Source organism: Bidens hawaiensis, unplaced genomic scaffold (genome assembly GCF_021521415.1).
Source record: "Bidens hawaiensis isolate Kalapana, Puna unplaced genomic scaffold, B.hawaiensis_p1.1 tig00041238_1, whole genome shotgun sequence".
Taxonomy (NCBI): Eukaryota; Viridiplantae; Streptophyta; class Magnoliopsida; order Asterales; family Asteraceae; genus Bidens; species Bidens hawaiensis.
Window position 1 is genome coordinate 90,175 of NW_027505710.1, and position 72,089 is coordinate 162,263.

Genomic DNA, 72,089 nt, shown 5'->3' on the forward strand with positions numbered 1-72,089 from the left:
ACCTAGGTAGTATAAAATATTTGGCCAATAATCATAACCAATGAAAACTTATTAGATTCAAATGTCATAATCATCATATCAAGAAATATAGAGATGAACTTATAAAATAAATAATCAAACCACTTTGAAGAAAAATAATGTACCCTATTGCGGTTGCTGTCCCGACTCCCCTTGGCTTCCTTCTTCTTCCCTTAATCGACGGCCACAAAACATGCACCAACATATTCCCCCTTGGACGTTGCTTGCGAATTGCTGTAAACACCTCTTGCAATCTTCAGTCAATCTCTGCTCTGGCTTGATAATCACGTGGTAGAATACCATCATTGCAGCAGATTCCCCCTTAGACTGAACTCTCAGTTAATGATGCAAAGTGTTCTCCATTGCTGACATCTTCAGACAAAACAATCTGTTTAAAAACAACCAACTATAGAAATTCCCCCTCAGACGTTGGCGTGTATCCCAATATATAGACGTGTAAGCTCATATCGTCTTCCGCTGACTTAATAATGTATTGGGCAATCTTCTATGAGGCTTCCGATCCACAGCTACTCCCCCTAAACAGATTAGTTTGTATGCAGATTCATCATCGGAGACAAAGACACATCATTAACTTCGTGATTGCGAATCACCATTTTTCAACAGAATTCCCTCCACAAAGCGGAATTCTCACATGCGGAAAATAAATATTTGACGCTGATTGGCCCATAAATAGTCAGATGCTCCTGACTACCCCACAATAACTCAAACTCAGATTCTCTCCACAAAGCAGAATCTTCAGAATGCGGAAAATAAATTAAACTTGGTTGGCCCATAAATAGTCAGATGCTCCTGACTACCCCATATATTAACTCGATTACTGTTATTCATATTTCAAGGTCTGACATGTTGAATGAATAACATCATAACTCATCAGTAATCACTTTTCTCTGTTCTTCTGTGTTCTTATAACAATCACCACTGTAGAAGCTCAATGAACAAGGGGTTATCCATTAAACTTGTAAATGATAATTCCTTCAGGTGATTTTGCTTTGTTCATTGCCCCAATTTGCCGCTTTAACCATTAAACATTTAAACGCTCTGACTTTGCCGGCAAATATCAGTGAAAATTTCACTGTCACCAAACTTTTTCTGGATTGTAATCAACTTGTATAGGATGTCCAGAAAAATCTTATCACTGACCCGAAAATTAACCGAAAATTTCCCGGAAATTTTGTCGGAAAAAATTTTATTTTTGCCAAACTTTTTCAGAAGACTTCCCGACTGATAAAAATGGCTTGGGCAAATTTTCGTGTAAGCGGGCGTTCCAGATTTTTTATTTTTTTATTTTATTTATTTATTTATTTTTTTTTTGGTCTGGAACATGTTCGATCGAATAGGGCTCATTCGGTCGAATGAAGCACAGATTCGATCGGATGAAGAACTGGTTCGATCAGCTATTTGAATTTGACACTTTGAGCGGGAAAACCAGTTCGATCGAATACAATCTGATTCGATCGAATGAAGTCAATCGAATGGGCGGGAAAATTGGCGTTTGAATTTGACACTTTTGAGCGGGAAGACCTACTCGATCGAATCAGCCAATCGAATAGGCCTATTCGATCGAATGGCAGATTCGACTCCTTCATCGCCAGCCCAGAAAACGCGAAGAACACGAAGAACACACCAACAGTTTAACGTCCATAACGCATAAAATCAAGAGCTCGGCTTGCTAGATCGGTTGTTAGACCCTTCTAGCGGTAACCGTGGCTCTGATACCAATTGTTGGTTCAGTCGGGACCGAGACGATCCGAGCCGGTTCGAGACGGAAGGTTTGATAACCAAAGACGGATAGAAACAAACACGAAACAAACGATTTCATTGAAAAAAAACGAAAGATTACATGCTTGTTAAACACTGAAATCACGATCTATGGCAGGGGGAGGTCGAGCATGGCCTCCCCCCTCATCCGGACAGCACCTGGGCGCCGGGCACGCAAATCCTTAACAAACCACGCCTGAAAGCTGGGTATTTATACCCACTGCTATTCGATCAGGACTCATTCGATCGAATGAGTCCTATTCGATCGAATAGCAGACTCATTCGATCGAATCAGAGACTGGTTCGATCGAATGAGTATCCATTTGAAAATGCTCTTTCGAATGGATGACTTTCGGCGTGGACCACTATCTAGGTGTACCGCATACAACATAAACATTCTAAACTATTCGCCAAGCGACGGCCACAAAACATGCACCAACAATAACTCTCTCTCGGTGGTGGTGTAATTCTGCTGAGCACTGTTCAAGGTCCGGCTTGCATAGTAGATCGGGTGAAAGTGCTTCTCCTTCCGCTGTCCATGCACTGCTCCTACGGCATAGTCACTCGTGTCGCACATCAATTCGAATGGCAAAGATCAGTCGGGAGAAATCCTGATTGGGGCGTTAACTAGGTTTTCTTTTAGAAGATCAAACGCCTCGATACACTATTTAGAGAAGACAAATGGAGCGTCTTTCTATAGTAGCTTGGTCATCGGTCTCGCAATTTTCGAGAAATCTTTGATGAACCGGTGATAGAAACCAGCATGACCTAAGAAGCTACGGATGGATCTCACAGAAGTGGGCGGGGGAAGATTATAAATGGTTTCATTTTTAGCTCGATCGAACTCGATCCCCGCACTCGATGAGCATCCACTTATCTAAACCATGATGAGGACAACTAAAAAGGAGGTCCTTGAATCTTTCTCTAACTTCCCCGAAAGACTCGTTAGACCTCATACGGAAAGAACAAATCTCCCCACGGAGTAGAGCATATTTAGATGGCAGAAAGAATTTTGTCATGAATTTCTCTTGAAGGCCCGCCCAAGTGGTGATGGATCCACCGGTAGTGACTTCATCCATTTGTAGGCTTTTCTAGAAAATGAGAAGAGAAAATTACGGAGATAGATGTCTTCATCGTTCATGTTTCCGATATTGAATGTTTCGCATATTTGAACATACATGTCGATGTGGTTTGAAGGATCTTCGCTCTCTAGCCCTTGGAATTGGAGTGCGGTTTTGATGAGTTACATGACGTGGGAAAAAATGGACTAGTGGCCAACGGCGGCACCATTAGGTAAAGTGATGCTAAAATGAGGATTCCGAATCGGCCTACCATAGTCAACTACTACTCTCCTAGGCAAGTGGTTACCCATGTTCCTATCCCTAGAAGATGCGGAAGAAATTGAATAAGAAGTATCAGAGCCTGTCAGTGAAACCAAATGCTTTCTCTCGGGCGGTCGTCTGTTTGATCCCCTGATTTACACTCGTTCTAATCAATAACTTAGATCTGATCCAGATCTATATATTGATATTAATTAAACGGATCTAACTCTTTCTATACCTTAGTTTGATTGTTATGTAATATATATTATCAATAATATTAATCGTGAAGCTTATGAGAGAGAGAGAGAATACTTTAACTATTTCAGAATAATATTAGTTCTCTCCAAAACTTCCCTCCTTTTTTTACAAGTGAACAGTGGTTCACTATTTATAGAAGACGATCTGGTTCGCTAACATCCCCTAGCGAACCAGAATCCCCTTTGTTAAATAACTTAATTAACTTAACGAACCACCCCCTGATTCGTTAACATCCCCTAACGAATCAGGAGGGAATACATTATAAAGTCCAAGTTCGCTAACATTCCTAGCGAACTAGACTTAACCTTAACAAACTAGTCTTAGTTCGCTAACATTCCTAGCGAACTAGACATGACATAACGAATTAGATAAACAAACATTAAATATTACATTAAAACAATCAAATAAATATTTAACGATAATTACAAAGACTCGAGACGCAAAACCGTGCACTAACAGATACCCCCTCGTCTTGATCTCTTTGTCTTTAACTTATTTGAAACACTTTGTCTGCCAATCTCTGCAACTATGAATCCCGTGCTCATGGCATACACGAACAACACGTTGGAATTGCATAGTCAGGTCGTAATCTTCTTGGCGTTCAAACAAAATTTGCTTCCTGTGTAGCACGTCGTTGTCTGTCTCTATTAAATTAACCAACCACATCGGATCGATTATCTTGATGAGCTCAGTCTGTAGTCCTCGACCACGAACAATAACGGCCTAGCCAATACGATTGTCATAGTACCAACGGTTGAAAGACAGATAAATATCTTGCGGCATTGTCTTCACAGGAACTCTTTTCATTGTCTTTGGTGGCTTCACTTTCAAAACAAGTTTCTTCCAGCCAGTCCTCGGATCAATCTCATCAGTACGTTTACGTCTTTGGACCTGGGGCTTGAAGAACTTGAAGCCATGATTGACCTCAAACAGTAAGTGTTGATGAAACCAATCAGCAGTTCAGTTGCCCCCACGATTGATAAATAGACGTCTCGCGAGGGTGCGTACATCCCAACGCGGTAATGTTAACACATCCATTATGCTCTCATAATATTGCACACCTTTTTCCCATTTCACAATACATACCTTCAGGTCTGAATCATAGAGCCAGGAGACAATGTCACAATGTACCTTAGAAACTGTCTTGAAGGTAGTCATTTGATTTGCCTCAATCCAAGTAGTAGCAGTATCCTTTCTTTCTTTATCTACATACCGAAAAGCACTGATGATCTTACCCACTTTCTGGCGTTTGAACCATCTTTCAATGTCATCATCAGTCACTTCTTTGAGTGAAGGAACCGTTCGCTGCACAATCTTCTCCAAATTGTCCTCAGTTTCTTTAATTACGTCTTTATGAAATACCGGAGCACCTTGATCAACATTTGCGTGTTGATACAAGTCCGGGTACTCTTCAGCAGTAACATCCTCCGTTTCAATCTCTTCGTTCTCATTAAAAATAAAGTCCGTATTCATAAATAACGGATCATCTTCCATTTCTTCCTCATTGATCACTTCGACATCGGGCTCAGTCTCTAATGTAGTCAGCTGATCGTCATTCAGCCCAAGTAGAATCGAGATCTGCTCCCTTGTCAAAGATCTAACCACAAACTCACCAATCTGTATGTCATCTCTGTTCACCATACTTCTAACTATCCCCAATTCATCAATAAATATTACCGTGTTAGCCTCAATCATCTCTACCGGCTTGGCCGCTGTTGGATCTTGAAATGAAATTATCTGTTTGTCTGAATCATCAGCGCCACTCACACCAGCACCAGAGGATGAACCATGTGATTGTTTAGGCTCACCTCCTGCATCAGACTCGTCAGGATCATCATCATCATTTGTGAGTTTCTTGAGGGCATCATCTTTACAAGTTAATTGTAAAATTAACTCATCTTGTTCTTTTAATTTCAACCCCTGAGACTCAACAATCGCACGCAGCGACTTGGTTTCCTTCTAACAAAACGAAATGTAACTCATCATTTTTTTTTTATTCTCCATGAGTCGTTCTTGATTGAGTCGGTCAGCTGCCATTTGGTTTTCATATAAGTGTAACAAATTAAGCAGCATTTCTGTTTGATGTCCAGGTGACAAATTGTATACAGATGGATGAATTGGTTGAATAGGACCCTGAGGCCGAGTGATTCTCATGAAAGAGACATCACTAGGCAGAGATGGAGGAAATGTAGTTGTTGGCAGAGGAGGAGGTCTCATTGTAGTTGTGGAAGAAACGGTTGACAGCACAGCAGGAGGCCTCGGCATCTCGGTCAACGCCGTTTGAGGAATTAAGCCGAGCCTCTCATGTGACACCATCGTCGTTGTTAATGTGAGCATCGGGGTGCTAGTAGTTAGCGGCACCGCCGAGCTTTGAATAGTTGATTGACGAGGTGGTGGTGATCCAATAATTACACCATCCCCAGAGGATACACGGGGCTTCTTGGATGGCTCATCAATAGCTACAGCCTTGCCTTTTCTTTTTCGTTCTTGCTGAGCTTTTATGGTGGCAGCTAGAGCAGCATCGACTGCATCTTGTTGTTCTTTCAGAGCTCGCTCACCAGCTCCAGCATCACCATCAGCATTGTTATTATCATCATCACCTCCATCATTGTTCCCACCTTCTCCCCCTTCACGCTCAGAATCCGAATCATCATGGATCCAACGCTCATTAGGAGGACATACATAATCTGGATTGATTACATGACCAATCATCCTTTTATCCTGTGGTTTGTCTTTTCGATAAATCAACATCCGATGCACTGTTTCAGCTTTCATATGTTCCATATCAAGAACATCGTTCACCAATGATTGATCAATCACCAAATCCGGTATCAGATCGTGAATAATCAATTGTAGAAAGTGTGGATACATCAAGAACTTCTTTGTCGGTAGAGTTTGCTGAACTTGCTCTGTCAAATGATCAAAGATGAGTTCTGAGTAGTTAAATGGCTTGTTCAAGATTAAAGCAACAAATGCCGATTGTAGGCTCAGTCTACATTCATCGAAACCACCGCGAAGTCCACTCAAGCAATGAAGCAAGACATGCAACAAGTACTTGTAAGGTGGACACAACCCATTCTTGTTCAACATGGACCGACGAATATCACCCCCATAATTTAATCTTGTAAATAAACCCCTGACCAGCGTTCTGTCAAACTCACTCGGGTAATCTTCACTATCGTCAAACTTAAGTACCCGACGAATGACCTCTACATCAATCGTGATCGGAAGTCGATTAATTGTAGCTTTAACCCAATTACTTTCCTCAACATATATCGCCGTGTTCCAGAACTGCCTGATTAAACTAAGATACACCTTAGGTTTAGCAGTGATTGCATAATGTATCTTTGAACGGCGTAAGAAATTCAACATCGCTCCGAACGTCCTTAAATCAGCCACATCATGATCGACATAAGCACAGATGTTGTGCTTCTTATCGAACGGTAATAAGACCATTTCAGCTTGTTGAACTTGTTGTGGTGGTTGTCCTTGTGGTTGTTCTTGACGAGGTTGTTCCTGTGATTGTTCTTGTTCAGCCATGATGTACTGTATAGATAAAACGTATATGAGAATAGGTATCACCATATAAATTCAAAAGATAAATGTAGTTACACGTATTAGAATTTTAAATCCCTTAATTAAGAAATTAATTTAATTAATTTTTTTTAATCTTTAAATATCATTCGTTAAGAATCACACTGATTCGTTATACAAAGATAACGAATCAGTCGATTCGCTATCAAGTAAATATTTTAACGAACTGGGCCTAGCGAATCACTAAATGAGTTTAACGAACTAAATTCTAGTTCGTTATATATTAGGCGAATCAAACTCTGATTCGTACTACGTCTTATTTGCTAAACTAGTTCGTTTGAAATCTTAACGAATTGGACATGAAACAGTTCTAATTCGCTAAGACTAACGAATGGTCAAAATTATGACTTTTTCTTTGACTCCACTAAGTCAAAGTCAAAATTGTCAAGAACAATAATAGTCAATATCGAAACCCAGATTCAATTTGGCCATAATCATCGTTGAACTAACACGATAATCAGCTCGTTGAGCTCGGAAACACATTCATTAATGTAGGTGAATGAGATTGAGACTCATTGCCTATATGTACTCAGGATCAACGAACCAACAGTAACATCAAGAACACACAACCATGATTAACCCAGCAAACAATAATCAAAAGATGATTAGAGTCCACCAAGGGTATCGGAAAGGGATTCCGATCAACATTGTATCAAAATCAGACAATTAAAAACATAAATTATACACAAACGATTTCAAAGATTCAAAACCCTTAAACCTCTGAAATAACATAATTTAACAGTTAAATAAATGTCATCTTTTACGAAAATGAAATCGCCAAACACATGTATACCTTGGACACTCAAATTAATCTTTGAAATGTTCAAACACAAAGATCGAAAATATCAGAGAGAATTTGAACAGTTTCCGAAATATGAAGAAAGAAGACGAAAAGTGGAATCCTATTCGTTATCTTGTCTTATATAGCAAAACACGAAACCCTAGGTACAGCTTGCACGAATCAGACGATTCGTTTAACTTTAAAGTTAGCGAATTAGCCCATTCGCTAACTCAATTCGTTATCTTATGTTAGCGAATCACAATGTGATTCGTTAAATTAAAGTTAGCGAATCAAGACACGATTCGTGTCATGATTCGTTAAATATGTATAACGAAGGGATGATTCGTTACAGAGTGCGGAGGCGAATTAGGTTAGCGAACCAGATGCTAGTTCGCTAAGGAATCACCTAGTTCGTTATCCATAAATAACGAATGGATTTTAGCGAATTAAACCCTTTTTATTTAATTTTAAATTAAAAAAATAAATGAATAAATTAATGAAATAAATCAATAAGTTAAATTATCGAGAAATCCTTATATCCCGACAACCTAATACGTTAAAATTGTTTCAGATTTCTGAAACATAACTTAAATTTTATTTAAATATTTTGTATAAAGAAAACAAAACTATTTTTGGTATTTTGTAAAAATTTAAGAAGTAAAGAATGTATTTAAAAAATATTCGAACTAAACAAAATAGACAATTTTTTTTTTATTTTTCAACGATTGTACCAAAAGCAGTACATATTTTTGTAATTTTGTCGAGTTTGAGCAGAGAATCATATTGACCAAATTGCCCTTCCATCACAGTTTTATATTTCAGCGATATTATAACTGGCGGTAAGTCGGTCATTGGTATTGTTGTCCACATAAATCTAATAACACACATTCAAGTATTTTTGTGATATGATTAATTAGTTCAATTAGAGCACAGAATATCAGAAATTATCAGCCTCTAATCTCGGTTCAAGCGTAGTTTGATTTTTGCCAATTCACCCCAACTTGACTTAAACCATTATATTGTTGATCAAAATTTTGATACCAATTGTAGAAATTTTGAGCAATGCATCAAGTTTCCTTAACTGTGAGTGAGTATGCACGAGTCCATCTGTCGGCTTACATACATTGTATCCCCTGGGGTTCGTTTCTTAATGGTATTAAGACGCACGCTAGGGAGGAACAATTTGTATGACTAACAGCGGATTTTGATCAAGTCAGTAATGTAAACTGTACGAGGTACAACAGTGATCATGTTTAATGACTTTGGGTTTGCTCTAGAAAGCGAGTGAAATATTCATGCATATGAATACCCAGATGGTTAAACCGCATAAAGACTCACAATATCCAGAAACTTAACGCTTGTTATTTGCTTTATTTGATTTTTGGGTGATCAACAAATATAAGGCTTGAGTATGACTGGTTATTACATTTCTGCCATCCTCACCAAGACTTTTGATAGAGACTAACACCCCTTTCAATTTGGCGTTTCTTTATGTTTATATCACATACTTTACTCTACTGGGTTGTTTTAAGACCTACCAATGCACCAATGCAATTAAGCACACAGTCTTTTAAGCTTACTTTTTGCTGAACTTGGGATCAAAATAATCAATGTACTATCATTTTCTCTTTTTGCTTCAAAAACTCAATATTTTGAGGAGCATAAAAACAAAATAAAGATAAATTTAATCGCCCCAGTTAACTTAAGTTAATAAATAAATGGCTAACCTTCAATCCACAAGTGAATCACAGGACCAAGACATGCAGGCATGTTTCACAAACTTAAATAACCGACATAATTTTCAGCGAGAAAATAATCTAAAAATCTTTTTGGTTTTTCTCTGTACAAACTTTAAAACACAATATTTTTGGTTTTTCAGATTTTTCTGTACAAAAACATAAAACACATTCTTTTTGGTTTTTCAAAAATTTTAAAAAGTTTTTGGTTTTTCTAGATATTTAAAGGGAAAACATTAAAGAACAGAAATCACAATATTTTTGAATTTTGAAAATTTTTAATGTTTTTGTATTTTATCTATACAAACGAAAGCACATTCTTTTTGTATTTTCTATACTTTTCACCCCCTAAAATCTAAAACATAAAAAAAATAAGACTAAATTTATAAAGCAATTAAGATAATTATCCTAATTTTAGGATCTCAGCAAGGGTTTTCAATCCATTTAAACCAAGCAAAAAAGTAAAAAGTGTTTTATCAAACGCTTTGGTAAATGGATCGGTTTTTTGAAAATCTGTGTGTACTTTCTCAAGATCAATTAATTTCTTTTCATAGCAATCCCGTATAAAATGATATCGAATCTCGATATGTTTCGTTTTGGAATGTTGTACGGGATTCTTGGTGATACTTATAGTAGCAGAATTATCAATCAAGATGGGAGTAGTAAGAAACTTCAAACCGTAGTCGCGAAGATGTTGTTGTATCCACAGAACCTGGGAACAGCAACTCGAGGCTGCAACAATAGCTTCGGCGGTTGAAGTAGAGACCTTTGTCTGCTTCTTACACTGCCAGGAAACAAGCCGGTTTCCTAAAAATTGACATCCTGCGGTCGTTGATTTGAAGTTGATCTTGCATCCTCCATAATCTGAGTCTGAGTAGGCGGTAAAATCGAAAGAATTATCTTTGGGGTACCATAACCCGATGTCAGGATTTCCCCGTAGATATTGCAAAATACACTTGATCGCTGCCAGGTGAGTCACTCGGGGACTAGCTTGGTACCTAGCACACACACAAACAGCAAACATTATGTCGGGTCGAGAAGCAGTTAAATACATTAGAGAACCAATCATAGCACGATAAAGGGTCGGATCAACGGTATCCTCCAATTCATCCGGTGATAAATTGTGACCCACTGGAAGAGGAGTTGAAGGGATTTTTCCGGCAGTTATCTTGAATCGGCTCAAGACGTCGTTCACATACTTAGTCTGATGAATGAAGATTCCCTTATCAGATTGATGAACCTGCAGCCCTAAAAAGAAATTCATCTCTCCCATCGAGCTCATTTCGAACTTTGTTTGCATGGACTTCTCGAACTCCTTACATAAAGTGTCGTTTGTAGACCCAAATATAATATCAACATAAATCTGGACTAGAAGAAGATCATCACCAATAGTTTTATGAAATAAAGTGCAGTCAACAGTTCCTCGTTTGAAGTCATTATCCGTCAGATGGTCGGCGAGTGTGCCATACCAAGCTCTCGGGGCTTGATGTAAACCATACAGGGCCTTGTTTAAACGGTAAACACGGTCAGGATAATCAGGATCTTCAAAACCAGGTGGTTGTTGAACAAACACTTCCTCATGTAGTTCACCATTGAGAAAAGCACTTTTGACATCCATTTGATAAACCTTGATATTCTTGTAAGCAGCATAAGCCAGAAAGATTCGAATCGACTCTAATCTTGCAACTGGAGCATATACCTCAGTATAATCAATACCCTCTTGCTGATGAAAACCTTGCACCACTAGACGTGCTTTGTTTCTGACAATCACCCCTCGATCGTCCTTTTTACATTTAAATACCCACTTAGTCTAAATAGCTTTCTTGACTCTAGCAGGTTTGTCTATTAAATCCCAAACACCCAATCGTGCAAACTGCTGTAATTCCTCTTGCATAACTTCTACCCAAGAAGGATCTTCAAGTGCCTTACGAGCTGCCGTTGGCTCAACTTGAGATAGAAAGCAATTGAATTTAGCAATATTCACAATTCCCGAAGAGTGTAAATTAGTGTAAGCACACAATACGTTATTGTCGCTTGACGAAGCAACTTGATGACGTGTACGAACGCCCACATCAAGTTCTCCAATGATATTGTCCTGTGGATGATATCCATGAATTCGAAGAGTAGGATTTTCAGGAACAACAACATTGTCAAATAAATTAGTGTAATGTTCACCCAACTCGGGAGATGAGACATTATCACAATCAAGATCAATAACTTGAATCTCAGCTTGATCATCATCGGAAGAGGTAGAGGCACTATCAATAACAACTGGAGGAACAACTTGTGATTCTTCAGTTGTAGCATCGGGTTGAACTTCATCTGCATTAGTATTTGAAGAGCTTGGAATGTTCAATTGTTCTTCAAAGTAAGCTCTAACAAGATATTCATCGATGTGATCAGTCGAAGGAGTAAACGAATTAAATAAACTATCGTAGTCAAACATCCAGTCTGGACCTTTCCCTTGTGGAGGAGTTGTGTACTTTTGACAGTCCACATGGTACCATTCTTCAACACAGCCAGATGTAAAATTAAATACTCTTTTCTTTGGAGACGCATAGCCCAAGAAATATCCTTCGATAGCCTTTTCATCAAATTTACCCGAATCCTTCTTCAACATTGTACACGGACACCCAAATGGTTCCAGGTACTTTAAATTAGGTTTTCTGTTATTTAAAATTTCATAGCTTGTCTTCTTGAGTCATTTAACTGTTAGAACCCGATTAAGTGTATAACAAGCTGTGTTAATTGCTTCATTCCAAAATTGAATAGGAAGCTTTGAATCAGCAAGCATTGTACGTGCAGCTTCAATCAGAGTTCTATTTTTCCTTTCAGCAACACCGTTTTGTTGTGGTACATAAGGTGCACTATATTCTCGATGAATTCCCTTTTGAATACAAATGAAATCCAAAATAGTGTTTTTGAATTCAGTACCATTATCACACCGGATTCTCCTCACCTTTTGTTTTTACAGTGATTCGATCTTGGTAATAAGGTTTTGTACCAAAACAGGTGTTTGATCTTTTGAACTCATAAATAACACCCATGAATATCTTGAATAATCATCTGTCACGACAAGAAAATACCAGTCTCCATAAATACTCGCACGATTCACTGGACCAAACAAATCCATATGAAGTCGTTCAAGAGGAGTATTAATGGAGTTCAATAACTTAGATGGATGTGTCTTCTTCTTCTGCTTGCCCTTTTTGCATGCAACACAGTGATCAGATAACTTAAGGTTCTTTAGCGAGACACCCTTAACTAAGTCATTTGCCATTAAATAATTCATCTTTTTAACATGAATATGACCCATTCGTCGATGCCATAGAATCGAGTCTTTCTCGGTTGCTTTCGAGACAAAACATGTTTCGATTGATGTTGATATCTTAGAACTCATGTTTAAGACATAAATATCATTTGATCGTGGTGATCGCATGATAACCATGTCCTCGGGAATCACGTAACCCGGTTTCAAGATAAGACACTCTTTGTCAGTAAATATTGTAGTGTACTTTTTATCACAAATCTGCGATACACTCAATAAGTTATGATCAACCTTGTCACAATAATTTACTTTTTCAAATGTAATATGACCATTTGAAACATCACCCTCTTGTGTGATCATGCCTCCAGAATTCCCAACAAATGCTACATAACCACCTTGAATATTTCTTACGTTGGTTAAAAGGTCGAGATTTCCAGTGATATGACGAGAACACCCGCTATCCATGATCCAGTTTTCACCAGAAATGGTCTTGGATGAACCCTACACATAAACAAAAGTGATTAGTTCAAAAAGGCAGCCCAGGCCTCAGTCTTGGGCACCTTATGGTTTTCTCTTTGATCATTAACATTCACATATTTCAATTGTTGTTCAGCCACTTGTTAATAAGTTACTGGCTTCTTAGATTTTCGTCTTAAATAAGCTGCCTGAACAATGTTTGAATTCCTGTTTTGACATAAAGGTTCAGTTGGAATGAATTTTGGTTTCACTTGACCGTGTGTCTCATTGATCTGAAACACCTTCCGAGGATTCACATCAGAGAACAAGATATGAGTATCACCAGCATACGACATTGGTCGTTTCAGAATCTCCTTAACCACTGGAATTGGTTTAGATTTGTCCTTGATAAAAGGATGAAGATTCTGAAAGTTCTGTTGATTACAATTTCTCACAACATGACCTTGTTGACCGCATAAGAAACACGTTCGCATGTCCACAAGATGATGTTTAGAAGTAATTGGAATAGATGATTTATGATGACTCACATTCTTAGTCATGCTCTTAGCAAACTCATCAGATAATTCAGATTTCTTCTTTAAATAAAAATCTAAATTAGAACTGTTTGAAAAACTTTGTAGTGTATCTGTTCCAGTTGACTTAACAAAATTAATCTTCTTAGCTTGCTTTAAAAATTGTTGTGCCTTAGTCAATGGATCAGATGAGACTGATGCTTTCGCTTGAGCATACACACGTTCAAATTCACGAACCTTGGAAGTTTCGTTGTAAAACACACTCTCAATTAGCTCAGGCTTAATGATACTAATTGGAATATCTTTTTCAGTGAACATTGTGTCCCTTCCTTTTAACTTAAAAACACTAGCAGCAGATGGCTTAGAACTAGAAGGATTAATGAAACGCATTAAATCCTCATCAGAAATTTTCGGTTTAACTGACTTCTTTGCCTTCATAGAGTTCACTTTCTTTGAATTTTCCTTTTTCTCTTGAGGTTTGTGTGAACCATACACTGCTTCCTCAAATTCGTGAGGTTCGCACAGAATATGATTAGAACTGGGAATGTTCTTATTCTTGTGTATAATCTCTGGTTCAAACACATCCTCGATAATGACCTCGTCATTGTGTTCAACAAACACCTTTTTGCTTTGGACATGAGATTTTTGAGGAGCAACTTGGGGTTTGACAATTTCAGGTTTAACCATTTTTGGTTTTTCAGAAATTACAGATTCCTTTTGAATCAAATACTCTTCTTTTCTTGCAAAAGGATTAATTTTATAATCTTTATGAAAAGGTGGTGGAATTTCAACAAAACCAATACCTTTCTTAGAATCTTTTTGTTTTCCAGAAACTTCAATAATTTCATTCAATAAAAACGAAGAATTTCGAAATTTACCCAACTTGTTCTTCAACTCAAGAACCTCATTCTCAAGCTCAGTTATTTTAGAACGATGTTTCAAGATTTCCTGAAACTTTTGGTCATTAATGGTCATTTTCATAGATAACTCGGCTTTGAGATCATGATTACTTGTCGACAATGCTTCAATCTTTTCTCGAGATTTCATTTGAGACTCAAGAGATTGTCGATAAGTGTCCTTAACAGAAGCAATTTCTCTTATAAGATTATCATTTTGATTTTTCAAGGCTTCTAACTTAGAGTTATTAGATTCACAGTCAACACATGATGCTTTAACAAATGAAGTAGAAGGGATAGAATTACTAACCCCATTGATCTTAGCCATGCAAGCAAACATTGATTCAGAAGACTTGTCGCAAGAATCATCAGAATCAGATCCAGAATCATTATCTGAAGAATCACACTAGCAGTTGCATCTTGACAATCTTCATGTAACCCAAACATAGCTAAATTTGCTTGAACATCATTGCACAATAGCCTTTGAGACCAATCAGTTCCATCTGCTAACATCGCTTGGTGAAGAAGCGTTTTGACTTTGACCACGAGGTCCAGTGTATTCTTTTCTTGGTTTGTCACATTCCTTCGCGAAATGACTGAATTCTTGACAATTATAACACTTCACCTTCAATTTGTCAAAACCCAACTTCTTGTTTAACGCTGGAAGATCTTTTCCAGTTCTCTGCATGAATCTTTTAACTTTACGAACGATCATGGCCATATTCCATTTTAAATCCATGATCTCTAAATCATCCGGATCTATTTGATCATAATCCTCATCTGTTAACTCACTCGTGGCAATTTTACTACTCACCAGGTTTTCATATGAAGACATAAATGCCGTCAGAAAAGCAAAGTTTTGCTCAGCTTCCTTCATATTCACACTAGGAGGTGTAGCAAATGGATTAGTACTAGTAGAACTTCCAGAACCACCTGAATTACCAGCAGAGTAGAAACAAACTTTTGGATCATTAAATAAAGCAGATTCTTTTTCACTTGCGGCATGAGTAAGAAAAGCAGTGATAGGTGAGATTGTTGAACTCAGAGGCATACTTCCACCATAGAAAGCCGGATCTTGATTTTCTTTTGAAGACTCTTGACACTTAAGATCATATTCTTTTGCTTCGATCTTTTGTAGGAATTCAAGTGCTGTCAAATATTCATTCAGAAAATAATCATTCTCTTTCAAAACCATGAGAAATGTTGAATAGGAACTAGGAAGCACACTCTTGATAGTGTCAATTTTATCTCTTTCAGAAATTTCCATTCTTATTTTATCCATTTCAGCAATCAAATGACTAAATCTGGTAGTCATTTCTTCAACTGTTTCTCCTTTTAATAAATTAAAGTTTCGAAATTGAAACTTGAGCATCACTTTCTTACTCTCAGCTGTGTTTCCCATGCTTCTCATACGCAGATGTTGAAACAAAGATGCACATCTCTTGATACTTCCAACTTGATGAAAAATATTCTCTGGTAAAGCCATAGTCAATGTAGAATATGCTTTTATCTCAATTTCTAAAGCTTTCTTCTTTTCTTGTGAGTATTGAGAGACAGCTTTAGGAGTATACCCAACAATATCATCACCAATCATTGGTGCAACATAAACCTCATCCAGACAATATGAACAGTCAGGATGAACCGATCCTAAGTGTGCACGAAACCGAGGTTCCCATTTGGCGAAGTCACTGAATTTCATTAATCTTGGACATTTAGAATGTGAACCAATCTCGGTATCAAGTTGCAACATCTGTTACATCAACATATTTTGAGACGCCAATGCGTACATACCAGCCATCTTCAAAAATAAAATATCTTAACAAATCAAAGAACAGTAATAGCAAACTGTGAATAGTTGTAGCGAGTCAAGACTTAACGAATCAAGTCTTAACGAATGAGGAGAATAGGTTAACGAATCAAAAGTCAACTAAGCGAGTCAACCTTTACGAATCACAACTAAGTTTAACGAATCACCCAAATGGCGAAACAGATAACGAATGTGATAAAGGTTTAACGAATCACAAGTCAACTTAACGAATTGACTAAACGAATTGACCAAGTCAACTTAACGAATTGATCAAGCGAATTGACCAAGTCAACTTAACGAATTGATCAAGCGAATTGACCAAGTCAACTTAACGAATTGATCACACGAATTGACCAAGTCAACTTAACAAATTACTAAGGAATGCTTAGCGAATTAAGATAACGAATCAGCTACAGTTGATAACGAATCAACACTATAGTGAATTATAATATAACGAATCAGATTGTTACAACCGTTTGTAACTAACTTGATTCCTTTTTGCCACGTGGCAAAAAGTTGTTAAAGCACAAATTCCAAGATTAACACGTGTCAAACGAATCAGTTATCTAGTTAACGAACTAGATAACACGAATTAATTAACTCACACGAATCAGTTAGCGAACTGATTAGCGAATAGCACGAGTTGATAGCGAATCAAGTTAAAGACTTAGCGAATCGCTTGAAACTTTATAGTGAATTGCCATCATCTTCAAATCTTCAAATATTCAAGAACAAATTTCCAGAAATATGAAGTTCAAACCCAGAAATACATCAATTCCAGATCTGTATTACACACTCAATTGTCAACCAAAACTAACAAATAATATACCAAAATGCTCGTAATCGCAAAACGAATTCAATCCAGCACAACTCGTAACCGATTAACACCATACACGAATCAATTTTAACCAAAACCACTCCCCTGTTCACAGACTCAAACCGAAAACCCAATACACATCACAAATCCAATTCACAATTCAATTCCACACAATTGAACCTCAATTATACCTTAACTAAACCAGTTTCACTCTAATCCATCCATAATCAATCCAAAACAGCCCAAATTGATTCAAATTCAATCCAAACAGAAAAATAACACAAAACTATAATAATAACAATCAAAACCAAGTGAATTGAGCCCCGAAAGCTCTGATACCACTTGTTTGATCCCCTGATTTACACTCGTTCTAATAAATAACTTAGATCTGATCCAGATCTATATGTTGATATTAATTAAACGAATCTAACTCTTTCTATACCTTAGTTTGATTGTTATGTAATATATATTATCAATAATATTAATCGTGAAGCTTATGAGAGAGAGAGAGAATACTTTAACTATTTCAGAATAATATTAGTTCTCTCCAAAACTTCCCTCCTTTTTTTACAAGTGAACAGTGGTTCACTATTTATAGAAGATGATCTGGTTCGCTAACATCCCCTAGAGAACCAGAATCCCCTTCGTTAAATAACTTAATTAACTTAACGAACCACCCCTGATTCGTTAACATCCCCTAACGAATCAGGAGGGAATACATTATAAAGTCCTAGTTCGCTAACATTCCTAGCGAACTAGACTTAACCTTAACGAACTAGTCTTAGTTCGCTAACATTCCTAGCGAACTAGACATGACATAACGAATTAGATAAACAAACATTAAATATTACATTAAAATAATCAAATAAACATTTAACGATAATTACAAAGACTCAAGACGCAAAACCGTGCACTAACATCGTCAGACGTTTCAAGCTTCGGCGGTCCTTGTGAGCGGGTGTGACGCATACAGATAAAAAGAAAAAACATAAATTAACTAACCTAAAATTAAACTAAAAACAAATAATAGAAAATAAGCAAGTATAAAGAAAACATGTAAGTACCCAAACTCAGGTCATTCTCTGATCGCCTCAAACCGTGTCCTCGGAAACGGCGCCAAAAACTTGATGTGCGAAAATATATGTAAATAGTAAAACACGAATCACAACTAAGCTTTAAAAAACCAAACATCCTATCTTAGTTCACACAAATGGCAAGTGTACTGGTCGCGTATAGTAAAGAAAAGGAAAGTCCGGATATCAAAGACGATGACACGTGAGAACGACTCAGATTATAAACCCTAATCCAAGTCCTTCATAATAATATTTAATTGATTTATTTTATTTTATTTTAATTAATTTAAACTAACTTAACTTAACTAGACTTAACCAAACTAACTGGAAAACTTAACGAAATTAACAGAGCTCTTAACAAATATGGAGAAACGACTACCTAGGCAAGAATCCTATTGACAGTTCAACGACCTGATTAAGTAATCACACGATACCGGGATCTTAAAATAATCAACTAAGGCTCATTAAAGTTCGCTAGATCACCTCTCAGTCTCACCAACTAACCCTCATAAATCATAGAAGATTGAATAAATGCATCGGGATAAAGATTACTAAGGTACCCTAATGACGCATCTCCTCTCAAAATCAACGACACAAAACCCGCTTAAAATTGATACTAGCAATTATTGGGATAAAGGGGTAACAATAACTAATCCGATCTAAGACACATATTTGCATGCAAAACTAAACCGGACAAGACCAAAACTCACTCTCGCGCAATTCTAACCTAACCGAATAATGTCGCGAGACAAACCGAAAACCTATTACCTCTCGGTCGCAAGGAAGGTGAAACTATTGAATTCCAATAATTAATCGCACTCAATATTCCTATGGTAGTACTAATCACAAATAGATCAAAAACACCAAGTCTATGACCAAAACGTAGTACTCTAACCAAACGACACACAATCAATCATTCAAAGTAAGACGCGGAATCACAAGCAATAATTATATAAAAACAATATTCTAACACATCAAAGATTAAATTAAATAAAGTTTTTCAATAATAATACGTCATGTGATCAATCAAAACCACATAAACCGTCAAACAATGTCAATAATCATCTCAACGTAGGTAGTACAAAAGATTTAGCCAATAATCATAACCAATAAAAACTTAACAGATTCAAAAGTCATAATCATCATATCAAGAAATATAGAGATGAACTTATAAAATAAATAATCAAACCACTTTGAAGAAAAATAATGTACCCTATTGAGGTTGCTGTCCTGACTCCCCTTGGCTTCCTTCTTATTCCCTTAATCTCACCAAATCTTTTATTATTGTTGCTCCCTCTTGATATGCTGCTCCACGCCAACTTTTTGACCAACCACACAATATATAATTTTTTTTCTCTTCAAAACAAACAACCACACTCTTGGATGTTCCTTCCTAGCCGACCAAGAAAACAACAAACTTTTTCTCTTTTCTTTTGTGCTGATCCAATCGGGTTTTTTTTTTGTCAAGGAGCTACTAGGTTTTTTTTGTTGTGTGTTATAATATAATAATACATGTAAGGCTCACACAAATGGGCTTTTGGGTCGGGCTTTAACTTGGTTCTTCAAACGTTAATCAAAAAGGCCTTTTAGGTCTTCACAAACCCGGTCCTTTTCTATTTTAAAACCCGTAACCTACGAAAGATAATACACTTTGTAAGATCATCTTAAAACAAGCCAAAACCATTATTTATTAGATAATTAAGCAATAAAAAGATGATAAAAAGGTGCAGAAAATAATTGTGTTTTTTACAACACATCGTAACTCTAGAACAAAGGCTAAAGAAGAAATATTAAATGTAAAATTTTATGAAATGTTTGATTTAAAAATACCTACTGATCATGCTGATTTGTTTAATCAGGATATTTTATAGTATGAGCCTAAAAGAATGAAACTACTAATACAAGTGTTCATTTAGACATGCCACACATCTGTGAAGAATCAGATACATAGAATAACAACACTTTCATTCAAACTACTGATCATGCTCAAACTGATAATCAAGGAATTCTAGAAAGTGGAAATGTTGATACTTAAACAACTAGCATTGAAATGAGTTTTCATATCCCATGGTTGATAATTAATCAGTTATTTCACGTAACAATTGTTTACCCCCAATTCCTCCACCTTTAACAATTGCTTCCTCATCGGCAGTTTCACCTACAACTTACTCAAACATTACAAGAGATATTAAACCTTATGCGTTTCATCCAGCCTATCTTCAAAAACAGATAATTGGTGACAAACAACATGTTCTTCTCACCAGTAGTCAACAAGCAGATGTTTTCTTCTTTGCTGGCTTTCTATCTCAATTTGAAAAAACTAAGTGTCAAATTACTTTAAGAGAAAACAATTATCTAGAAGCCATGCAATAGGAACTCATGCAATAGGAACTCATACAATTATCTAGAAGCCATGTTTGGGAAATATGCCCAAGACCAGAAGGTGTAACACCTATTGGCACTAAATGGGTATTTAGGAACATGACTAATGAGCGAGGGGTTGTCATAAAAAACAAGGAAATGTTAGTAGTGCAAAGATACCTACAAGAGGAAGGTATCGACTATGAAGAAACCTTTGCACTTGTTGCAAGACTTGAAGCCATCAGGCTGTTTCTTGTATATGAAACCACTCATAATATCAAAGTATACCAAATGGATGTTAAAGGAGCTTTCCTATATGGTGACATTCAAGAAGAGGAATATGTTAAACAACCACTAGGATTTGAAGATGCATTCAATCCAGACTTTGTCTACAAATTAAGAAATCACTTTATGGACTCAAACAAGCTCCAAAGGCCTAGTATGACATACTTTCCTCATTGTTTTTTTTTTATCTCAAATCACTTTAATAGAGGACAAACTGACAAAACTTTGTTCCTCAAAAGAGAGGGAAAAGACTTACTTCTAGTTCAAATTTATGTGATGACATCATTTTTGGATCCACCAATCCAAAATTATGTGATGACTTTACAAAGCTCATGAAATATGAATTTGAAATGAGTAATATGGTGAGTTACAATACTTTTTAGGTTTGCAAGTCAAACAAACTAAAATATGAATTTTTCTTCATCAATCAAAGTATGTTAAAAATCTCCTAGAAAAGCTTAAAATGACTGATTGTAAAGCAAGTTCCACATCCATGAGCAAAATTAACCCATTATCACCTGATGAAACTAGTGTATATGTTGATAAAACCTTGTATAGATGCATGATTGGATCTTTAATGTATTTAAGTGCATTTAGTCATGATATTATGCATGAAACATGTGTGCGTGTGTGCAAGATATCAAACTTCATCAAGGGAATCTCACTTAAGTGTTGTTAAAAGGATATTTAGATACCTCAAAGGTGAATCTACCGTAGGTATCTGGTATCCATCCAGCACAAAGACCTAGCTTGTTGGTTTTGCAAATAGTGACTATGCAGGTTGTCAAATGATAAAAAATTCAAAATCTGGAGGATGTCAGTTCTTTGCAGTTGCATTGGTTTCTTGGCAGAGCATGAAGCAAATTACTATTTCAAACTCAACAGCTGAAGATGAATATATTGTTGTTGCCCGTAGTACAACTCAATTACTTTGAACACAAAACCACTTACTGGATTATGGGATTACAACTTTAAAAACTCCATTGAAATTGGATAGTGAAGCTGCTTTGAACATCATCAAAAATCCAGTTCAACATTCAATGATCAAACACATTGAGATCAGACACCACTTCATAAGATATTGTTATGAGAAAGGTTTGATTTTAATTGAACATGTTTCATCTGAAAATCAGTTAGATCATGTGTTCACAAAAGCACTTGTTTCAATAACATTTCAAAAATTTATTTCCAGATTGGGTATGTTTAATTTTGAATAATCATTTTTGAAAATCAAAACAGTTGTTTACAACTGACTTTTGGTAATAAAAATGTGTTATTTAAAAAAAAAAAGGACTGTCTATACATCTTTTGATGTATAATACAATGGAAAACTAATGATTTCAAAAGAACTTATCAAAGTTTCTCCAAACCATTGATCAATGTTTTCAATTTTTTTCTAAACTGCTTTGAAGAAAAATAATGAAAACAACTGTTTCAAGCATTTGTTTTTCAAACTATTGATGTCAATCAGTATTGTTCAAAAGAATGATGAGTTTTCTTCAAAACTACTGATCAATATGAAAAACAGTTGTTTCATCGATTCGAAAGTTGTTCTGTAACTAGCAGTTGTTTTAGTGGAACAGTGGTTACAATAGTAGCTAGTAACAACCCACTTGCTAAAACCACCTAAACCTTCGCCAATCACAAATTACCTTATATAATCATCTTTTTTAATGCAAGATAAAGCTTTTTAATACAAATTACCTTATATAGTCATCTCACAATTCAATCACACAACTTGTTTTCTACCATCATCAATTTTCACACTTTGAAACTATGGCTCAAAACCTTCGAAATCTTCAATTCAAGAACCCCCATAACTGGTTCACAAACCCTAACCACCATGAATATGAAAATATGATCAGGACAATCACATGAAACAAACTTTTATAATATTCTAATGATTGATCCTGATCTTTACCCCCAAACACTCAATGACTTTTGGAAGAATGCATATATCCAATACGACATCGATGAAAAGACGCCTTTGTTCATCCAAAAAAAGGTAGGTAATACTGAGGTTGTTGTATCTTCATCACTTCTTTCTCAACATCTTAGGTTAAATGATGATATGATTGTATAACAAATTTGCTCCGCATACACTGAAGTCGGAGTTCACTGAAAGAGGATATTTGGCCTACTTTTAACCTCCTTCAATGAAATTCTTTTTTCATAACCTACTTCAATGTATTTCTTGCAAAACAACTGGTTGGAATGAGTTGCCCATAAATGTTCAAAATCTGGCATACTCTACTCTAACTGGTGAAGATTACTGCTTTTCAAAATCACTTTTAAATGATTTAATTTCAAATGTAAAAGCAATGACAACATAAAAAGAAATACCATTTTTGTTGTTTCCAAAGTTCGTAATGGTATACCTCATGAAGGTTTTACCAAAATCTGATTTGATCCAAGGAAAATATGTGAAAAGTTAAAGTCTCAGCAATGAGATTTTTGCTAGAATGCAGGATTCCAAATCATCAACCTTGGTTGACGAGGAACCCATCCAAAATGTTGATGCTTAGGCAACATTAGTTACAGAAACATAGCCCAGTGCTCCAGGTGATCAAAGTGCTCAACCTAGAACTTTGTAACCCACACCTACTGTTTGAACACGGATTAATCCTTTAAACAGTAAACAGATCTCAGATCTGATACATGTATGAATACGATTAACCTAAACACGGATCTAGTTCAATATTACGTTCGATTGTATGTTATATGTATATATTATCACTTGTATGTATGTGTATAATATTAGTATGAAGCTTGAGAGAGAATTGGATAACAATTCGTTAAGTTAAAACTCAAAACTTTAAATTAACAGTGAACAATGTTCACTATATATAGAACATAGACCTAGTTCGTTAACATTCCATACGAACTAGAGTCTACTTCGTTACATACATTTAAATGAAATAAACTTAGCGAATCACCCCCTGATTCGCTAAACATCCTTAACGAATTAGGAGAGATAATAACTAAGATCTAGTTCGCTAAACATCCTTAGAGAACTAGACATTACATTAACGAACTACAAGATAAAATAATTGTTTATTACATTAAACAAAACGAAAAATACGTTAACGATAAATACAAAGATTCGAGACGCAAAACCGTGTACTAACACCTACCACCAAAAGTAATTTCTCCAAGAAGTCTACAAAACCCAAATCTCTAAAGAAACCCAAAAAGGTAGTTTCGGTGGATGAGGTACCTAAACAACCTGTGGTAACACAAAGGCCACGAAATAAATTGACTATTGTTACTTCCTCACAACATGTCACACCTCCACTCAATCCAACTTCTCAGTCCTCCTCACAAAAGGTTACTATTATAAGCACCGGGGACCCACCTCAAAGGGTTGAAGGGCTAATTAGCACTCCAAATCCAAGCCCCTATCCCAGGATACTTCTCTTTCACCTCCACCAGTACTTCATATTATAACAACTGAAGATATAACTCATGTGATCACCGAAAAATTTCAACTCACTGAAAATTGTCCCTTCTTTATCTCATCATCTAAACGGCAAATTCCTACCACACTTCTGATGTTGAAACTGGTTATACAAACCGAGAGTTATAGGAGGCTAATATCTCTATCACTACAGATGGTTTGGATATGGGATTAGAAGCAACAGCTACAGCTGTTGAAACAATTGTTTCACCGGTGGTCAATAGTTTAAGCACTATGACGTCAATCGTGACAACAAATGATGATACCTTGACATCAACATCAGTTGGAAGTCCCCAGTGCCAAGAATAAGGGGCATCTGAACAATTTCATGATGCAAATCATGAATTTGTTTTAAATAAAACTGCCGATGTAGGTAAAACTACTGATATCAGGGCAGCAGAGTAGACAATTAAGTTAGTTGATGCATAAATCATCCACGAATTGACGGATCAAATAAAAGTTTGAATTCTGAGGTATTGGAGCTCAAGAAGCTTGTCACTAACATAAATCAAACTCATGTCCAACAACCCAAAGATCACACCTAATTGTTGGCCTCCATCCGGAGTGAATTTCAAAATTGCATCCACCAAATAGTTACTACAAAGCCACCAACCACTCAAAGCTCCAGCATACCAGAGGGTATAACCACCTCTTCAATAGAGTATGCTGCGTTAAAAGCCTTCCTTACTACGCAATTCTAAATTCACCAAACCATTGTCAACACTGACACCACCATGATTAGAAATTCCTTAAACACTCTTGCAAATGAGTTATGGAAATACATGGTTGACCAAAGGAATAAACTAGCAGAGCTATCAGGCGTTAATCCTCCTACTCCTTGGTTTAAAGACCAAGTTGAAGCTGATACTAATGCCAAAAAGGGGGAGACTATCTTTGAAGTTTCTCAAAAAGCAGTTGAGAAGAGACCAAATGACTCAGCTAACGAAGCTGCTGAAGAGGCTTCTACATTGATAGAAATTTTGAAAAAGGAAAGATAGGCCTAAGAGAAGGTTTTATTCATGGGCCTGACGATCATACTAATGATGATCAAACAGCTGGTTTACTAACAGTTGTTCCCAGACCAGTAGTTTCACAAACTGCTGATGTTGCTGCTTTACAACAGACAACTGGTGCCCCACATGAATCAACAGTAGTTTCAGAGACTGTTGCTACACACAAGGTTCCACAAGAACCAACAACTATTCCAAAAGCTGCTAAAACCTTGGAGTCAAAGCCTAGTTAACAAACTATTTCTGACAGTAGTTTAAAGAGAAGAAAGCTAATCCTACCAAAGGGAGATGATTCACCACCATATCCTCCTACTAAAAAGTTCAAGGCCAAAAATATAGAAGATCTAATTACTCATCAAGAGCAAGAGGCCACAAGAGCTTTAGCAGAGGAAGCAAGAATTATGTATGATGAAGAAGCTGCAAGGGTATATCAAAAGGAGCTTCTAAAGACAAGAGACTTGGTAAAACAAGATTATGAGAAAAGCTTTGTTATGTCAGAAAGACCAATAGCTGACAAGTAGCTATTGATGGAAGCAAAGAAAGCTGCTCTTATTTGGCTTAAAGAGCATGCTAAATACAAAGTATCTTTCCAGAAATTCAGAATATACAACTATGAAGAGCTATAGGATGAATGTGGAAGAGTGGAGAGACTACTTGAGAAACACCCTGATTAGGATCATCTTGAACATGATTGGGATGATGTGAAGGAAAGAATAAATGAGGAGAATGAAAGGAAATTCTCAAGATGAAGATGGAGTTAGCTTATGCTAATTTCAATTCAAGGAGAGAAACTGCCAAATGGGGAAGTGATAAGCTAAGGGTTTCTTATGGGGGATTAGTAGAACAAAGAAAGAAGAATCCAAGAAATTTCCTTGAACCAAGAGTCTTGTCATAAATTAAGCTCCCAAAAGGCAAAGAAATGTCCTAACTACTATTCTAATCCCTGGTTCAACACAAGAAAGGATTAATTCATGGAAAGTGACCTTTCAGACCAAGAGAAGGCAAGCCATCAAGGATCTTCATAGAGATGCCAATATGGGTTTTGATTTTGATATCCAGTTCATTCCCAACTCATCATCATTGTTAACATCTACTGTACGTCCATCCAACTGAAGGTCAAAGCCTATCAGATTTAAAAGTCGTTAAATGGAGCAAACTCAAAAATAGCTCCAAGGAGACCTTGGAATTTGATTCTTGCATATAAAAAAAGGGTGGATATTCAGGATGTACCCATTTTGGATGAACTAGTGTTAAGGACTTTGATAGATCTTCCACTGCAAATGGAAGAATATGATAGTATTGGAGCTGAATTTTTGAAGTTTATTAAAGACTCAACAAAAAGAAGACTATCAATATAAGACAACGGAGCAAAAGAATAAATGGTTTTGGCATCATTAGTTCAACGGAGATTGTTGAACCTAGCAAAAAACTGTAGCAAAAAACCAAACAATTGATGATACAAACATCAGTTGTTCTCCCTTATGGTGTTTGGACAAACTGCTACTCCAAACATATGATAATTGCAAACTGCTGATATGAAAGGACTGATGACCGAACAACTGTTCAAGAAAACTATTGAAGATCCAAACAACTGAAGACTAACAAATGATGACACAAACATCAGTTGTTCCAGCAAAGATTAGTAGTTAGCATAGGATTCTTTTTGTAGCCAGTTGTTTGTAATTAATCCATCAGTAGTTTGCAATAGTTTTGTTAGATGTCACTTTTACCTTTAGCTCATAAGTAGATTGAAACATGTAAATAAATAAGAAGAGAGTCTATTATTCATTAACACTTTCACACATCAAAACATTCACGTAATCAATGTACTCTTGTACTAGAAAACTAGTGAATGAATGGTGAGGTAAGGTTGAGGGGGAGAAACAGATTAAAATATTTCGATTATGATTAATACAAAGTTGTTCTTCCATATGAAGTCTTTTATTAGCTTTATAATTTCTTTTGCATAAATTGTTTTGTTAAAATACTAATTGATTTATAGTTCAAATATGATTTCAATTTAAGTGATACTAGATCTAAAGAATTAGATCTGTTGTTTACTGTTTCATTAGTTGTGATTATGCTCATTAGCTTCGATTCATACAATTAGATCGCAACAAATATCCATGAATCACCATGGATTTTTCATATTTCAACTAAAAATCCAAATGAAATTTAATAAAAATCGATAGAGAATTTTACATGAATCACCTTGAATTCGATATGAAAAAAACATTGAAGTGTAATCATCTTTATTCAAGATGATTACTTTGACGGCTTAAAGCTTGTTGATTTGTATAACGTTTGGTATGGTATGCTTTGGCCTAATAGGTTTCAAAGCCCTCACTGATCCCTCAAGGAAAGTAACCTGATCCAACGTCTGATGAGATTAATTCGAATTACTTTTCCTTAGGTTATATAACCTTGTTGCCAAAGGTTCGGACTGTAGGCATTGTCCCATTTCCATTTAATACATACCCGTTTCCTGTAGAACATGTCAGACCCTGACCGATGGCGGATTAACGTTGGGACGTAACGTGATTGTTCATCGCATAATGACACCATTTAGCGTGATAATATAATTTATTTAATTAAAATTGAATAACAAGTACACCTACGATTTCAAACAAAAGATAACAAACACATGAATGATAATTCTTTATTTGTTAATATACTAAGGTCTACTAGTCTTCCTTCCAATCTTCGGGATCTATAATCTACTATGTTTCTAAGAGCAATAGAATTAATAAATCATTAATCAATACTGTAATTAAGCAATCGTTTCTTTCTAATATCAGTTTCTAATTTCCAATCAACAAAAGACAGATCTATAGAACATACACGAACACATACTTCACAAGAAATGCATTTATCAAATTCAAAGTGGATTCGGCCACGGAAACGCTTGGATGTGATCAATTTTTCGTAGGGGTATTGAATAGTTACAGGTAAAGATTCGCGTGTGATAAGGTAATCATGAAATTTTAACCAATACACCTTGTGGCTCATACTGTTTGTTGGCCATAATTCATGAACTCAAATACCATAGGAAACATATCGTGAATATCTATAAATAATAAGATACTTGTTTCTTTCTTTTGTTTGAGACAAGTTATGTATATCGAAGTCTTTTTTACAGTGAAAGAATTTGGGAAGAAGTTGTTAATAATAGATTACCTAGAGAAATAGGTAAAAGAAATTTCCATCCAAGATTTAATAATTGATCCATTCTCAGCCGCGGTAGAGTCCATCTTGTTGCGATAGTAAAGATACCAATTATTGTTCCAAAAACTCAAACCCTTTTAGTAATATCCAAAAGATCAGGAACATATATGTACGAAATAGAAAGATTCCAACCCACCAAGTAAAGAACTGTTACAAATAATGAAGAAACTAGTAGATTTAAATATGAAGCAACATAAAATAAACCAAATTTGATACCGGAATATTCGGTTTGATAACCTGCTACTAACTCTTCTTATGCTTCTGGTAAATCAAAAGGTAATCGTTCACACTCGGCTAGGGCTTAAAAGGATGGCTTATATGATTGGAATATTTGGGTAAAAGAGGTGGAGAATCAAGTAGATGTTGCTTAGGTTTAGAAAGAAGTTGAGGAAGCCGTGGTAAGTTACTGTGAAGCAGTGTCAGAAGAGGTTGTTGAAGGTGAACATCAAGCATGCATGGCAGATGTTAAGTCTAAGGTAAGTTTTGACCATTCATGTTCAAGTTGTTTTGCTTTATCGTGTGAGTTCGACAGGTTGTCGGAACATAATGGGAATCTTGTTGTTGAAATTAAAAATCTTAAAGGATCATATATGTGTTTACAGAACAAAGAAAAATATTTTAGGAATACTATAAAAGCTAACGAAAATGACATAATTGCATTAAAAGCTACAGTTGGTGAAAAGGTTCAGATTATTGATCTAGCTCATTCTATAATGGAAGAGAAAACTAAAGAAATAGCAGATAAAAACAAAGAGTTAGCTGATTCCCAGATTAAAATTGTTTAGTAAAATAGAAACTTCAGCAATTCAGAACTCATCATTAGTCCTAGATCATTGTATCAATTCTTAGAGGTCTAAAAAAGATACTCAAGGGTCGGGATTTAATGAAGTCCCGCCACCATTCAATGAGAACTACTCTTACCTTTCGACTGAAGATGTGTTAACTGAACTTGATCTTACTACATTTGGTATGGTAAAACCGATAACTGTTGACCAAACTAGTGACAAGGAGTCTGGTCCAAAGACCACTCCTAAATTGAATAACTCCTCTGAACCTAAAACTAAAGGTTTTTAGAAAGTTAATTTGTTAGAGGAGGTGAGATGAAGGATGAAGTTGTTACAATATCAAAAGAATCAAACATTAAATTTATTGAAAGTAAAAAAAAAATGTTTCTATTCAAAGAATCAACAAATTAATGAAACAACTTCATAATCATCCTTGAATCAAGAAGGGAGCGTGAGTTCGAGGGCCAGTAGCTCAAATATATTTAAAAGACAATCATCTTTTCATTATCGTAACAAGGGTCATGTAATAAGCATCTGTCCATTCAAGAATGGACAGAAAGTAGGTGATGAAGTTAAGTGTGTTACATCACCTAGTAAAAATGATAAAGAAAAGGAGGAACCAAGAGTAAATAGGGGTAATGCGTTTATCCTTTGCTTTCAAAGAAATAAATCTATATTTACTCATGAGTCCTTAAATTATAAACATTTTAACACACCCAGAATTTTCACTAAATTATAATAAATTTAAAGGCAATGTAATTTGTTTCGATCAAACGGTTGTAAATAACCGAGACAAATCCAGAATTGTGGGAATCGCAAATTTTCAAATAATTATATTTATAATCAAAGATTTGAGAATAAAGGTTTTTGCGACCCAAATTCTCAAAATTCATAATTTTAAAATAGAACACCATTTAACCGAGTAAACAATAGTGTTCCAACTAACATATCAACAAATAATGTAACCAAGAAAAGTATGATGGTTATTTGGAAGAGTTTTCTTTTGTTGATTAGTTTGGACAATCCAAGACCATAATGGCTTGGATCCCTCGTTTTAACTAATTTGATTGTAAGTGCAAGAGTAGTAGGTTTGTACTGTCAATAGAATGCAGGTTGATAGTGGATACTTCTCGCCCAGGTTTGATAAAGTATGTTTGTTTTTTAATTTATTGGTTAATTGTGATATGAGTTCAAATTGTTAATATATAATGTGTTGTGGGAAATGGGTTGATACGAAGCAATTTGGGCATCATGTTGTTTTAAATAGGATGATCTAGTATTTGAAATGCTTATTCCTCCCCTTTGGTCCAAATTAATTGGGACGAGAAATTCTAAGTAACCGTTTTTCTTATAAAAAAAATAATTAAAAAAGTCCATTGAAAATGTCTTTTAGTTTATTATATACTTATAAAGTTACAAAAACAATATAAGAAAAAGAAAAAAAAAATACAAAAAACATTGTATTAAGTATGATAGAAATGATATAAACTTTCGTGATTACAACTAGGTCAACACACATAAGGTACCGTAGTAGAAAGGCTTAGGCTCTATGTTCGATGTGTCGGTAGGCTCAACTCTTAAGAATGAACAGACGGTTTGGTCTGTTAAATATTTGGAAATTAATGAACACGCTTTTAGTGGGAAACATTTTAGGGTCCTGTTAGCTTAAAAAAACCTGTGTAAGGTATGGAATGAAAGTTTAGCTCATACTTAAGCCTCGTGTCACTTGATCACAAATTTATAAAAACCTACTTATCGTATATGTAATATATATATAGGGGATGTTATCCTAAAAATAAGTAGTTTCCTAGGAAGACTAAGAATAAATCATAGCCATTGGATCATGTTAATCAATGGTTGAGATTTAAAATTACCAATAACCGACATAGTTTCCTAGAATTACTCTTTTATCATTATAACCGACGTAGTTTCCTAGAATTGTTCTTTCACCATAATTTGTAATGCGAAGTGTCAAAAATTTGTTGGTTCTTACCATTCCTAGGAAACTCCATTCTTATTTGAACCCTTTTCTATATATATATATATATATATATATATATATTTATATATATATTGGGTTTGGATCAAATATAAATTAAATTAACTTGTTAACAGTGAGAATCAAGTAGTGTAATTATATATAACATAGAGTAATTTTAGTATATTGTAATTACAACATAGTGTAATTACACTACGATATAACTTCATAATTACACTACTTGTATATATAATTACACTACCTGGTTCCCACAATTGGCACGTTAATTTAATTTGCATGTTAACTTTCCCCTATATATGTGTATAATATATATATATATATATATAGGGTAGGGTTATCGTAAAAAATAATAGTTTTGTAAGAAACATAAGAATAAATCTAAGCCCTTGGATCTAGGATCTAGTGTTTGAGATTGGTAGTTTTTAAAAACCGTATAGTTTCCTATACACCTGGTATAGTGTCCGATTTAGGTGGTTTAATTTATTTTAAAGTCTTCTTACACTTCTCACAAAACAATTGTTATTATTTGAACCCTTTTCAATTTGCATGTTAACTTTCCCCTATATATGTGTAATATATATATATATATATATATATATATATATATATATATATATATATATATATATGGTGATGTTATACTAAAAAGGCCATTGTCTCTAAAAAGAATAAAATGGAATGTCAACCCTTAGATTTAGAAATTAATGGCTAAGATTGAAAGTTAAAAAAAACCATGATGTGTTTTATTCTTAATCAAGTTTTTTAGTCATTGGCGTGATGGTCTATTTATCGAAAGTTATATTTGGTAACAATTCAAAGCAAGATTTTAAGCCAACTAATTGTTTTAAAAATTGTTTTTAATCTAGATTTGAAGAAACACTGATCCGATTTCCTATACGGGTGCTGGATCTAATGAGTCAACCGGGGTAGGATACAACAACAACCAACACGATATGAGCACAACTTCCCAAAGTCCAGTGACCGGAACCTGCAAAACAGACATCGTGAGCTCGTTACGGGAAGGACAAGAAGGGGTCTTCCCGTAACCACCCTCCGTCGTGAGAATAAGTACAGTTCTGATGCAGAGAAAATACTAAAGTATTGAGAGTAGATAGTGGAGAGTGAATATATATACCTCATGTAGGTTGAGAGGGTATTTATAGCCGAAGGATGTGGGAATGTGATTGGGCCAGCTGTCCCATTCTAGAAGATCTCCCGTAACCGTCTGAACGTGTGTCCTTACGTGATAGGTTGAGCTATGCGTCCCATATGCAGGGGTATAACAACCTGGACACGCGTCACCTTATGATAGGACGAGTTGATCCCTGGCCATGTGCACGGTTATAACAACCTGGCCAGCTGTCCTCTATTCATTGGTTAACGGGTCACGTATTCTTCACGTAACAATCGTGGTTATTCTTCTAGAAGGTAAATAGTTATTTACAGGTGTCCTGTTTGCTTTGCCTTTCAGTCACCTTGGCGGATAGATGTGCATCCTGCGGGTGACATCTGAGGGTGCCTGGATGCTTCCGCGTGTAATGTGAGGATGTTCTTCCATTACAAAGTTGTGCGGGTGATCCATATGTCCCGCGGGTGGCATATGAAGAGCTTCTCTCCGACCCACAGGTGATACTTAAGGGTATTTGAGTCTTTTTGGTACCCTACCTCTATAAGTCCCCCAGTCCAGTGTTTCTTCCGCGTGAAGTTTTTATGCGGGTGAAATTTTGGACTTAAGACATATTTGGGGGTTTTTGAATTTTTGGAATTTGGTAGAAATATCTTTTGTTGGTGGTATGGATAACCGTGAAAATGGAAAAGTTGACCACTTGCAGGCGCGTGAACAGATGATGGGACGTTTATGCCGGCTGTCACTGTACCCGACTGTACACCTTTTTCTCTTTTTCGAATTTCCCGCGTGACGTGGTGTATGCTGAGTGGGCGATGATTTTCTCTCTCCACTGTTCATATCCCATCACATTAATTGCGATGGGTATAAATAGTGAAGATTAACTTCTTTACGAAGTTTTATTACCTTTGATTCTCTTGATTCTTTGTTTTCTTTCATCACGTTAACCGATCCTTCAATTTGCTTTACGATTGCTCGTTGTTTTCCATTTATAATTGAATTGATGGATAGTAGTGCAGGATCTTCAGCACCGAGTATTGACACTATAGAGATTAAATGGGATATTACCGAATACGAGGCGTTGCTTCATATTTATGGTATCCTACCAGAATGGGGACCAGAATTCCCCGGTGCCGGATCTGTCGCGAGTATGCATCCTGCCGGCAAGATAGCGGTGTACTCCAATTACTTTATCTATGTGAACCTTCGGTTTCCTATAACCAAGTTTCTTACGAAGGTTTTAAGTGCTTATGGGATCCATTTATCCCAATTTCATCCTCTTGCGCTTATGGAAATTCGACATTTCGAATTTTTGTGTACGGCGAAAGGGATGTTGCCTCGGATTGACCGTTTTCCAGCGTTCTATCGGATGGCAATCTTGGCGGACGGTTTAAGTGCTACCCTATAGAGGGCAGGACTATTGGCATTGTGCCTGAGGGAGGTTTGACAAACTGGCGCCACGAATTCTTTTGGATCTAAAAGGACGTTGTTCCGGTCGCCATGGTCCGTCGTGTGGCTGATGAGACGCTTTTCGGAAGTTGTTACAGCTTCTTACAAGAAGCAAGAATGGTTTCGCACCATGGTTTCGGAACCATCTCCCATGCGAGTTTTGCCTGAGCAAGCTCTGGTATGGGCGGGTATGAGCCGCCTGTGGCCATACCCAGAATTAGAGCCTGTTTTCATGGGCGTAAACGGACGTAAGTTATTTTTCTCTTTTGCTTACTTTGTGAAGCATTTCAACTGACTTCTTATCTTTTATTCAGGTGAAGGGCCTATGCTGAATGCCCTTTTTGAGAATAGGGGTTGCGTGGGGAAACGCATCCGTGATGTGAAAGAGACTCCTGTCTTGGAGCGGACACGAAACCAATTCCTCTTCCCAACGAAAGTATGCGCTGAACCGACAATCTCAGAAGATATCTTCTTGACATGTGCGTATCTTCTTAATCCTTTTCCGCTCAACACTCTTATTTCTAATGGGGTGATCGTCATTCTTTCTTCGATTGATGAATCGATATCCCAAGAAGAAGAGGACTCTGATGACGCTTCTGAAATCTCGTCAGTCTCGTATCTATTGGCAGATTTGGAGCGAAAGAGGAATCTTCAAACTGCCCGGGCGAGTGATGCGGGTGTTGGCCATCCCTATATTGAGGAAGGTCCAGCAACAAAGAAGCAGCAGACATAACGCCCGAGGAAGAAAAGAGTTAGCCTTTCTGCTCGCATGAAGGGGATGGCTGGTAAGTCGATGTTTCAACTATGCCTTTCCCTTTAATGTTTTCTTTAATACTCAAATTCAACTTTGTTGTGTGTAGATTCAACTGACGTTGTTGGTGGGAGTATTTTCAAGAAATCGGCAACTCCACCAGCGGGAGATGATAAACTACCATCCCCAACGTCTGAAAGCGAGAAGTACCATCTCCACCACTAGAGAAGGAAGATAAACCATCAACTAATCCGTCCAAGGAGAATCAAGAGGGCCCGCTCCCTCCGCCAGAAGTCAAGGCTCCCTTGGCCTACCTATTTGAGACTGGAAATGCTTCCAGCTCAGCAGGAAAAGATCCTGCTATAGATGAGGAGGCGTCCAAGACGCAGGAAACTCAACTGCCGACTCCTTCAAGATTTTTGGAAACTCCCTCCCCTTCTCCAACAAATGTTGAAGGTGTGGTGCGTCCCCAAAAATCACACTTCGACTATTATGGGGAAGCCAATCCTGGGGAGGATAACAAGATGTTTATCCTGAACTGGTACATCGTGAAAGGATCTCATTTTACTAATCTGGACACTTGTGTGACATTTGTCAACCAGTGTGTCCCGACAGCGGAGCTAATCCACCAGCGTGGTCGTCCTCGCCAAGGTCTTTATCATGACTATTCCTTGTCCCTCCAACACCATGGCTTGCGGGCAGGAAATCTTACGCGAATGGAGGTCGATGGGAGAGAGGTGGGGAGAGATGATTCAATCCTCTGAGGAGGCGAATAAGGAAGCTCGCGAGCAACGCCAAGCTGCCAATACTGCCAAGTGGAAGCAGTCTGATGCCAAAATCGCTCTCAGAAACGAGAAGGATAGGCATACTGCTGCTGCCTGCCAATGGGAAGAGGCTTGAAAGAAGCAAAACGTCATTTTTCAAGCTGCCCGAGCTGAAACTCAAAAGAAGAAGGATGACTTGGCTAAGGCACTTGATGCCAACTCGACATTAGAAGAACAAGTGGCCCGCCAAGGCGTCCTTATCCAAGAGCTCGAGGCGGAATCAAAGGTGCAAAAGGAGCGGGCGGAGCTTAATGAAAAGATGGCTGATGACATGCAAGCCGCCTACGATTCTCTTTTTCAAGCTCAAGATGAAGCGGAAGCTCATGTGCTGAAATACTTAAATGAAAATCAAAAAATAGCTGCCGGGTATAATGATCTTCAAGAGAGGGTGGAGCGGGCGGAGGAGGAACGACGCTGGCTGTTAGGAGAAGGTCTCAACGCGGTATGTTGTCCCACTCTTCCGCTATTACCCATATTTTTTGTGTTTTAACAATTGTTAATGATCTGGTGTTCCTCTATAGGTCATCAAGCATATCAAGGAGGGAATAGAATTAACAGACAGCTTGGCTCTCTTGCTTGCTGCTTCTTCTAACTCCGGCCGCGTTTTGGGCTTTAACGAAGGAATGGGTTACGCCCAAGCCGGTTATCCTCTTGAAGAACACCCGCTGCTTGGACGGAATGTTGCCCAAGAGTATGATGGGCGCCTCAATAAGTATGATAACTTATCATATCCTTGGAGAACATGGGAGAAGGAATGGAAGATAGTCCGCCTACATCTCCTGAGGATACGTCCCCTCTAGACCCTTAGACTAGATGTAGACTTGTAATATCTTTTCATACTTTGTAATTATTTTTCGGTCATGAATGAAAAAAAATCCTTTTGTCTTCTTGTGAGTTTTGTATTGCTCTGCTTTAGGATAATATCCTGTGAGATATTTTAAATTTCGCAAGTGGGAGGAAAATGATGACGTGGTGGAAAGAGAAATGTTGCAGGACAGTTGATGAGATGTTTCTGACGTCTATTCCACAGTCATTTGTGCTTTTTCGTCTTTCCTGCCTGACGTGTCATCATTTAATTGGATTGTATTTTCTCTCTCCATTGGCATCCCATCCATCGCATTAACTGCGATGTATATAAATAGATCAAACCCACTTCCATTCATTCACATAATTTAATCCTTCTTCCTTCTCTCCAACTCCAGATCTGAAACTTCCATCTGCTTTCGCCATTTAATCATTCATTGATCAAAAATGGGTAAAGAGAAGAAAGGTTATGCGTTGATAGACAACATCGTTCTTCATTGGAAAGAAAGGGATTATCAAGACATCGTCAATGTCTATGGCCTAGCGCCTAATTGGGAACCCTAATATCCGAAGAGGGGTTCCATCGCCACCAATCCTCCGGAGAATAAGATGGTTGTATACGCAGATCACTTCACTACGGGAAACTTCTAGTTGCCTGTAACGAGGTTTATCCAGGCCGTTTTAACAGCCTATGGGATTCACCTGTCATAGATCCATCCCTTTGGGATGTTGAGGATTCGACACTTCGAATTCTGTTGTCAAGCTCGTGATATGGAGCCTACTCTTGGCCGATTCGCCGTGTTTTATAAGATTACCACCCGTGGGGGGTGGTATAGTGTAACGATTCCGGCGAAATCAGGTATACCCTAACCGGTATATACTATTTATGTGTTATACAATAATGAATATGTGAATTATAATGCGTTTATACGAGTATGTATGATTCATAGTACGAATTATACTCGATTATACAGTTAATCGCATTGGAAATACGATTAACCGATTAACGGTTATGGAAGCCCGAACGAATCGGGGATACATTATAGACGAGATATATAATATTTAGTGATGTTTATGAAGTATTAAAGCTTCGGGATAAGTGAATTAAAGCACAGAAAAAGAATTTCGATTTAATGGTACGTCGGTACGTTAAACGAAAACTTTAATACCAAACCGAGCAAGAGACGATCGATCAAGCCGAAAAAGATGCACAATTATTAATAATATGATGTTTTAAGTTAATGAAAGTCATGGTTTAAGTTTTTGAAGTTTTTAAGTCGGTTTTATATAAATTTCATTGTTAAGCCGAAAAACGACCGTTTTAGCCTCGTTTTAAGCCGAATTAAACATTTAACCTTAAAACGAACTGAACCAGATTATCCAAAATATTATCCGGATTACGAGAATCTGAATATGTGGCTTAAAATGGAGATGTGGGTCCCACCCCACCCTTCAAATGGTCCGATCGGACCACCACTCCCCAAACCTCACTTCATTTTTTTTTCACAAACACATTCATCAATCTTTCAACTCTCTCTCCACCTATGAACTAAAAACCGGGTTTTGAAGCAAGAAAAACAAGGTAATGATCGTGTTATGTACGTGTTTATCTTCGTTTCTTGAGTGTTCTTGCAAGAAAATGAGGTTTCCAAGTGAAAAAGGGTGAAAACCCGAGATGGAACTGATTCTTGCATGATCAAGTGATGTATACGGGTTATACAAGGGATCTTGGTCCAAGAAAGGAGTTAAACGAACCAAAAACGAATTTTTACGGTTAAATCTTTGTTTTTCAGTCATAACCGAAACCATGAAAGAAATGGCTTGATTGTGGGTGTAACTTGCTTGGTGTGGTGTTATTGTGCTTGTAGGTGTTGTATCTAGTTGATAGCAAGGGCTAGAAAGCGAGATCCTTGCGATTTGAAGCTAGAAACGCAAGGTAGTTCGGTTTTTGTATAATGTTGTGATTCGGACAGATTGTGATGTATTTAGAGTTGGGTCAGGAAATTTTACAGAGGTGTTAGATACATGAAAATATGAGTTCTGTGAAATTTTGGTAATTTTTGGACAAAGGATGAATATTTGGTGAATTTAATGCTCGGTTTTGGCCAAAAATGGTGAAAAATAGTTAAATATCATGAAAAATTCTGGAAAATTCCAGATAAGCTTTTTATAACATTTAAAAGTCACACACAAAATTTGAGGTCAGTTGGAGAAGTCTAAGTAGGCTTTTCAGTTAAACGAGTTCTAGGGTTTTCTAGCTCGGTTTTAGTGAAAATGGCCTGTAAAATGAGATTTTGGTTCTGGAAAAATTACAGGGGACTATGGGGATGGCAGGGGTCATCCAGGAAAAATTTGGGATTTTTCTAAGATCGTTTGGTATTTATGACATATTTAGTGTTTAAATGGTGTTTAAAAATAGGTAAATAAATTTTAAATATAAAAATTAATTCTGGAAATATTTTTATAAAAATCCCCACTGTCAAAAAGTGATTTGTGCAAAATTTCAAGATCCGAGATTAAACGGATAATTATTTGTGCTAAAAAGAAGATAAAAACAAACTTTTAAAGCTTAAAACGCGTAAACCGGTAAAGTTCGCATAAGCGAGCTGACTGGTGTATAAAAACCCTAAAAATGGACTATTTTCATATAACTAAGCTAAACAAGTAAAAATAAATCATCCGAAAATAATTTGGATGATTTGAGTAATTTTTACCCGATTTAACAGTTTCCGGTACGCCAAAGACGGAAACGGGCCCCGCGGCCAATCGGGGCGTCTGAAACGAGCTCTAAGTTCACAACTTTACTTAAATTATCAATCAACAACTATTTTCGGGTCGTGTGTGACCAAACTCATTTTTGAAACGTAAAAACGGATAACCGTGCTAGGCACGCAAAACGGAAAAACGACTAGTAGTAATTTTGACTAGTGAACTCTAAACGATATCACAATCTGAGTCCTGAGAAGTGTTTCTGGGTTAACATTGCCCCCGGAACAGGTACAGTACTGGGTTAACAGTGTCCCCAGATGTACCGGTTAACACGATTAAAATTATATAAATAGTGAATGTATAGTAACGAATTTAGGGATCGTATTACAGATCCGGATTAATAGCTCACGTACTGTGTTACTGCTTGCGATAAGGTGAGTTTCACGAGCCCCTGTTTCTGAATTGTTTTTAAATATTTTCCCGGGGCGGAAAGCATGTTGTTATCAAAATGTTTAAGTACATATTGAACGCATGGATTTGCGTGGGTTTATATATGTTTTATTGTACGGGAATCGTACGGAAATGTACTAAGATGGTAATTGTCTGAGTTGCTAACATTCTAAGGCCCCGGAACACGAGTGATTAACTGAAAGCCGGTAGAGTGTGGATAGTACTATTGGTCTGACAAACCCAACTGGTCCGGCATGGATTTGCTGATGTTTCCCAGCCAGTTGCACATGTCTATTTTGTTGTTGATATATATTTTGCTATGTAATGTTAGACATAGCGGTTTGGTGCAGGTCCGTGGGCGGGGGATATGCCACGGGGGTTGTGCGTGATAGTTAGAGGTTTCACTTGTGGGCTCAGCATAATTACATCGCTAATATATTATTATGATAATGATTTATCACTGTTTACTTAAATTAGTGAAACTCACCAACTATTCGTAGTTGACCCGTTTTCTTTCCATGTTTTCTAGGTACTCCCAAACTGGAATAAGTGCTACCTGCTTGATGATGCGTGTTTTGTGGAAGCTTAGTGATCATTTTGTATTAATTATGTTAATGTAACGTTGGTAAAACTTATGTGCTATCGCCTAGACGGTAACTAAACTCAGAACAATGTAATATGATGTAAATTAATGTAGTGGTGTTTTCTTTATAAGCAATGCTGTTGATATCAGATGTGTCTGTTGCATCCCGTTTACGTTTCCGCTGCGGTTACGGGGTGTTACATATAGTTGGTCTACCATAGGGAAGGGTACCATCGGTACTGAGTGGTACGGGAGTCTCAATGAATGGAAACCAAGTTCTTCTGGGTTCGGGAAGACATCATTCCATTCGAGATGACGTATCAAAAAGCCGAAGAAGGTTACCTGTGGTTCATGCAACTACAGAAGTGAACCTCTCGTGGTTCAAAACTTTAACCCAAATGGCCACTCCCATGCGTGCAATACATGAGGGAGCGTTGGTGGCCGCTAAGATGAGTCGTTTATGGCTGTTTCCAGATCTGGAGCCCTATTATGAGAAGCCCAATAAAAGTAAGTTTATCTTTGCTTTTTTAGGGTTCCACCTAAATTCTGAATGTTCTTTTTATATATGCAGGTGAGGGCTCCATATTTAGCACGCTTCTAGACCATGAGGAAGGTCTAATGGTGCGTCGTCCTATAGATTCAAAGGACGCGCTCATTCTTGAGCGTACCCGCAGCAATTTTTTGTTCCCCGCCACGCTACGCTCGGAACCCGTGGTTTCTGAGGCGATGTTTGCCAAAGGCGGGGAGTTTGCTGAGAAAGGTGAGGGAATTTTGAAACCCCGACCCATTAATGCTGCTACTTCTAGCGGGTTGATAGTACTTCTTTCGTCTAGCGAGGAGTCATCATCCCGTGAAGAAAGGCTATCAGTTGATGCTACTAACACTTTGAAAGTGGCGGGTGATGAAGTTGTTTGAATCGAAAGCGGAACCATAACCCAACCACTAGCAAAGTGGCGGGTGATGAAGTTGTTGACGCCACTCCCGAGGATGAACATCGAGCTGTCGACGATGTCATCGTTGAAGGTGTACATCAAACCACTGATGCGGGTGCTTCTAAGGCGTCTGGAAAGCAAAAGGTATCATCCACCAAGGCTGTCGTTGCCTAGAATCCGAAGATGAAGAAGCTAGCAGCTTGTCTTCAACATCTTGCACCCACCGATGATTCTTTAGGTGACTTCAATAATTTTTAAGCATTAATAGTTGCTTTTTATTTTTGAAGTATGTTACTGATATAAACATGTTGCTTTGCAAAATTCCTGAAGAAATATTCTGAGGACCTGTCAAGTCCAAGGAAGTCGACGCTATATGCTACAACGCCTACGTCTCCACCGACAGGTGTGCAGGAGCCAGTTGTTATCGCAGATACCCCTCCTTCTAGGGGTAAGAAAGATGGGAACCTTAAAGACCCCATCATTTCTTCGCCCTTCCAAATTTTCTATCATTTTAGGGATCAAGGAGGGGTTAGCGCCTACGGTTGTGGCTTGCAAGCATCCTCGTCACAGCATGGGAAAGACTCGTCGATGCACCATCCTCATTGGTCCTTACTCCAAGATTCAACTTTTCTGATGCGGATGTTTGCATGTTATATCTGTAGGGGGGTCTTCCTCATGCGGAGAGGGAATGTCAGCGCGCGCGTGTGCGCCAAGAGTTATTGAACTCCTACTCTTATAGCCTAGCCAACACTGTCTCTACTACTCAAGAATTATGTCGAGACTGGCTGGGCATGAATGAAGAGTGGGAGGATTTGGAAATTAGGGCAACCCAGGCGGAGAAGGAGGCCAAAGACAACCGCCTGGCTGCTGATAATGCCGAACGATAGTTGGCGGATGCCAAGACAGCACTGGAGGCGGAGAAAGCTCGCCGGTCTGTTGCCGAGGAAGCCAAAATTGCTTTCCAGCAACAACTGGATGAGCGTGATGAGCTTATTAAGACTTTGAAGGATGAGTCAGGCGCCAAAGATGAACGCCTTGCCACTCTTGCTGCTAAGAACAAGGAGCAAGACATGGACTGTGCCGAGCACAAGATGGAACTTATCCGACCCAAGGCGGATAAAAAATGGTTGTTGGCGTAAGGAGTTCCCAACGTAACTCTCACTTTCCTTAAAATTCTTTGTAGATAACAGTTTTGCCTAAAAAGCTTGCTTATGTCTTTTATGTTAACATGTCATTGCCCACGTCCGGGAGAGCGATGAGCTTGGAAAATGTCTCGCCACACTTCTGATCGCGTCTTCTTTCAAATTTGCTGAAGAAAACCGACTTCTCGAGGAATACGTTTTGCACGGCCAGGACACTTCCAAAATTCTTGATGAGAAGACGAAGATTTTTGACAATTTGAAGTTCTCAATTGAAGATCAAATCGTCGAGCTTGCGGATCAAGAAGATGGAGTGGAACAGTTGAAGGAGCTCCTTGCGATTGAGGATAATGATCAAGAAGAAGACAAAGATGCTGTATGATAATTGTAGTCTTGTATTTTTGCATAAGTCTGTCTTCTTTGTAATTGACGTCTTTTTGTAATCCCGTTTGTACATTTATAAGAAGTTTATTTCATCCGGTACAATTTGTCTTATTCTCATAATATAAGTGTTGTAGGATCTTCTTATTTGTCAATAAAGGATTACATCATTTTTTCTGTTTGGACGTATGAATTTCATCTGGTACGCGTTCTAGAATATGTCTATTGCATAAGAACAGAATATGGAATTAACAGACTTTCATAAACAAGGCATAAGTCGAACGAAATTACAAGAAATGACCTTACATGTCCTTCACTAGTCTATTAGGCGCGCATGCCAAAAATAAAAAGTAAAAAACATGTCTTGTTAAATGTGGCATTTCTTTAGCTGTGCCACATTCTAAGTTCTAGGGACCTCAGTCCCTTCCAATTTTTCTAACTTGTAAGCACCCTTGGATAAAACTTGTTTAACCTTGTAGGGGCCTTCCCAGGTTGGGGCCAATTTGCCTGGGGGCTCTTGGTCGGAAGCTTCGTTATTATGGAAGACAAAGTCTCCCGCATCAAACATGCATTTTTTGACCCGCGCGTCATAATATTTCTGCAATTGGCGTTTATAGCTATGCTAGCGGATCGATGCCAATTCCCTCCTTTCTTCAAAGAGGTTGAGGTTCATCCGTAACTCGTTGTCGTTATCATCTATCAATAGAGTTCATGCGGATGGAACCCCGATTTCAGCCGGAATCATGGCCTCGGTGCCATAGGTTAAGTTGAACGACGTTTCAGAATTACTTGAATTCTTCTGAGTACGGAAGGCCCATAGTACATGGGGCAATTCGTCGACCCAGCCGGTGCGTTTAGTGCCTAACCTAGCTTTTATCCCTTCTTTGATTGTCCGGTTGGTTTGTTCAACCTGACCATTCGCTTGCGGATGAGCCACAAATGTGAATATATGAGAAACTTGAAGTTCCTTCAACCATTCTTGTAGCCCGCTATCCGCAAATTGAGTACCGTTGTCACTTACAAGTTCCAGCCGAAGACCAAACAGACATATTATGAATTCCCAAAGGAATTTCTTGACACTTGATGCAGTATGGATGCGACTGGTTGGGCTTCCACCCACTTAGTGAAGTAATCAATGGCCACGATTAGAAATTAGACACGTCCCGGGGCTTCTAGAAAAGGTCCCATGATGTCAATAGCCCATTTTTGGAACGACCAAGCGAAAGTGACTGGATTGAGTTCGTTCTTTGGTCGTATTGTGTTGGGAGCATAACGCTGACAAGAATCGCATTTCTTGATTTCCTGCACAGCGTCCAGATGCATTTCCGGCCAGTAGTATCCGACATTCATAAGTTTTACTACGACCATTCTTGGGCCTGCGTGAAGACCACAAATGCCTTCATGAACTTCTTTGATTAAGTAGTTCACGTCTTCGGCATCCACGCATCTAAGTAGTGGTCCGAGGAAGGAACGTCGATACCAAACACCATCGGTCATCTGATAGTTAAAGGCCTTGTGTTTTATCTTCCGAGCCACGACCTTCTCTTCTGGCAAAACTCCTAACGACAAGTAAGCCATGATTGGTGTCATCCAGGAGTCTACGCCAGTTTGGATTACCAAAACTTGATTTTTCGGGACGGACGGGCGATCCAAAACTTCAACGCGAATGTCCTTAGCAAAGTGCTCAAAATTTTTTGAAGCCAACTTGCTAAGGGCATCTGCTGATTTGTTCTCGCATCTCTTTATGTGAATTACTTTACATGAAGAGAATTGGAGGATTAAATCTTTCGCCTGTGACACGTATGAAGCCATTACGTCGTTCTTTTCTTTATAAGTACCATTGATCTGTCCCACGATTAACATCGAATCCACCCGAGCTTCAAGGTGTTTTACCCCAAGCTTCTTAGCTATCCTTAGGCCTGCCAAAAAGGCTTCATACTCTGCCTCGTGGTTAGTACTCTTGAAGTCTAACTTGATGGCGTAAGTAAACTCATGGCCCTCGGGAATGACTAGCCTGAGGCCTGCGCCAGATCCCTCGTTGCTGGATGCTTCGTCCGTGAACAATGACCAGACATGTCCTTGTTCCGGAGGTACTTGCGGCTGTTGTTCAACTAAGCATTCTTTTTCTTTATGCTGCAGAACATTTGTGACAAAGTCAGCCAGCACTTGCCCTTTAATTGTTGGTCTGGGTTTGTATTAAATCGCGTGTTCACCCAATTCGATGGCCCATTTTACCAATCGCCCAGAAAATTCTTGTTTGCTTAGCACATTCTTGAGTTTGTATCCTGTCAGCACGTTAATGGGATGACCTTGGAAATTCCCACAGAGTCGCCTGGCAGCATAGACTAACGCCAGAACCAGTTTTTCAAGCATTGAGTACCTAGTTTTGGGTCAGTCAACGTCCTACTGACTAATAGATTGGTGTTTGGACGTTCTTTCTATCTGTCAGTAGTACGACCCCAATGGCGATGTCAGTTGCTGATAAATACAGTGTCAGAGGTTCACCCGCGTGTGGTGCTATTAGGGTAGGTAACTCCATTAAGCACTGTTTGATCTCCAGGAATGCTTGTTCAGCTTCCGCGGTCCACTTGAAATGTGCCTTCTTGAGGTAATTTCTCATTTTTGAAAAGAACGGGTAAGACTTCCTTAAGGGACGAAGGGGAAGGCATGCGGGCTACTGACTGGACTTTATCCGGGTTGGCCTTAAAACCCACACTTGTAACGATCACTCCTAGGAATTTTCCTTCCTCCATCCCGAAGAAACACTTGGCTTGATTCAATTTCATGTTGATGCTTCTCAGAGTCTCAAATGTTTCTTCGATGTCTCTCAACATCTGATCTTCTTCAATGCTTTTGATCACGAGATCATCCATGTAAACTTCCATGTTCCGACCAATTTGTTTCTTAAATGCCTCATCCATCAACCATTAATATGTTGCCCTCGCGTTTTTTAGACCAAATGGCATCATCTTATAGCAGAATGTGCCTTGGTCTGTTCGAAACGCTGTCTTGTCTTCATCACCCGCCGCCATGCAGATTTAATGATAGCCTTTGTAAGCATCTACGAAACATTTGAATTTGAATGGGGCTACAGCATCAACTTTGAGATCGAGTTCTGGCAATGGATAGCAGTCCTTGGTACACGCCTTGTTCATATCCTTGAAATCTATGCACATCCACCAAGTCCCGTTACTTTTGGGAACAATGACTGGATTCGGGACCCAAGTTTGGTATTGGATTGGGCGGATGATTCCATCATGTAAGAGGTCTTAAACTTGCTCGTTCATTGCTTTTGTTTGTTCCGGACCCATCTTACGCTTCTTCTGCACTATCGGTCATGTCCGCGGGCTACCACGCGAAGATGTCAACATTTTTTGTCAGCAACTGCTTTAAAAATGTCCTCACTATCTCAGAGATAGCAAGTCCAGTTGTTACAGTTCGATCCGGGAACTTCTTGTTTAATACCCATTTCTCGGGTTCAGTCCCCCGATATAGCTTCGGAACATTGCTGGGTTTTGAACTTTCAGTCACGAAGCAATGGCGATTTGACATGAATGATAGCCACACCAGTGCGAGTTGGAACTCCCACTGCACCGTGCACTGTAGAAGGATGGGCATTAAAGTCACCGATCACTTCTCGACCCAGGATAATGTCGTGCTTTGATGTTGCTGGTAAAACAAAAAACTCAACCTCTTCGGATCTTGAGTGAATTCCGTCACTTAGAGTGACTGGAAAGGATATCACCCCTCACGGGTGCATCACCTCGCCTCCAAATCTAGATACAGGAGCATGAATGGGTTTCAATCTCTCCTTATCTTCCTCATCTAACTGGTCAAAGCATTGCTTGTACGTTATATCCGACGTGCTACCAGTGTCAAAGAAAACGTACTGTAAGCGATAATGGCCAAAATGAGCAGTGATAATCAAAGGATTCTTGTTGCAAGGACCTCCTTTTATTCATGGAAAAATCACATGCTCATTCTTCCATCCTTCCTCATAGCACTTTCTTCTGTTTCCTCCAACTTTGTATCCGCCTTGAATCATATGAACATTTAGGTCATTGACTTGATTTTTGGGCGGGCCCTGGTTATCTCTTGCGGGAGCTTTACCAGTCCCTAGTTTTGCACCCTTGACCAAATCCAAGTTTGTAAGGCCCCGTTCCCGGCAGCCCTACTTTAACATTAGATTTACTCATAAACATAGTTCTACAATCAGAGATACTTAAAACTTTTCGCGGAATATAAAACATCAATCATTCGTTACATAACATTATATCTTTTCTTTGATACCATAACACAAATCATTATATTTAAAACATCTTTTCTTCTATCTTCAGATGCCAGCCGTTCAATCCATGTCATGTGCCATCCTCATGCTAACTCTATAATCAGCACACATGCGTGCATACTAAAAGTCAGCTACGCTGAGTGAATCCTAGTTAATCAAGCAACTTATCATACAACCACTACATGCATCATATACGTATCCGAAGACACGTAGTCCACTATCTAACCTGCTCGCCTTACCACTTAACATCTTATTTACCCCTACCACTTTGCCACTTTGCCACTTTAATAACGTATAACGTTATGCCACTTTAATAACGAAGTCACGTATAGGCTTACCCTACCACGTACTACCGTCATGCCACTAACACTCTTACTAGACTCTTGCCACTTCTAACACACTCTACCTCTACTTGTCTACAACACACTTCATAACATTACATCATTTACATAATAACCAAGTTACATCATAACATTTACACACACTAATAATCACTTGACAATCACTATCCTTGGCGATACGTGCAATATCCGAAGATCGTTCACGCACCGACAAGCATTATATAATAGCTACCTCGTATAACAGCTATAGCATACACTTACCACTTAAGGTAAGTATATTCACACTAAACATCAAGTATGCATACAGCCTTGAAAACATAACAAGGAAAACGGGGCCAGAAACTCAACTAAACTCTGCTTCTTTCTCCAATAGTTAATCCCTTCTTCAACTGAGCTCGGCTGACAGTATAAGTTACACGTATCAATACTCATCTGATCTAATCTAACGACCTAGTGTTAGATTACTTCTACTTAGCATTTTAATGGTTTCCCCTTTATTTTAACTTTTTTATATTTTAACTCTTTTGTCCTTACAGTGCTAACCATCACGTATGTACACATATATATCTACATATACAAGTCGCCATGTATCCGGGTCTCAATATAAGCGAACTTAGATATATGCGAACTTAGATATAAGCGAACTTAGATTTAAGCGAACTTAGATATAAGGGAACTTAATGTAGGCGAACTTATCCATAGGCGAACTTAACATGCAGCAGCGAACTTATATGTGGCCAACTTGAAGCAAGCGAACCTAAGGAGCGAAGTTAACAGCAGCAGCTACGGGTTCTTTCTCAACCCCATAATCATCTTCGTTTTAACGTTTAACCCCTTGATATGATATTAACCAAACCCGTGAATATTCCCATGATCGATATCGGGTAAAACTCGGCCCGGAAAAGCATAAAGTTTGGACCTTTAAGCTAAAAACATGCAATACTAAATCTAAGGTTTATTTTAAGCGAGCCGTACATAGCCATGAGTTCGTTAAGTCCATTTTAAATCTTCAAGTTTGCAACTTTACGATTTGTCTAGACCCGATCTATCATCCTACCAATTTTCATGTAAATCCGTTCATGAAAAGTAAACTTTTTTAACAAAAACGTACCTTTGAGGTTTTTGTTTGAAATCACTCGAGATGCTCAAAACCATATCAAACGAACTCCGATTTGAGTGATTCAAGTGGCCACGGAACCGTCTCATCCCGATATACAAAGCCATCTGCTCACCTTCACCGGAAACCGCCGCTACAGTCGCCGGAATAGTGAAACAGTGGCCGGAAATACTCATTTTGAGCTGCTACGGTTTTGCTGATAAAACTCGTACTTCCCGACCCCTGATCGAAGATCTAATCGGTGAGAATCTTCATTTATATACCGTTAACACTCAGTTAAAATTTGATACCGATCCGACGGCTAGATCTCCAGGAATCATTGTGTTTTTGTGGGTGGTTTTCTCAAAAACGGGAAATTGGGTTAAGTGTGTGTTTTGATGGTGGAAGCTATGGTGTGGAGATGTATGAAAATGGAAAGGATTAGGGTTTTAAGGGGTATTTATACTTCCTTAAGCTCGTAGACCTTAGACCCTTATTTCCTTTTTGGTCCATAATTAACTCCATCTAATTAGCCTACTTATCCTTCTATCCTTATTATTTTATTAATTCTCTACTAACTCAAGTAAAATTTTCCATCGTAAATAAATAGTATATTAAATATTATTCATAGAAATTTCAGGATGATACAAGTCTTCCCTCCTTAAAGAGGTTTCGGGGATTATTCCTTGTAAATGGAACACTTCTTATATTCACGAACTTTATTGAATCGTCTTTGCTTTCTGGGTCATCCTTTTTACTCCCGACTAGTAGTCACCGGGCGGTGTTCATGTGTTTTAGCTATTAAGGTAGCTTATCCATGAGGCCCTCGATGTACCAATTCTCGTCTTGTCCTTCCAGGGGATTCCTTTGATGCTTTGGTAACAATTTGGCAACTCTCTTAGCATATCTGACTACAGGCTCCAAGCGTGATCCTTCTTCATTACTCCCTACAGTTTGAGTCCTACTACTTTCGTATATCGCTCTGCCACACATTCTTCAAAAGGGTGCCTGGTTGACACGTGTCGTACCACAGCGTCCAGTACGTCCTCCTCGTGCTCGTCTCTTTTGTAGCAGTCATCTATCTTATCTCTAAGGAAACACGAACGTTATCTCTCTAGGAATTATTTAGCACATGATTCGTAAGGTAAGTAGTTAATGACGTTGATCAAGTGTAATTAACTATTTGCATTACTCCTCAGGTTCTACATACTTCCCTTTGTGATTTCACTTGTGCTAGTTTCTACTTTTAAACAATTAATCAATCAAACAGTCAAGAAATCCTATCCCTAACCTGCATATATCCTTCCTTTAACAATTAAGCAAACATCCTTATACATTATTTAACATACTTTACTGTTACTGAGCTTGCTTGAGTGACACATGGCTATCTTGAACTGGCATCTTATTTCTTTTCTCACTTAAATTCCATTCTCTGTTTGAGTCTAAGCATGTAGGATGTTTAAATCTCTCGAACTTTGCTCTGATACCAACTTGTAAGGCACCGTTCCCGGCAGCCTACTTTAACTTTGGATTTACTCATAAACACAGTTCTTACAATCAGAGTTACTTAAAACTTTTCGCGGAATATAAAACATCAATCATTCGTTACATAACATTATATATTTTCTTTGATACCATAACACAAATCATTATATTTAAAACATCTTTTCTTCTATCTTCAGATGCCAGCCGTTCAATCCATGCCATGTGCCATCCTCATGCTAACTCTATAATCAGCACACCTGCGTGCATACTAAAAGTCAGCTACGCTGAGTGAGTCCTAGTTAATCAAGCAACTTATCATACAACCACTACATGCATCATATACGTATCTGAAGACACGTAGTCCACTATCTAACCTGCTCGCCTTACCACTTAACCTCTTATTTACCCCTACCACTTTGCCACTTTGCCACTTTAATAACGTATAACGTTATGCCACTTTGCCACTTTAATAACGAAGTCACGTATAGGCTTACCCTACCACGTATTACCGTCATGCCACTAATACTCTTACTAGACTCTTGCCACTTCTAACACACTCTACCTTTACTTGTCTACAACACACTTCATAACATTACATCATTTACATAATAACCAAGTAACATCATAACATTTACACACACTAAGAACCACTTGAAAATCACTATCCTTGGCGATACGTGCAATATTCGAAGATCGTTCACGCACCGACAAGCATTATATAATAGCTACCTCATATAACATCTATAGCATACCTTACCAATTAAGGTAAGTGTATTCACACTTCACATCGAGTATGCACACAATCCCGAAAACATAACAAGGAAAATGGGGCTAGAAACTCACCTGAACTCTGCTTCTTTCTCCAATAGTTAATCCCTTCTTCAACTGAGCTCGGCTGACTGTATAAGTTACACGTATCAATACAAATTTGATCTAATTTAACGACCTAGTGTTAGATTACTTCTACTTAGTATTTTAATGGTTTCCCCTTTATTTTAACTTTATTGTATTTTATCTCTTTTGTCCTTACAGTGCTAACCATCACGTATGTACACATATATGTCTACATATACAAGTCGCCATGTATCCGGGTCTCAATATAAGTGAACTTAGATATAAGCGAACTTAGATATTAGCGAACTTAGATTTAAGCAAACTTAGATATAAGCGAACTTAGATATAAGCGAACTTAGATATAAGCGAACTTAGATTTAAGCGAACTTAGATATAAGCGAACTTAATGTAGGCAAACTTATCCGTAGGCGAACTTAACATGCAGCATCAAACTAATATGTGGCCAACTTGAAGCAAGCGAACTTAAGCAGCGAAGTTAACAACAGCAGCTACGGGTTCTTTCTCAACCCCCATAATCATCTTCGTTTTAACGTTTAACCCCTTGATATGATATTAACCAACCCCGTGAACATTCCCATGATCGATATCGGGTAAAACTTGGCCCGGAAAAGCATAAAGTTTGGACCTTTAAGCTAAAAACATTCAATACTAGATCTACGGTTTATTTTAAGCGAGCCGTACATAGCCATGAGTTCGTTAAGTCCATTTTAAATCTTCAAGTTTGCAACTTTACGATTTTTCTAGACCCGATCTATCATCCTACTAATTTTCATGTAAATCCGTTCATGAAAAGTAAACCTTTTTAACAAAAACGTACTTTTGAGGTTTTTGTTTGAAATCACTCGATATGCTCAAAACCATATCAAACGAACTCTGATTTTAGTGATTCAAGCGGCCACGGAACCGTCTTGCCCAGATCTACAAACCCATCAGCTCACCTTTGCCGGAAACCGCCGCTACAGTCGCCGGAATAGTGAAACAGTGGCCGGAAATCCTCATTTTGAGCTGCTACGGTTTTTCTAATAAAAATAACACTTCCCGACCCCTGATCGAAGATCTAATCGGTGGGAATCTTCATTTATATACCGTTAACACTCAGTTAAAATTTGAGACCGATCCGACGGCTATATATCCGGGAATTGTCGTGTCTTTGTGGGTGGTTTTCTCAAAAACGGGAATTGGGTTAAGTGTGTGTTTTGATGGTGGAGGCTATGGTGTGGAGATGTATGAAAATGGAAAGGATTAGGGTTTTTAGGGGTATTTATACTCCCTTAAGCCCATAGACGTTAGGCCCCTATTTCCTTTTTGATCCATAATTAACTCCATCTAATTAGCCTACTTATCCTTCCATCCTTATTATTTTATTAATTCTCTACTAACTCAAGTAAAATTTTCCATCGTAAATAAATAATATATTAAATATTATTCTTAGAAATTTCGGGATGTTACAAAGTTTCCTTGATTTCACAGCCGCCTCGATTTCATTTTTCAAAGTTGTACGCTCGTTCGTATTATGACCGATGTCGTCATGAAACAAACAGTGTTTCTTGGCATCAAGGAATGATCTCCTTTTGAGTGGCGGTGGTTTCCTGAAATTAACGTTCTCCGTAGTGAGGATTTCAGCAGGGGTCTTTAAAAGTGGAGTCCAATTGTTGGAGTTTCAAGTTGAGTGACCCGCTTTGTTTTTATTGCCAATCAGAGATCTGGCATCGAATGATTAAGACGCTTCCGCGAACGGTTGGAGTCTAGACCAAATGGTCCCTTTTCGCCTATTTATTCAGCCACGGGTTCTGGAATTTGACTTTTAAGTTTTGTTTCGGATTGCTGGTTGCCAAAGTCTCCTGAGTCCTTGCAAACAATTTCGCTGCGGCCATAATGTCATTCTAAGACGTGGGCATACTATCCCTTCCAGTCAGCGTCCAAATCAATTCATCATTTTTCACATTTTTGAGGAAAGCTCTCCGCAACCTATCTTCACTCACTCCGCCGATATTAAGACTTTCGTTGTTAAAACGTGTAATGAAGTCTTCAATATACTCATTATTCCGCCTAACAACGTCTAATATTTCGGACGAATCACGAGTTTGTTTTTTCTGCTGACTAAAGTGCTGTGAGAATTTAGCAACAAAGTCATCCCAGTTCTTGATTTGTCCTTCTGGAAGTTTCTCAAACCACTCTCGCGCTGCGCCGGTAAAAGTTAATGCGAACATGTGGCACCAGTATGGAAGAGTCCAACCACTGACTCCTCCAATAGCCACAAAATTTAGTAAATGATCGCTGGGATCAGTCATCCCATTGTATTTCCCTGCATAAGTTGGGATCTTCGCATTGATCAGAAATGCAACAGTTGCAATTCGTGCAATGAACTTTGATTTCTCAGCGAAAGCAGCCAGACTGTATGGCTTAGAAAAATCCTCCTCAGCATCGCTGTGATAACCCGCATGGCGAACTACCGCCTGCGGAAGGCTAGTTCCTTCACGCAAGTAAAGTCGGCTATCACTGCAGTAGTAACTGACATCTCCTGGACGGTATGATGGATCGTAACTGTCATACTCATCAAGTAGGATGGTACCTGCATGACCATGCGAGGACAGTCACGCTTCCTCCAAATCTCTTCAGGGTCTCTTTGCGTCTGAACTATGTGACGGCTCTGGCTTTTCCTCGCTGTCGGAGGAGGTGAAAGAGACTTCTTAGGAGTTTCATCATAATTTAGAGTACGAGCATGGAGTCGCTCTTCACGCACTCTACGCTCATACTCTGACATAACATTTTCTTGTTTGATACGGAACCACTCATCCGGAGACAAGGGTCATCTAGCTTTGGAACTACGACGATGAGTTCTCGCCGACTCAGAGCCGTCAGAATCATCTTCTGGACCTAATTCTTAGTGAATTCGACGAGTTTCTCTGGTAATTCGACCCATATTACCGAGACTGGAACCTCCTGGCGCCGTGACATGCCCTAGGTCTGTTGGAGTAGGGCCTGCTAGCGCCGTGGTGTATCCGAAGTCACCTGGAGTGGAACATTTAGGTGCCGTGATATGTTCAAAGACACTCGAAGCAAAGCCTACAGGTGCTTTAGTGTCAGTGATACGCAAAACTGGTATAGGAGTTTCCGTCGGCCATTCGGGAAGCTTACTCATTTCGTACGAACCAAAAAACCAACAAAAACTTGTGCACTTCTAACACCAAAACGGATGGCGCCAATGAAGAAACACTGATCTGATCCCCTATACGGGTCCTGGATCTAATGAGTCAACCGGGGTAGGATACAACAACAACCAACACGATATGAGCACAACTTCCCAAAGTCCAGTGACCAGAACCTGCAAAACAGACACCGTGAGCTCGTTACGGGAAGGTCAAGAATGGGGGTCTTCCCGTAACCACCCTCCGGCGTGAGAATAAGTACAGTTCTGTTGTAGAGAAAGTACTAAAGTATTGAAAGTAGATAGTGGAGAGTGAATATATATACCTCATGCAGGTTGAGAGGGTATTTATAGCCGAAGGATGTGAGAATGTGATTGGGCCGCTAAAACGCAATACTAAATGTTTTTTTTTTTGGTACCCTACCTCTATAAGATTTTAAGCAAAACATTAAGAACATTCTTGAAAAACTTCATGAACTAAATGTTTAACATGATAAACTAAAACGCAATATGTTGAACATGATGAACTTAAACACAATACATTATATTTGTTTTTAAGTCGTTAGTAAAACACACCATGAAAATATCCATAACTAAAACACAATGATAGAAAACTACAAACAATATTTGAAGAACTAAAATACAATGACATCTAATGAGTTATATTATATATGAAAACTATAAATCTATAATTAATAATTGTGATTTTCTTAGGATAGATAAATTCAAAATCCAAGTTTATGAATGTTCATTGTGTTATTGTATGAAAAAAAACACCATACATGTTGGTCTACAGATTTTTTTTATAATCTAAGGTATTTACGTAGGTAAATATAATTATTATATTCCCTTGATTTTTGGATCTTTTGTTCTACACCTTCACTTCTAATCTCCTTTTTACAATGATCATTTAGTGTTTTGCTGTTTTTTATAATCACCTAATTGAATTGCACGTATTCTTTTTGCTAATGAATTGGAGAATAAGAAGCTAAAGATTGATGAAGATGATTTATTTGCAATATGAGATACCGTTGATGGATAACGATGAATTGTGAAGCAAGAATGTTATAAAAATTTTCTACATTAGTGGAAAGCAAGAACCACAAAAAGAATTATTCACATCCATTCTCAAAAATATTTCCGTTTCCAAAAATAGTTTTTTTTAAATCATCTAATTTTTGCACACTAATTCTTACCAAACAATGTTTCAAACCTGTTAAAGAGTCTTGAAATAGCGAAGGAAAAACTAAGGATCTTAATATTCTTGTTTCAATCTTGTCGTCATCATGAACCACCATTGATTGTAACGTCACCTGAACTCTCTTTTGATTCTAACCTTCCTATATATATATATATATATATATATATATATATATATATATATATATATATATGGAAAAGATCCAATACAATAATACCTTAATGCGCAATAGCTACGCGAATCCATTTTTTCACAAAATCGATCCATGAAATCATATCCAAACATCTCGGAATCGACAATACATATCCAATTAATCATTGGTTCACAAACAGTTTTGGATGGTTACTCGATAAATTTTTCACTTTTTTTCACGAAAACTGTTTTTGAGCGTTTTAGGTTTTTGGCTAAGCGTTTTAGGGTTTGGTTGAGCGTCTTTTGAGCATTAGTACTTTTGCCTTTGAGCGTCTCGTGTACTATCGTACGCTAAGGCATTAGCATACAGTATCTCTACCCATATATATATATATATTATGCATATGTATTTATCCATGCGATACTTCGTACTATGATGCGCGATGGTGTAGACCAAAATATTGATGCACGCGGAAGATTGAATTTTCTCAGCCCTATGTTGTGTGGTGGCGCTAACCAGAGTTTTGGAGCTGTCTGTACATTGTCCATCATGAGGGATTTTAAAGAGTTAATAAATCAAAAAGCACAAGTTTAAAAGTTCAATGCAATATGCTCAATGCAAATAAACCAAAAGGCAATACGCAAAGCACACTAGCAAAAGGTTAATGTAAAGTGTCTAGTCAAATCATCATGAAGAAAATTCAGTCAATGACGTGCACTTTAAAGAGAGGAATCATTACTGTGAGGGGACTCAAGGACATATTAGAGTTTGTAGGTTGTATATTATGTCAAAATTATTTTGATATATGACAAAATTTTTAAGTAAAGTTGGGGTGACTTGACTAGGTAAAACCATAATGAAGCATGGTAAAGTGGCTTTTAGGCTTTTAAGTGTGGCCCCTATTTAATTACAACGACCTAAATTGTGGCCAACCTTATTTATCTAAGTAAGTAATAAGGACATGAGTTTAAGTGGACAACAATATAGACAATTGACTAGATCTAGTTGAATATGTGTGTGATGAAAAGTGTTCCTTGACCAATCTAAGAATGATTTGATCCAAACAAAACTACTTACGTATATAGTTAGCTTTTTTATATTTAGTTCTTATTTATATTTAACGGTTATTCACGGGTTTCTCGAATTTACTTAAAAAAGGGAAAAAAAGGATTAATGTTTCTCAATTTAAAAATGTTGGACTATTTAAAAAATGTTGAAAATTGTTTGGATACTTTTACGTGTTTGCGTATGATAAGCAGGTAGTTCGTATTGAAGAAACTTTCATCTCAAGGGGGAAAAGTATGGAGAAAGTTGGCGATCAGAAGAAGTTAGTGCTATGGATTACATTTTAAGGTTTTGAAGATTTTTGAAGACTACTAAGCAAATAAAGTCAAAATACATCAAGACTGATGATGATCTTAATGTAACACCCCAGTTTTAAGCGGAATACGCCCGAGTGCAATGTAGAGATCACTCATAAGATCGTAACACTATTAATAGTGACAATATAAATATTTTATTTCATAAATTCGTAAGTTCACAATAGTTTGATAATAAGACAAATATCATTACATTGTAATAAACCAAATATTATTCTTTATTTAAATATCCTATGGTCAACTAGTGATCTTTGTCCTTAGCGTATCATTGGATTCAACCTGCAACACTTTAAAATAATATGTTTTTGTCAACATGTATGTTGGTGACATTTTATAAGTTTGTTGTATATATAATACAGAAACTTTACATGATTCATATGTCACATGTAATAAATTAAACCATAGTGTAAATGTTAACAAATATTAAATAACGCACACTCGTCCGACCAAATCGCAGAACTGGGGGAATGATAACCACCATTAGATCCAACTAGGACATATTATAGGTGGCGTAGGTGAGACATTCGCGACAAAACAACGCATATCTAAACTGTTAAGCAAAGATTAAACAAATGACCGAACGCTACTGTTTATGAATCGGATGAATCACGGGGCCAAATATATGTAATATATGTATAATAGTGACTAACATAATGCTATTAAAGTGCTAGTATGCAAAAAACTATTTAAATGGAAAGATTTCCAGTTAATAGTATGCGATTTTATTAAACGCAAACGCTAGTACCAAAACAAGCGTTGCATCATCTGTCAAGTAAAAAAAGACTTATGAAATATTTGTTTTAAGATATTTTAAGCAAGTTATAAAAATATTTTGGATTTTTACAATAAGATGATACATTTTCTTTAAATTTGTAATATTAAAGAGAAAAACACTCGTATTTATTTTAAGATATTTTAAGCACTTGAACTACTTTGTTTAGCCAAAACGAACTCACACCTAAAACGGAATCAAAATTGATCATATCAACACTAAAAATAGAAGTAAAAACAACTGGGGGGTGGGGGGGGGGGGGTTGGGGGTGGGGGTGTTTAGGGCCCCACGCTAAGTTTACTTCTATTTTAAGCATTCCCTATCCCTATCTTTGCACACATATCTGGTTCAGACTTTTCTCTACAAAACTCTGCCAAATATTTGAGGTAAGAACATGGTTTTGATGTGGTTTAAACATACTCTTAAAAAAATATTATGGTTTAATACAAGAAAATGATCATCAACCATGAAACACCTTTCAAACTAGAACAAAAACAGCTTTTGATGCTAAACTTGAGTACTAAGATGAATCATGAATTTTTTTTGTTTTAAATCGCATTTTTAAGGATTAAAAACTCAAATTGGAATCTTAACTGAAACTTTATGTTACAAGGCTTAATTCTTGATGTTACATGCTTTGTGGTGTTATACTTGACTCGTAGATATACTACCTAGCTAGACAAGAACCCGGAAACGCAAGAAAACAGGCTTAAACATGCGAGAAGAGCAAAGGTATTGGCCGTAAAGCTCGTTTAGGGGCTATTTGAGTCTAGATTGCGACATGCTTATAATTAGCTCATGAAAACGTTCAGAACATCGGATACTATATGAATAGGTTCCTGTTCAAATATGAGAAATTTTTTGATAAACTGTGAATATTTGGTGATTTTATTACTATTTAGTATTAATTTGGGTTTTATTATGAACAATAGCAAACGAGCTTGGAAAGTTCTGAAAACTTGTGGCTATTTCATGTAAAGTAGTGTTTGGTCACACATAAATGTTTGGGTCAATTGGATAACCCTAGCTATAGTTTCTGGATTCATGTTTAAACAAGTTTTAATGATCGTTTGTTGATCTAGAAGGTATTTTAGATAAAAAGTTTGGTTATGGAAATTTTACAGGGATTTTTTGAAGTACTCGGAAAAATAATCTGATTTTTCCAGTGTCGTTGGTATAAACGGACACGTTATCGGTTTCAAATAACATTTAAAATTAATTGTTATAAATTAATAAATAAGCTAATATTTTAAAAAATATTTTTATAAAATCTAAAATTAATAATTATCCAGTGTATAAGTTTTCGTAATTTAAACATGTTCGGATAACAAGTTGTGCTAATTTTAAAGCTAAACAAATATAATTTCTGATAAAACTAGCAACGTTCTGTTTAACGAACATGCTGTGATATCAAGGCAAAGAGAATGGTCAAATGCCATATTTTTGGATTGATTTAGTCAAACCGAACATTTTGGAAGAAGTTCGGGCAATTCGGGTGGATTGTGCGCGTTTTCTCCAACTTAGTCTGTATAAAACGGAAACGAGCGCTGTTGAAAATATGGATGTCTAAACTCTGATCTTTCTATATAATTTGAGTCATTTTAGCAAATAACATGTTTATTCAAATATGTGTGTTCTTACCTGTCTTCGAAACGCTTAAATGAACAACTTTGCTCGACACGCAAAACGGTGCCGAAACCGATTTTGGATATCAGACATTCTACAACGTCACAATCTATGACTATTGATGTGATTCTGACTCAATATCTATACTCAGACTAGGTTGCCCAACTTAGTTTAGAGGATATGTTAAACTTAACTATATGATACCGAGTTTTAGAATCAGACTATAAACGAGACATACTTGCTGTAGACGTATATTGTTGTTAGTGCATGGTTTTGCGTCTAGAGTCTTTGTATTTATCGTTAACGTTATTGTTTATTAATTAATGTAATAATTAATGTTTATTATTATCTAGTTCGCTAAATTAAAGGCTAGTTCGCTAGGGGATGTTAGTGAACTAGTCAAGTAATGTATTCCCTCCTGATTCGTTAGGGGATGTTAACGAATTAGGGGGTGTTTCGCTATGATTATTTATGTAACGAAGGGGAAGCTGGTTCGCTAGGGGATGTTAGCGAACCAGATCACCTTCTATATATAGTTAACTCATGTTCACAATTTAATATAAGTTTTGAGTGGATTAACGAATTGATGTCCAATCTCTCTCTCAAGCTTCATCTAATATTATACAAACACCACTGATAACTTATTGATAATATATTCACATATTGATAACACTGAATTGATGTTAATCATGAGCTAGATCCGTAAACGTATTGATAGTATAGGTACAGATCTAAGATCTGTTAATTGTTATTGATACGGGTTCCAACAATTGTGCTGACCATATCGCTATAAGGTGAGTTTCATGACCCCTCTTTCTTTAAACTGTTTTTAATACTCAAGGTGAAAAGCATTTTTACATACGTATAAACTGAAATGCATAGAAACAATTTATGGTATGAATGAAACGTGTAAGTCCCGATGAGAGGAAATTGCTAAGAAACAATTTAGCAGCTGGCTCATACAATGGTTTAGCAATGATTTGCAAATTGCTAAGAAACTTAATGCCCTTTTCACCGAACTTTAACAGGTCGCAAGGATCGACAAAACGAAAGTGTCCATTCCTTAAACAAATTATAACCAGAGCAATTTCACCATCGTATGTCCAGAACTTCATATCATCTAGCGCCCCATCAGGAATTCTAGTGGTGAGTGGAATGCGTGTCTCCTTTTTAGTTGTTGGCCACATCACATTAACCATGGTTTTTCCAGTCTTTGGATCTCGAACCCTTTTGGCTTTCTTCAAAAATAATTTAGCTATAGTCATATTTGGGAATCCTTGATCAACTTGATTCCTTAGAAAGTTCCAGAAGTTGGTAGCCTTCTTATCGTTGTTGGGGTTGTAACAAGGAGCGTTGATAAAATCACTTAGGTCAACCTTTGTCCATGACCCAAAGTCCTTCATCATCTTGTAGTATTCAGTTTTGCTAGACTTCCTTTTCATCCACCACATAGATTTATCAATATCAAATCCCCATGACACGATGCCTAATCGATCACCATATTTATCAATGAATCCCTTTTTAAATTCAACAATGAATTTATCAGGGTGATCGAAAGACTCCACATTTTGATTTGAGTTACTCATTATAATATTCTTCTGTATCCTCTCAACTTGTTCGGCTGTCTTTGGGGGAGCAGCAATATATTGTTCCAATGGCTTCACTTCCTGTTCGAGGTCAATCATGGCTTCAAATTCTTCAAGCCCCAGGTCCCAAGACGTAAGCGCATTGATGAGATTGATCCAAGGACCGGCTGCAAGAAACTTGTCTTGAAAGTGAAGCTGCCAAAGACGATGAAGCAGGTTCCTGTGAAGACGATGCCTCAAGATATTTATCTGTCTTTCAACCGTTGGTACTATGACAATCGTACTGGCGAGGCCGTTATTGTTCGTGGTCGAGGACTGCAGACCGTGCTCATCAAGATAATTGACCCGATGTGGTTGGTTAACTTATCAGAGACCTACAATGACCTGCTCTTCAGGAAGCAGATTTTGTTCGAGCGCTGTGAAGATTATGACCTGGCTATGCAATTCCAACGAGTCGTTCGTGTGTGTCATGAACATGGAATTCATAGTTGAAAGACTGGCAGTCAAAGCGCTTCAAATAAGTTAAAGACAAAGAGCTCAAGACGAGGGGGTGTCTGTTAGTGCACGGTTTTACGTCTAGAGTCTTTGTATTTATCGTTAACGTTATTGTTTATTAATTAATGTAATAATTAATGTTTATTATTATCTAGTTTGCTAAATTAAAGGCTAGTTCGCTAGGGGATGTTAGTGAACTAGCCAAGTAATTTATTCCCTCCTGATTCGTTAGAGGATGTTAACGAATTAGGGGGTGTTTCGCTATGATTATTTATGTAACGAAGGGGAAGCTGGTTCGCTAGGGGATGTTAGCGAACCAGATCACCTTCTATATATTGTTAACTCCTGTTTTGAGTGGATTAACGAATTGATGTCCAATCTCTCTCTCAAGCTTCATCTAATATTATACAAACACCACTGATAACTTATTGATAATATATTCACATATTTATAACACTGAATTGATGTTAATCATGAGCTAGATCCGTAAACGTATTGATAGTATAGATAAAGATCTAAGATCTGTTAATTGTTATTGATACGGGTTCCAACAATTGTGCTGACCATATCGCTATAAGGTGAGTTTCATGACCCCTCTTTCTTTAAACTGTTTTTAATACTCAAGGTGAAAAGCATTTTTACATACGTATAAACTGAAATGCATAGAAACAATTTATGGTATGAATGAAACGTGTAAGTCCCGATGAGAGGAAATTGCTAAGAAACAATTTAGCAGCTGGCTCATACAATGGTTTAGCAATGATTTGCAAATTGCTAAGAAACTTAATGCCCTTTTCACCGAACTTTAACAGGTCGCGAGGATCGACAAAATGAAAGTGTCCATTCCTTAAACAAATTATAACCATAGCAATTTCACCATCGTATGTCCAGAACTTCATATCATCTAGCGCCCCATCAGGAATTCTAGTGGTGAGCGGAATGCGTGTCTCCTTTTTAGTTGTTGGCCACATCACATTAACCATGGTTTTTCCAGTCTTTGGATCTCGAACCCTTTTGGCTTTCTTCAAAAATAATGTAGCTATAGTCATATTTGGAAATCCTTGATCAACTTGATTCGTTAGAAAGTTCCAGAAGTTGGTAGCCTTCTTATCGTTGTTGGGGTTGTAACAAGGAGCGTTGATAAAATCACTTAGGTCAACCTTTGTCCATGACCCAAAGTCCTTCATCATCTTGTAGTATTCAGTTTTGCTAGACTTCCTTTTCATCCACCACATAGATTTATCAATATCAAATCCCCATGACACGATGCCTAATCGATCACCATATTTATCAATGAATCCCTTTTTAAATTCAACAATGAATTTATCAGGGTGATCGAAAGACTCCACTTTTTGATTTGAGTTATTCATTATAATATTCTTTTGTATCCTCTCAACTTGTTCGGCTGTCTTTGGGGGAGCAGCAATATATTGTTCCAATGGCTTCACTTCCTGTTCGAGGTCAATCATGGCTTCAAATTCTTCAAGCCCCAGGTCCTAAGACGTAAGCGCATTAATGAGATTGATCCAAGGACCGGCTGGAAGAAACTTGTCTTGAAAGTGAAGCTGCCAAAGACGATGAAGCAGGTTCCTGTGAAGACGATGCCTCAAGATATTTATCTGTCTTTCAACCGTTGGTACTATGACAATCGTTCTGGCGAGGCCGTTATTGTTCGTGGTCGAGGACTGCAGACCGTGCTCATCAAGATAATTGACCCGATGTGGTTGGTTAACTTATCAGAGACCGACAATGACCTGCTCTTCAGGAAGCAGATTTTGTTCGAGCGCTGTGAAGATTATGACCTGGCTATGCAATTCCAACGAGTCGTTCGTGTGTGTCATGAACATGGAATTCATAGTTGCAGAGACTGGCAGTCAAAGCGCTTCAAATAAGTTAAAGACAAAGAGCTCAAGACGAGGGGGTGTCTGTTAGTGCACGGTTTTGCGTCTAGAGTCTTTGTATTTATCGTTAACGTTATTGTTTATTAATTAATGTAATAATTAATGTTTATTATTATCTAGTTTGCTAAATTAAAGGCTAGTTCGCTAGGGGATGTTAGTGAACTAGCCAAGTAATGTATTCCCTCCTGATTCGTTAGGGGATGTTAACGAATTAGGGGGTGTTTCGCTATGATTATTTATGTAACGAAGGGGAAGCTGGTTCGCTAGGGGATGTTAGCGAACCAGATCACCTTCTATATATAGTTAACTCATGTTCACAATTTAATATAAGTTTTGAGTGGATTAACGAATTGATGACCAATCTCTCTCTCAAGCTTCATCTAATATTATACAAACACCACTGATAACTTATTGATAATATATTCACATATTTATAACACTGAATTGATGTTAATCATGAGCTAGATCCGTAAACGTATTGATAGTATAGATACAGATCTAAGATCTGTTAATTGTTATTGATACGGGTTCCAACAATTGTGCTGACCATATCGCTATAAGGTGAGTTTCATGACCCCTCTTTCTTTAAACTGTTTTTAATACTCAAGGTGAAAAGCATTTTTACATACGTATAAACTGAAATGCATAGAAACAATTTATGGTATGAATGAAACGTGTAAGTCCCGATGAGAAGAAATTGCTAAGAAACAATTTAGCAGCTGGCTCATACAATGGTTTAGCAATGATTTGCAAATTGCTAAGAAACTTAATGCCCTTTTCACCGAACTTTAACAGGTCGCGAGGATTGACAAAATGAAAGTGTCCATTCCTTAAACAAATTATAACCATAGCAATTTCACCATCGTATGTCCAGAACTTCATATCATCTAGCGCCCCATTAGGAATTCTAATGGTGAGCGGAATGCGTGTCTCCTTTTTAGTTGTTGGCCACATCACATTAACCATGGTTTTTCCAGTCTTTGGATCTCGAACCCTTTTGGCTTTCTTCAAAAATAATTTAGCTATAGTCATATTTGGGAATCCTTGATCAACTTGATTCCTTAGAAAGTTCCAGAAGTTGGTAGCCTTCTTATCGTTGTTGGGGTTGTGACAAGGAGCGTTGATATAATCACTTAGGTCAACCTTTGTCCATGACCCAAAGTCCTTCATCATCTTGTAGTATTCAGTTTTGCTAGACTTCCTTTTCATCCACCACATATATTTATCAATATCAAATCCCCATGACAGGATGCCTAATCGATCACCAAATTTATCAATGAATCCCTTTTTAAATTCAACAATGAATTTATCAGGGTGATCGAAAGACTCCACATTTTGATTTGAGTTATTCATTATAATATTCTTTTGTATCCTCTCAACTTGTTCGGCTGTCTTTGGGGGAGCAGAAATATATTGTTCCAATGGCTTCACTTCCTGTTCGAGGTCAATCATGGCTTCAAATTCTTCAAGCCCCAGGTCCCAAGACGTAAGCGCATTGATGAGATTGATCCAAGGACCGGCTGGAAGAAACTTGTCTTGAAAGTGAAGCTGCCAAAGACGATGAAGCAGGTTCCTGTGAAGACGATGCCTCAAGATATTTATCTGTCTTTCAACCGTTGGTACTATGACAATCGTACTGGCGAGGCCGTTATTGTTCGTGGTCGAGGACTGCAGACCGTGCTCATCAAGATAATTGACCCGATGTGGTTGGTTAACTTATCAGAGACCGACAATGATCTGCTCTTCAGGAAGCAGATTTTGTTCGAGCGCTGTAAAGATTATGACCTGGCTATGCAATTCCAACGAGTCGTTCGTGTGTGTCATGAACATGGAATTCATAGTTGCAGAGACTGGCAGTCAAAGCGCTTCAAATAAGTTAAAGACAAAGAGCTCAAGACGAGGGGGTGTCTGTTAGTGCACGGTTTTGCGTCTAGAGTCTTTGTATTTATCGTTAACGTTATTGTTTATTAATTAATGTAATAATTAATGTTTATTATTATCTAGTTTGCTAAATTAAAGGCTAGTTCGCTAGGGGATGTTAGTGAACTAGCCAAGTAATGTATTCCCTCCTGATTCGTTAGGGGATGTTAACGAATTAGGGGGTGTTTCGCTATGATTATTTATGTAACGAAGGGGAAGCTGGTTCGCTAGGGGATGTTAGCGAACCAGATCACCTTCTATATATAGTTAACTCCTGTTCACAATTTAATATAAGTTTTGTGTGGATTAACGAATTGATGTCCAATCTCTCTCTCAAGCTTCATCTAATATTATACAAACACCACTGATAACTTATTGATAATATATTCACATATTTATAACACTGAATTGATGTTAATCACGAGCTAGATCCGTAAACGAATTGATAGTATAGATACAGATCTAAGATCTGTTAATTGTTATTGATACGTGTTCCAACAATTGTGCTGACCATATCGCTATAAGGTGAGTATCATGACCCCTCTTTCTTTAAACTGTTTTTAATACTCAAGGTGAAAAGCGTTTTTACATACGTATAAACTGAAATGCATAGAAACAATTTATGGTATGAATGAAACGTGTAAGTCCCGATGAGAGGAAATTGCTAAGAAACAATTTAGCAGCTGGCTCATACAATGGTTTAGCAATGATTTGCAAATTGCTAAGAAACTTAATGCCCTTTTCACCGAACTTTAACAGGTCGCGAGGATCGACAAAACGAAAGTGTCCATTCCTTAAACAAATTATAACCATAGCAATTTCACCATCGTATGTCCAGAACTTCATATCATCTAGCGCCCCATCAGGAATTCTAGTGGTGAGCGGAATGCGTGTCTCCTTTTTAGTCGTTGGCCACATCACATTAACCATGGTTTTTCCAGTCTTTGGATCTCGAACCCTTTTGGCTTTCTTCAAAAATAATTTGGCTATAGTCATATTTGGGAATCCTTGATCAACTTGATTCCTTAGAAAGTTCCAGAAGTTGGTAGCCTTCTTATCGTTGTTGGGGTTGTGACAAGGAGCGTTGATATAATCACTTAGGTCAACCTTTGTCCATGACCCAAAGTCCTTCATCATCTTGTAGTATTCAGTTTTGCTAGACTTCCTTTTCATCCACCACATAGATTTATCAATATCCAATCCCCATGACACGATGCCTAATCGATCACCATATTTATCAATGAATCCCTTTTTAAATTCAACAATGAATTTATCAGGGTGATCGAAAGACTCCACATTTTGATTTGAGTTATTCATTATAATATTCTTTTGTATCCTCTCAACTTGTTCGGCTGCCTTTGGGGGAGCTGCAATATATTGTTCCAATGGCTCAGAAGCATCATTATTTGAAGTCAGATGCACACTGGAACCACTACCTTGATCGTCACCAGTTGCTTCTCACCACAATCATCACCACATTTAAATTCATCTCCATACTTCTGTATCAACTTTTGTTGGAGGTCTACGTATAGTGTAGTAAGGCCACCCATGTTAGCCTGAAGCTCATATGCCTTTGTATCTTTCTCAGTATTACTTGCTTCAAGCTCTTGGATTTTCACATCCTTCACCACCGAGTCTTGTTCAAGTTCAAAGACTCAACTGGTTCAGTCTCAATAGCAAACCCCTTGCACTTGTCTTGTAAGTATTTATCTTTCATAGCCAGGGTATGAGTAATTTTGTCAGCGGTTCTTGAGCTTTGTTGACCAATCGGGTCAGACGATCCGGATGGTTCATTGATAGACTGAATATGGTCTTTAAGCTCAAATTCTTGTGCAATGTCATCAAATTTCTGTTCTTGAGTTTGTTGATCAGCAGTAGACGAACCTAGATCAACTTGAGGGCTCAGAAACTTTTGATTGACTTGTTGGTGTAGTATCAGTAACCAGCACACCTGGTCTTGGATTATTCTTTTGTCTTTTCCTTGGAATGAGTTCAGTGGCTGGTTCTTCTTCATTATCATCATTATGTGTAGCAATGACTGATCGAGGAGGCTTCAATGCAGACGACTGGAGCGTGTTTTTGAATGCCTCAAAATATTTTATTTGATTAGCAGTAGGAACTGATTGTTGTTCCTAGTGGTCAGTCTCCATGTGTTGTAATGAAGAACTATGAGGATCATCACCATCAGAAATCATCTCAAAAGCAGCTATGAAACTCTGAGCCGGAGTCAGCAATAGAGGCACTAGGACCGGTAGTGACAACCTATGTTTCTGCGAATTTTCCAAACTTGACCAGCTGATGAAGTCCTTTGTAAACCACTTTAGCTCCTTTCCTTGATTGTTTCATCAACCCAAACGTATTGGGACCCATGGCCTTTAGATTGAGCAACTCTACAGATTTGATTAGGTCAGGGTAATGCGAGTCGAAAATCATATATAGAAACCTTGGGTACATCAACACAAACTTGAAATAATTGTAGTTCCAGTCCATGGTCAAAGCAATCACATCCGACGTCTGAATATGGCTTATCTCATCAGAACCTCCCTTTCGTCCTGAGACAAATGTAAAGAATCTGTGAATCAAGAACCTCCAGTATGGATGACATAACTTCTTGATGGCTAGAGATGAGTATCAACGAACTTCAGAGGTGCTTGATCAGCCATGACTGCAACAAACGAGTCAAGTTAATAATTAGTTCATTTAAATAGATAATCATTTATTAAATGTAACATATATATATATATATATATATATATATATATATATATATATATATATATATATATATATAAAAGATCGGATGGACATCTAGATCAAAGAACATGGACTAGAAACATAAATATAGACAATATAAGTCCTCATTTGAAAATTAGTCCAAATTATATTAATATTAATCATATTCACATTGATTTCTGTCCAATAAAAACAGTTTACTATTAGTTAACTGAGTTTTCAATCCATAAGTTGAGTTTTCTGTTTAATGAAAGAGTTTTCGGTCCATAAGATGAGTTCATTTCCAATACTGTTCTTAAAAGATTCTGTACTACAGAGAACATGAGTTCCCGGTTAATTAAATTGGTTCTCAGTCAAAGTTTGACCAAGAACCCTTGATATTTCAGTTGATTTTAGGGGTTCTTTGGTTGACCAAAGGTTTTCGGTCAACAATCCCTGAGAACCCTAGATCCCGAGATCTCTGAAGATCTTCTGTTTCAAAACCCTTGAACTTCATCTCGAAAACAACATCATCTTCCAAAAACTCCATAAACGAAGAACCTGCAACATTTAAAAAAATATAATATGACCGAACACACCATAATTATCATTACACAACACAATCACATATAGCAAACATTCATCACAGTCTAATATCGTAGTCGACTTAACCATTTAAACCAAAGATTCTTAATAAGTCCTTAGACTGTTGAAAAGTGACTAGAGAACAAGTCCATCAAGATTCATATACCTTTAACAATCAACAACTTAGATGATCGGAGATGGTAATAATAGGGCAGAGATGTTTTGAGGTTTGGAAGAAGGAGTATATGCAAATTTTGAATAAGATAACCAATAATACACACAACTTGTCTTTTAAACCTCCAAAAATTGGCCTGGGCTGTAAACCTGATGGGCCGAGAACACCAAACCTTAATAATCAATTGGGCCAAATAATCTGGGCCGAAAACACATTTTAAGCTAGACAAAACCTTATGGGCTGAAAACATAGGTTAACACAAGTCTGATCCATGTTTAAAAATGATTCCTTAACGCATTTGTTTCGAGAAGAGTAAACATGAGGTAAAATAAAACAAATATATAAAATATAATAAACAAGAATAATAGAATAAAGACAAAGAATAAATCAAAATAAAATAATTTAACCACCCGTCCTTCTTGAAATTGTAACATATTTGGGATCAAATTTCAGTTTCGATAAACGACCAAGATTTTATGAAAAGATCCGAACATGGAATCATATTGATTAAGACGCTTTCACAATGATTCATTTTCAGTATTATTATGACATAGAGAGATAGGTTGATAGTTGGTATTTAGACACTTAGCATGATTTTCATTGCATCCATGATACGATATAGGTTCAATTAGGCATAAAGCTTAGATGGACATCACTGATGGACCTATGATGCCTCTTATCTCTTATCAAAGCGTATTTGGCTTTCCCTAGATCACCCCAATTTGACTCCAACCCCCTAGTGCTTGATCAAAAGATTTTTTTTACTATACAGACAAAAATTTTGAGCTTTAAGGTTGAACGTTGGATTTACATGCCGTCCGGACTTACATGCCTTACATTCGGAGTGTTTAGGACTTACTTGAATGCCCACCTATGTAGTTCTAGTTTGACCCTTTAAGCTTTTGAAATACGAATTTTAATAACAAAATGTTATATAATAAGTTTTTTTTTAAATAAGAAACATAGAAACATAATATTTTTGGCGATCAAGACAGTAACGGGCTCGTGTATGACCGCGTAGTTGCTTTTCTAACTATCATTCAGAGAGATGTACCTAGAGACATTCATAAATCTTCAAAAATGACTCTCCACATTAAGTTTAGCAAATTTAGTTTATATCACTTTAACTTTTACGTATCATGGAAAGCTACCATACATATCAATGACTGTTCAAAAGCCTGTAATTTTACACGTTGGGCACACATAATCAGTTCATTTATCATCTTCCAAAGGTTAGTTTAAATTTCCATTTTAAAACATTTAGCTTATATAAAGCTTTTAACTGAATAATCATATCACTTCCCAGGTGGTTATCAAGAAAACAATTTTTAAAACTCAGACGCCCAAGTCACATTCAGTCTTCAGATAAAAATGGCTATCCCATATGTCTACAAGTAGATGAAAGGACCAAACATGTACAAGTACATGTCCCTCTAAATTAAGTAACTGACATATTTTTAAGCGAAAGAATTAAACAATTCATACAACGCCCCAGTCATTTTCAGTCTTCAGGTGAATGGCTATCCCGTATGTCTACCCATAGATAACAGGACCAAACATATACAATTATATGTCTCTCAAATTTAAGTAACCGACAAGATTTAAGCGAAAGAGTGTAAAAGTATTTTTGAATTTTGAATAAGATTTTATAATAACACACACACACACACTTTTTAGAATCTTTTTTACTTTTCTTCCCCTAAATTTGTGCAAAAATTTTACCAAAAAAAAAAAAATTTTATGTACAAATTTAAACTCAAATATACTCAATCGTCGAAACGAAGCATTTTAAGAAACCTGACAAAATCCAAGCCCCGGTGCGGAAGCGTGAATATTCGTTATTAACGAAGGAGCTCGAATCTAGGGTAGGATTGAATCGCAATCGTATGCACTCTTGAATGATATTTGGACGGATGAGATGTATTAGGAGAGAACGTAATTCGATTAACAATAATCAATAAAGTAGAATGAACACATACATGTAATCGAAACGCAAACAAGATAGAAATGGTAGTATAATATCATTAGTCGAATGATTCTCATAAAGATGAACCACTCATACATACATTCATACACACACAAGAAATATCATCCAACCTAGGAGAGCTCATCCTGGAGGAGGAGACTCTCTCAAAGGGATAAAACCCTAGATCTCACACATACACAATACACTCACTCATACAAGACAAATGAATAAAAACATCTACTTATACTAGTCTAGCATGACTTGGTCTTCAAGCCATCCACCCTTGGTTGAGACCAAATAATATATTTTTCACCCATAAATTAATTCGATGCGTCGGTCTAAAACATATATTCCAACATGGGTCGAGTATATGATTTTGAGTTTCTAGTGAGAGGTTAGAGAGAGATTGGAACACTGATTTTAGGATGAGATTTATGAGATCCCGGACTTGCTATTTATAGGTAAAACTTGGAAACCCTTCACGATACGCGATGGCCTCCTGGGCACCCATCGCGTATCGCGATATATCCCTGGCCAGTCATCACATCGATTTGCCACGTGTCCCCACGTGGTAGACGGTGTGCCACGTGTTGACACGTGGCGGACGACGTGCCACGTGTTGACACGTGGAGGACGACGTACCACGTGTGGCCACGTGGCGGGACACGGGGCGAACGGTGTGCCACGTGTGGCCACGTGGCGGGACACGCTTCTCGCTTTCACACAACCCATCGCGTATCGCAATCAGGAAAACAAAAATTTCAAATTTAACCTTCAGGTTTGGATTTTGACAGATTTGGTCCCTAGACTTTGGAAAATTGATATTTTGAACTCGAACTTTTCTCGATGTTACATCCTCCCCACCTTGAAATAAATTTCATCCTCAAGATTGCTTTACAAGAACAAGTGGTGGTATTTCTTTCTCATTTCTGATTCGAGTTCCCATGTATACTTGGTTCCTCTTTGTGAGTCCCATTTAACTTTCACGCTTATCAATGTTCTTCTTTTTAATTTCTTTGTTTTGAATATTCTATTCGAATCGGTTTTCAATAAATTTTAAGTTTTCATTTATTTCAACATCTTTTAAGGGAATTGAAAGAGATTCATCGGCTTAACACTTTCGCAGATTCGAAATATGGAAAACATCGTGTATCCCTTTCATTTCCTCTGGCAGTCGCAAGCGGTATGCAACAGTACCAATTCGTTCAAGTACCTCGAAGGGTCCAACGAATCAAGGACTTAGCTTTCCTTTTTTACCGAAGCGAACAACGCCTCTCCAAGGCGAGACTTTCAAAAGAACTTTGTCACCAATATTAAACTCTAACGGCTTACGACGGACGTCGGCATAACTCTTTTGGCGATCACGTGCCGTCTTAAGGCGTTCTCGGATTTGAAGAATATTGTCGGTGGTTTCTTGGACTATCTCGGGTCCAGATAATTGATTGTCTCAGGTTTTAGACCAGCACACGGGCGTTCTACATTTACGACCATATAACGCCTCGAATGGTGCGGCTTGAATACTTGTGTGATAGCTGTTGTTGTACGAGAATTCCATTAGGGGTAAGTGGTCATCCCAACTTCCTTCTAAGTCGATCACACAAGCGCGGAGCATGTCTTCCAACATTTGAATTGTCCTTTTGCTTTGCCCTTCAGTTTGTGGATGATAGGCGGTGCTAAGGTTTAACTTTGTGCCTAAGGCTTGTTGGAAGTTTTTCCAAAAGTGAGATGTAAAACGACTGTCTTGATCAGAAATTATAGACAGCGGTACTCCATGCAAAGCAACGATTTTGTTCACATAAATACGGGCTAGCCTATCC

General features: G+C 37.5%; 1 protein-coding gene across 1 annotated transcript; it reads right to left on the minus strand.

Annotated features, from left to right (window-relative positions):
* Positions 1-43,760: 43,760 nt before the first annotated feature.
* Positions 43,761-44,981, minus strand: LOC143614895 (uncharacterized). Its single transcript, XM_077088197.1, has 2 exons — positions 44,844-44,981; positions 43,761-44,741 (listed from the first exon to the last, which is right to left on the minus strand). The coding sequence occupies exons 1-2, from the start codon at positions 44,979-44,981 to the stop codon at positions 43,761-43,763; spliced, it is 1,119 nt and encodes a 372-aa protein (XP_076944312.1).
* Positions 44,982-72,089: the final 27,108 nt, after the last annotated feature.

Excerpts from the sequence above, each read along its gene's own strand:
- LOC143614895 (XM_077088197.1), bottom strand. The coding sequence starts at position 44,981 with ATGCTTGAAAAACTGGTTCTGGCGTTAGTCTATGCTGCCAGGCGACTC. Across the intron at positions 44,742-44,843 it reads AAGAATTTTCTGGGCGATTG|CATAAAGAAAAAGAATGCTT; the intron begins GTAAAATGGGCC and ends AATGTTCTGCAG.